At 46.8% G+C, this 70354-nt stretch overlaps 2 protein-coding genes and 1 long non-coding RNA gene across 4 annotated transcripts in view; 2 read left to right on the top strand and 1 right to left on the bottom strand.

Annotated features, from left to right (window-relative positions):
- Positions 1–6646, top strand: part of PLA2G4F (phospholipase A2 group IVF) — a 16596-nt gene extending 9950 nt beyond the window's left edge. The window contains exons 14-21 of the mRNA XM_029951985.1: positions 498–612; positions 838–975; positions 1065–1178; positions 2604–2798; positions 3044–3210; positions 3999–4185; positions 4477–4761; positions 5130–6646. Coding sequence (XP_029807845.1) covers positions 498–612; positions 838–975; positions 1065–1178; positions 2604–2798; positions 3044–3210; positions 3999–4185; positions 4477–4697 — 1137 coding nt within the window. The 3' untranslated portion in view covers positions 4698–4761; positions 5130–6646. The remainder of the gene's footprint in view (positions 1–497; positions 613–837; positions 976–1064; positions 1179–2603; positions 2799–3043; positions 3211–3998; positions 4186–4476; positions 4762–5129) is intronic.
- Positions 3861–6374, bottom strand: LOC115302001. Of its 2 annotated transcripts, XR_003913384.1 has the most exons (3): positions 6216–6374; positions 4176–4353; positions 3861–4065 (listed from the first exon to the last, which is right to left on the bottom strand). It is a non-coding gene; the product is annotated as an uncharacterized LOC115302001 (long non-coding RNA). The 2 variants fall into 2 exon arrangements; XR_003913383.1 differs by having other exon boundaries at positions 3861–4353.
- Positions 6647–35607: 28961 nt separating the features above from the next.
- Positions 35608–59938, top strand: PLA2G4D (phospholipase A2 group IVD). Its single transcript, XM_029951986.1, has 21 exons — positions 35608–35639; positions 37232–37274; positions 42413–42485; positions 42657–42793; positions 43363–43494; positions 44220–44260; positions 44607–44649; positions 46028–46091; positions 46433–46563; positions 47304–47414; positions 47540–47577; positions 47759–47894; positions 48207–48343; positions 49537–49759; positions 55390–55507; positions 55897–56034; positions 56276–56383; positions 56527–56718; positions 56993–57159; positions 57821–58007; positions 59092–59938. Exons 1-21 carry the CDS (start codon positions 35632–35634, stop codon positions 59316–59318), a joined length of 2454 nt encoding a protein of 817 aa, XP_029807846.1. The 5' UTR covers positions 35608–35631; the 3' UTR covers positions 59319–59938.
- Positions 59939–70354: the final 10416 nt, after the last annotated feature.

The raw sequence follows: 70354 nt of genomic DNA, 5'->3' as shown, positions 1-70354 counted from the left end.
AGAACTGCAGGGCAGGCATGAGCTGAGAGGCGAGAAGATTCAGAGCCCAGAGGGTTCTCAGCCCTGGGAGCCTGGCCCATTGGTGTGTGGCTCTCAGTTGTGGATGTCTATCACAAGTGGTTTCTTATGTCTAAGAATCCATATTTTCAAATGATTTACTTTTTAAAGAAAGTAAACTGGGTTTTCAATTGTTCCTTTAAAAATGTCATTGACTCAAAAAAAATGTCACTGACTTCCCTTGGGTTCAGTATGGTTTCTTGACCAGGAAACAAATGGGGAGTGTTCCCAGTGCCCCTGGAATTGCACAAAACCCATGGTGGCCTTACCTTTGCTGCAGCCTAAAGTCTCATCCTTAGAGAGCTGTCTCTAGAGCATTGGCCTTGGCAGCCACAGTCTCTTGTGGGCACAGCATACCCTGCAGGGTATCAGGCCTCAGTCTGTGCGGATGGGGTAAGGGGAGGTCCTTGAAGCCAAGTGCATCCTTTCCTTCCTGCCAGAAAAACCCTGCCAAGCTGTCTGACCAGCAGGAGGCCATCAGCCAGGGGCAGAACCCTTACCCTATCTACGCCAGCATCAACGTCCACACCAATATCAGCGGGGAAGACTTTGCAGGTGCCTGAGTGTGGGGACCTGGGAAGCAGGTGGAGGTCATTGTTGGTAGGGAGATGGGAGAGGCCAGTGCTCTTAGTGTACAGATGGGAGCCGTGGGGCACAGAGGGCTTGCTGCCTCCTGCTCTTGGCAAGTGAGATTCCCCCTCAGGCCCTCAGGAGTGAGGGGAAACCCTGGGGTCCTGGTAGAAGACCCCTGGTGATATTCCCTTCACTCTGGACCCCCAGAGTGGTGTGAGTTCACCCCCCATGAGATCGGCCTCCCCAAGTATGGGGCTTATGTTCCCACTGAGCTCTTTGGCTCTGAGTTCTTCATGGGACGTCTGCTGCAGCCCCGGCCTGAGCCCCGGATCTGCTACCTGCAGGGTGAGTCTGGGCTGGAGGGCTGGGGCCAGGGCAGGGGCTGGGCCAGGCTCTGAGGCAGGTTGGAGGAGATGTCTTGCCTTTCTCCTTAGGTGTGTGGGGCAGCGCCTTTGCAGCCAGCCTGGATGAGATCTTCCTGAAGACAGCTGGCTCAGGCCTCAGCTTCCTAGACTGTTACAGAGGGAGTGTAAACATCACAGGTGCAGGTAGACACCCTGACCTCCTCTTCCCAGCTCCAGGGCCCTGGCCAAGGCATGAAGGATGAGGGAGGGGATGGTGCAGGACTCAGCTGTCCCACTGGGTTCAGAGAAGTCCTTAGGAAATGACTTGTAGCTTAGGGTCTGTGGATGCCCAGAGGTCTGCAGAGGCAGTGTGGCAGGGGGACCAGGGGAAGGCCCACATCAGAAAACCAGTGGGGGCTGTGAGCGCTCTATAGTAAGGCTACACCTTTGAATTCCCTGCTTGGGTTCCAATTATGTCAATGCAGCCCAGGAACACTAGGCCTCTGGTGGATCTGTCTACATACCTCAGGGCTCCTGTTTGGGCTGCTCCTTAAGTGACCTATATAAGCTCCCTGCTGCACAGAACACGTTTTCCACCTTTCTTCCCTGGATAACCTCTGCCCATCCCTTAAGATTCTGCTCAGACATCATTTTGTCAGGGGGCTTCTCTGTTCCACCCCATCCCTCCAGCACCAAAGTTTCATAGGACTATGTGCCCACCCCATCATTGTCCTTACCTTGGGGCATTGTTATGATTCTGATCTCTTTATGTGACTCTCCCCATAAGGAAGCTATAAGCCCTGGAGGGGCTTGTGTCTGGCACAGTGCCCAGCATGCAGTAACTGCTCAGTAGATGTTTAATGGATGAAATTCTAATTGGAAATTGTATGTACAACTTTGTTTTCTTTAAAAAAATTTTGTTTTAGATTATAGCAACTTCTTAAAATTTTATTTATTGGGGCACCTGGGTGGCTCAGTCAGTTAAGCATCTGGCTTTGGCTCAGGTCAGATCTCATGTTTGTGGGTTTGAGCCCCGCATCAGGCTCTGTGCTGACAGCTAGCTCAGAGCCTGGAGCCTGTTTCCGGTTCTGTGTCTCCTTCTCTCTCTGCCCCTCCCCCTCTCATGTTCTGTCTCTCTCTGTATAAAAAATAAATAAAACATTAAAAAATAAAATAAAATTTTATTTATTTATTTATTTTGAGAGAGACAGAGAGGCAGGGAGGGACACAGACTGGGAGAAAGAAAATCCCCAGGCTCAGCTCAGTGCAGAGACCCATGCTGGGCTCGATCTCACAACCACAAGATCATGACCTGAGCAGAAATTAAATGTCGGACATTTAACCAACTGAGCCCCCCAGGTGCCCCCTATACAACTTTATTTTGAAAGGGGGATATAAATTATCACTTGATAAATACAATGTCATAGGCAACTTTCAAAATATAGGGAAACTGAAAGAAAAGATCATTTAAAAGAGGTTCTGGGAAGCAGTTGTCCAAGGCTTGGGGAGGGAGGTGAGGGAGGGGTGAATGTGGGGGGAGACAGAAGGGGTCCCCTGGGCGATAAGGGCCACTGGGGAACGTGTGACAGCACCACTTCTGACTGTATTCACCCCGGCACACCCGTCCAGATGACTGCCGGAAGCTCCAGCTGCACGATCCCGCGAGTCTGCGGACCAGGCTCTTCACCCCCCAGGGGCCCTTCTCTCAGGCCGTGCTGGATATCTTCACCTCCCGCTTCACCTCCGCGGAGAACTTTAACTTCACCAGGGGCCTCTGCCTGCACAAAGACTATGTGGCTGGCCGGGAGTTTGTAGCCTGGAAAGGTGGGTGCTGCTCTTGGTGGGGGGAGTGTCCCCCTGGCTGCCTTTGCCTCTGGCTCACTGGAGCCAGCACTGCTTTTGTTCCCGGAAGTTGGGCTGTGAGCTTCTGCTGCCCAGGGGCTGATGGGGAAGGACTGGGATGTTTGCCATGAGGCAGGGCCAGGGGCTGGGGTGGGAGACTGTTGCCAACAGAAGGGGAGGAGAGATCTCTACAGAGAGAGAAGAGCAAGCCTTTGTCCCTATTGCAGATATGCACCCTGACGCCTTCCCCAACCAGCTCACTCCCATGCGGGACTGCCTGTACCTGGTGGATGGGGGCTTTGCCATCAACTCTCCGTTCCCACTCAGCCTGCTGCCCCAGAGAGCGGTGGACCTCATTCTGTCCTTTGACTACTCCCTGGAGGCCCCTTTCGAGGTAAGGTGTGTGGAGGGGAGGAACTGAAGTTCTCTGCTGGGGCAGCCCGGCTGGGCTTTGAGGATTGCCCTTCATGAGAGCCTGGGCTCTAACCCAAGGGTGGGCACCTTGTGAAGACTTTCAGTGGCACTGGTCTCCCTGGCTGAAGGAGGGGGATTGCTGAGGCTATGGGATGGAGGGGGAGTGGGGAAAAGAGGCCAAAGAAGGTCCTCAGAAGTCTCCCATGCTGGTGAAGAGAAGACTCCTGTTCTGACCTCTGCCTTTCCTAATAGCGTTTTTTGCTCCAGTCTGGACTGGGATCTGGGTCTGCTGTCCCTTAGTTACCATCAGGTTCCCTTGGGGAGTCTCCAGCTCCCTCAAATCTTGTGGGGTAATGGATGGTTCCACCATCCGGATGAGCATTCTGGTCGGGCTGCTGGGTCAGCCCTTCTCTCTTTAGCTTCCTCCTCCTTGTCCTTCTGGGTCCAAGGAGAGCCTGGGATTAGATGATGAATAAAGCCTCTTCCCACATGACCTTCTGTAACCATTTGGTCTCCACCTGGTAACAGTGAAATCAGCCCCTAAGAGGGAGCAGGAAGGGGCCACAGAAGGGAAGCAGAGGAATGACACTGGGAACACTGATGATAGTCCCTTATTGGCACAACCCCTACTAGAGTTATTCCCATTTTTATTATGTAAATAAAGACATTGACTGGAGATTTAGCTCACTTGCAGTCACTCAGCTAGTGGGCAGGCTGTGTGAGAGCAGGCGGCTGGAGGCAGGGTCTAAAGCTGGCCTCCCTGCCCAGGTCTTACAGATGACAGAGAAGTACTGCCTGGACCGAGGCATCCCCTTCCCAAGTATCGAAGTGCTCCCTGAGGATTTGGAGGAACCCCGTGAGTGTTACCTGTTCACCAAGGCCAAGGACCCGCGCTCTCCCATCGTGTTGCACTTCCCCCTCGTCAACCGTACCTTCCGCACACACCTGGCCCCAGGTGAGGGGAGGCCCTGGGCCCGGGTCTGGCTCACACAGTCCAGGGGTGGTGGCGGCTGCCATTCTTAGAGTGGATTTCCTGGACGGCATGCCTCCTGGAGGGTCCGAGCTGGCCTCTGCCACCATCTGCTTCCAGGCCTCAGCATCCATACTGGCCCAGTTCCTCCTGCTGGAGGGAGCTGAAATGTGGGCCCAGCCAGGTGTCGTAGGGCAAAAGGTGGGGGCTTCTGGGCTGGCCACTCCTAGCCACAGAGTACTCCAGGCTGGTGTCTTTGCCACTTCCCACCCCTAGGTGTGGAGAGACAAACAGCTGAGGAGAAGGCCTACGGGGACTTTGTGGTCAATGGCGCAGACACTCCATATGGCATGATGAACTTCACCTATGAGCCTGAGGAGTTTGAGCGGCTGGTGGCTCTGAGTCGATACAATGTTCTGAACAATGTGGAGACCCTGAGGCATGCCCTCCGGCTGGCTCTGGAGCGACAGCAGGCTGGGGACAGGGCTGGAGGCTGAGCCTGGGTCAGAGTCGGAAGGCTGTGAGAGACAGGAGCGACTGTGGTCTCCAGACCGGGGCTTGGTAAGGAGGAAGGTGGTAGACTCTGTGGGGTTTCTGCTTCCCATGTTACAGGGACCTGCTTTAGGCCCTCCAGGCCCCAGAAAGCTCCTGCAGAATAGCAGCTTGGCTTTGGGGCTGGGCCTTTCTCATGTGTGTTTCCGGGAGACAAAGGGGGAACGTGTCTCTCCCCAGAGCTCTTGGGGAGGGGGCAGAAGTGAACAGTGCTCATTTTACCTTGGAACAGACAACAATCTAGCCCCAGGGCCTGCCCCAAACCCGAAGGACCTTAAGGGGCCCAGGTCTTCAGACCCTCACCAGACTGGGAGCTGTGAAAGCAGGTTAAACTGAGACCAAAAGCAGAGATTCATCCCTCTAATCCATACTTCCAGCAAATGACCGGCCTCCTGGATCCAGTGCTCAGTGCTATCAAGAATAAAGTGAGACCTCCTGGGTTGCCAGTCTGGATCAGTAACTCCATCCTCCTGCCTGCCGACTCCCCTTCACCTCTGGCTTTCCTTGCCCCCTCACCTTACTGCTCACCATCCTTCTCTGCCCAGCCTCCTGAAGGCTGAGGGATGGTATCCTGGCTGGTAGGTGTGCTCATGTTTCCCTGCTAATTACTAATGCTTTACTCTTTAGACTTGGGTCACACTCTCTTGTCAGGTGTACAACTGCCCCCTCCTACAAATAGTCTCGCCAAATAGAAGCTCAATGGGTATGTCTAGAGCATGCGTTTGTGGATCAGAGAGCAGAGTGAGTGTGTGCCTGCATGGCTGTGCATGTCGCTCGTGAGGGCAGGGCTGGCAAGCACCTGTCTGTGGGTCAGGGATCGGCAGTGGTAGAGAGGCCTGCTTGGGAACTTGGAGGCATGGGTTTCTGCTTCTTTCACAGACGCATGATATGATCTGGGCAAACTGCCCTTCTCTCTCCCTGTTTTTCATTTCTGCTGACCCACCTGGGATCTTCTTAATAGCTAAAGTCTCTTCAACATGAGCAGGTTCCAGGTCTTTGGAAAGGGGGGTCCACCCTGACTAGACATGATCTGGGCATCCTGTGACCATCCGCCTCTGCAGCCTCGTTCTTCCCATCTCCACCCCGCCCAGTGCTGAGCTGCCTGGGAGCCTTCAGTGGCCCTGGTGCCATACTCACTTGGACCTTGGACACTTGCTCCTCCCACCCTCTCTTCCAGGAGTGCTTCCTTGGGCCACAGCCTTCCCCCTACACCCTCTCCAGGACCAAAGTCACAATTCCTTTTTCGGTCAGGGACACCTATGCAAGGAAGCCTCACGCATCTCAACTCTGGGAAGAAAGCCCTTGTTCTGGCTCCTAGCTGGGAGAAAGGTGGTCCCAGCCTGGCCTGGTCTGGGACCCCCAGGCCTCCAGCTGGACATGAGCAGGGAGGGCTGAAGGAGCTGGACCTCAGAAGGGCCAGTGCTTTTGGCTGGCATGGGTAGGGGACAGTTTTGTTCTCTTACCTTCCAACCATTGCTGCCCATCATCATAGATCACCACCACTGTCTCTTGGCTCAGCAATGAGAGGTTTCCTCTTGGGTAGCCTCAGGCTGGCCCCTGAGCTCCTGCTATGGCCACTTATCATCACCACCCCTGTGCTGGCATCATTAGTACTTATTAAGACCTCCATAGAGTTCATTACTTAGAACTTTGTAGATTTCTTAGAACTTGGAACTCAGAGAGTTCTGAGTTCTTAGATCCTCATGGAGCTCAAAACTTAGAATCTTCAGTTTGTCTTCAATGCCTCATATAGCCACGGGCTGTCTCTGGCTCCTGAAAAGTAAAGCCCTTGAGGGTAGACATTTTTTTGTCTGTATTGTTTGCTGCTATATCTCCAGTGTTAAAAGCAGTGGCTGGCAGATAGTAGATGTACAATAAATATTTGACAAATAAGTGAATGGGATCTTACATTCTAAAGAGATGGATCATTACCTACTGACCATGAAAAGATGTGCAACACTGTACTTTAGTGGCTCTTAACCCATTTTGTCCTTTTTGGAAAGTGGATGGAAGCCATGGACTCTCTCCCAAGAAAAATGCACATACACATGCACAGTTGCAGGTGCTCTGCTTCACTGTGTGATCACCACGTCAGGGTTGTGGTGGCTGGTGTCTGCTGTCCCAGGCCAGCAAATTTTATGAAGGAAGCAGGCATGTGGGCTTATGCAGAGTTGGTAGGCAACTTGATTCACACAGAAGGGTAGGAAATGCAGCCTTGGCTCAGATCGGGTTGGGAAGACATAATGAGACAAGGAAGGGAGGGCAAGGATGGGGAGGCTGGTCCGGTTCTCTAGCCAGGAAATTGGTCAGCAGACGCAGGGGTAACCTCAACCAGGGAATGAGGAACCATCACCAGGATTGAATCTGAGAGCCAACCAGACTGAGGAGGTAAGGGTCAAGGATGACCAGGCCAGTTTGGCTACTGCTCCTAGGTGAGGAGGAATCTGAGTTGATTTCTACTGCATTTCTATCCCATGTCCAACCCTGGCCCAAGATGGTCAGAAACATGTTTCAAGGTCCTGAGGGTGACCAGGTAGGAAGGATTTGGCCATAAGAAGATAGTCACAAGCTCGATTCATCCTGAGGCTGGGCAAAAACACAGAAGCAGGAACATCATTTCTCAACTTGTCAGACTCTCTCATCACACAAAAGAAGAAAAGGGTGGCCACCAAGGCTGTCATGTATGGCTGCACAGATTTTCTGCTACACAACGCCAGGGGGTGCCATTCATAGGAAGTGATGATATGAATTTGCCCCGTGGGGTTGTGCCACAGGGCAGCCCTGGGCCCATAGTCTTAGCTGAAGGAATGTGAGAAAAGAGGCTGTTTAAAATATTAGAAAAGAGGCTGTTTCAAATATTAGGCCCCCTTGCTTTTTTAGATATATCTCCAGACATTTACAAGAGTCTCCTGCAGAGAAAGGAAAGAGGTTGGGGTGGGGTGGAAGGGTAGGGAAAGGAAGAAGGAAGAAAGAAGGAAAGGAGAGATAAAGAGAAGAAAGAAGAGAATTTTCTTTTTTTCAAAAAAGTTTATTTATTTTGAGAGAGCAAGAGAGTTTGTACATGAGTAGCGGGAGGGCAGAGAGAGAATCTCAAGCAAGTTCTATACTGTCAGCATGGAGCCAGTGAGAGGCTCAAAACCATGTACCATGAGATCATGACCTGAGCCGAAATCAAGAGTTGAATGCTTGACTGACTGACCCATCCAGGTGCCCGGAGAAGCACTGTCTTCGATCACTGGCTGGCACAGCACTGGGAGGGGGGCCTCAGGTTTTGGCAGGTGGTTGGTCGGCCTGGATGCACCCCCACCTTCTCCGGAACTCAGGCCCTGCAGCTTATTGCCTCCTTGCTACTTCATTCTTTGGCTGAGAGTTTAAATGGAAACTCCCTCATTTCAGATGGAGTCATTTTTGGAGAGGGGGAAAGGAGGACTGCCTGCATGACTCTGCATGCGTCCATCTACCCCTCAGCACTCCCTCTGTGGTGGGTGAAAACCTACAGGAACGTGGAACAGGGTGGGGAGTCCAGGACTTTCCTCTATCCAGAAGTCAGGGGTCTACTCGTGCTGTCCTGCAGGGTGGTGAAACTGACCACCGGAGTTCAGGGGTGGGGATTAAGTTTTTTCCATTTGGACAACTGAGGCATAAGAAATATTAACAATTAGGAGCCCACACATATTAAAAACCTTTTACTTTAGTCAGAGTTTGGTTTTGAAAAAATATATATAATAGAAGGCCATTTAATTAGGCTTTTCATTTTATCTATCTATCTATCTATCTACCTATCTATCTATCTATCTATAGAGTGTGAATGTGCATGCATGAGCTGGGGAGGGGCAGAGGGAGAGGGAGAGAGACTCTCAAGCAGGTCCCATGCTCAGCACAGAACGTGACATAGGGCTGGGATCAAGACCTGAGCTGAAATAAATCAATAGTCAGATACTCAACCAACAGCCACTCAGATGCCCCTAGATGGTTAAAAGTCTAATTGTCACCACTAGGTGGCGAGCTTTGGAAAAGTAAGTGATAAAAGGAGGCAAGGTTGGGGAAAAAAGATCGAGGCAGGAAAATATGAGTAAGTCAGAGGGGCAATCTGGTGGGGAGGGGTTGAGTAGGCTGCAGAAAGGAGGTGGGCAATTGCTCTTGAGACAGTCTCTGGCTGACTAGCTGGTGTTTGCGAGTCTTCAGTGGCTCTTTATCCTTTGACCTCAGAGTGGTGGTCACAAAATGTCACATAGTGGAATCACACTTGGGGAGTTTAAACAGTACAGTTGTCTCAGCTGGACCTGCTCTGGTCTACAGCAGGCCACATTCTCTGTTCTACCCACCCCCACTCTGGACTCAGGCTGAAGGCTCCACAGTAGGGCCCAGGTACCCCTGTATCTCCGGTTTAGGCAGATATTATTACCTAAGGCTCCTATTTTTTGCTTCCTGATTCAATTCTCTTTCCTCCACTATCTCCTTCCACTACTATGAAAGTTCTGCTTTCTATTGCTAGCATACTGATGGTTTCCCTTGTAAATTTTATTGAAGTATAATTTATAAATAATATAGTGCACCCATTCTAAGTGTACAATAAATGTACCAGATTAAGGGTACATAAAGTTCAATGAATTTTAACAAATTTGCAGATACACGTAACCATCACCAGAATCAAGATATGGGATGTTTCCAGGAGCACCTGCATGGCTCTGTGAGTTAAGCATCCAACTCTTGATTTTGGCTCAGGTTTGTGAGTTGGAGCCCCACATCAGACTCCCATGTTGACAGCGCAGAGCCTGCTTGAGATTCTTTCTCTCTCCTCTCTCGACTCCTCCCCAGCAGTCTCTCTCTCCTCCCCCCTCTCAAAAATAAATAAATAAATAAACTTTGAATAAAAGATATGGAACATTTGCATCACCCCAAAATGTTCTCTTGAGTTGCATCCCAACCAGTCTCCCACCCTTGCTCCCTGTGTCTACTGATCTACTTCTTGTCATTATAGACCAGCTCCATCCTTTCCAGAGTTTTGTATAAATGGAAGTACTCGTTTGTGTCTGGCATCTTCCACTCAATATAGTGCTTTTGATATTTACTCACACTGTTGTGTCTATCAGTGGCTCATTTCTTTTTATTGCTAAGGATTTTGTGGACATACCAAAGTTTATCTATTCCCTGGGTTATTTCCAGTTTGGGGCTCTCGTTAAGCTTTTAATATTTAACCTTTTATTTTTATTTTATTTTAAATATTTGTAAGTGTTTGTTTATTTTTGAGAGAGACACAGCATGAGCTGGGGAGCTGGGGAAGGGCAGAGAGTGGGGGAAACACTGAATTTGAAGCAGGCTCCAGGCTCCAAGCTGTCAGCACAGAGCCCAACACTGGGCTCTAACTCACAAACCAAGGTATCATGACCTAAGCCAAAATCAGATACTTAATCAACTGAGTCACCCATGGTGCCCGTTGCCATTCTTCTCCTCGCATCAAACTTTTATTTTTAAAGAGCACTTTTTAAAAATAGTTTATTGTCAAATTGGTTTCCATAAAACACCCAGTGCTCTTCCCCACAAGTGCTCTCCTCCAGTACTACCACCACCCTCCCCGCCCCTTCAGCCCATGGTTCATTTTCATTATTCAGTAATCTCTCATGATTTGTGTCCCTCTCTCTCCCCAACTTTCTTTCCCCTTTCCCCTCCCGATGGTCCTGTTAGGTTTCTCCTGCTAGACCTATGAGTGCAAACATATGGTATCTGTCCTTCTCCACCTGACTTATTTCACTTAGCATGACACCCTCGAGGTCCATCCACTTTCCTACAAATGGCCATATTTCATTCCTTCTCATTGCCATGTAGTACTCCATTGTATATATATACTACATCTTCTTGATCCATTCCTCTGGTGATGGACATTTAAGCTCTTCCCATGATTTGGCTCTTGTAGAAAGTGCCACTTTGAACAGCAGGGTACATGTGCTCCTATGCAGCAGCACTTCTGTATTCCTTGGGTAAATCCCTAGCAGTGCTATTCCTGGGTCACAGGGGAGTTATACTGATAGTTTTTTGAGGAACCTCCACACTGTTTTCCAGGGCGGCTGCACCAGTTTACATTGCCACCAACAGTGTAGGAGGGTGCCCGTCTCTCCACATCCTCGCCAGCATGTATAGTCTCCTGATTTGTTCACTTTAGCCACTCTGACTGGCATGAGGTGGTATCTCAGTGTGGTTTTGATTTGTGTTTCCCTGATGATGAGTGATGCTGAGCATCATTTCATGTGCCTGTTGGCCATCTGGATGTCCTCTTTGGAGAAGTGTCTGTTCATGTCTTCTGCCCATTTCTTGACTGCACCACCTCCTCCTCACAGATAGGCGTGGTTTGGTGAAGGTAGGTCTCAGGGGCTGCTCTCAGAGGCCCTGCGTTGGTGGTTGCAGAGAGAAGAATGGCGGTGCCCCCAAGCTCTGCTCGAACTAAGCATTGCAAGCCACTCTTATGAGTCTGTTCTCCATGTGCTGTGGGTGAGCCAAGCTGTATTTTTCAGGCCCACCTCACTTCAAAATCCTAGTCCATGCACTTTAATGCTACCACAGATGGCGTGTACTCACTTTGGCAGCTGGCTTCTTAGCTGGGATCTCGTAGGGGTAGGGAGCTGTTTCTCTTGATGACAGCTGGGATTTGTGCCACCAAGGTGTGCTCCTGTGGGCTGCCGCCTGCCTCCCAGCCGGGATCCCAGGGGTAGGGGGCTGTTTATTTCCGGTGCCATTCTGCATCGGTGCCCATGCCATGGAGCCCAAGGAAGAATTTGCCAGCTATACAGGACAGGTTTCTCTCCCCGAGCTTAGTGGTTTTATATGGAGTGAGAGTTTTTCTCTCTGTCCCGGGTTAAGTTCTTTATTTCTCCTCTAGAGACAGTACTATGAGTGTGTTCAGTTTCTCTTTCTCTTCCCTTTTTCTCTCAGGGGCTCCGCACGCTTTCCCTGTGTTGGGCTAGGGCTCCCACCTCCCCTGACCCTCTCGGGCTGGCTCGTTTTCCAATCTCCCCAGTTTGCACTCACTCACTCAGGCATCTTTGAGGTTGTCTTCTTTCTGGAGTCTGTATTTTCTCCTTCCACCCTTGCAGATAAGAGTAATGTCCTTCTCAGTTCGATAGATGGGGTGGACAAAGTTTATAGAGCTCCCTTCTTCTCCCTTCTAAAAAGAGCACTTTTTAAAAGCCAGTCAGTGTCCATATTTTTCTCCCCAAATAAGACAAGAACTTGAACATGTTAACACGTTTCTAAGTTTCTGCCCTACATATCGCTCCCCACCCACCCAAACTTTGTACAACTGTCTTGGAGCTCTCACTTGAATTTCATTTCCAATATATTAAAAACTTCAAAATAGAAATGTTTATTTCCACTTTACAATCTGTTTTATTTTTTATTTGCCCATTATAGCTTCTTAAAACTCCTTCCTTCCTTTTGGGTTTGTTTTTATTTTTGTTGGATTTCAAAACTGAATAGATATTTAATGAAGGGTCTATGGGAGGTAAACTTTCTGCATTCTTATATGTCTGGAATTATCTTTGCTTGCCCTGAGTAATGAATAATAGTCTGGTTGAATATAAAACTCTTTTTTTTTTTTTTAGTTTATTTATTTTGAGAGAGAGTGAAAGAACATGCATGAGGGGGGAGGAGCAGAGAGAAAGGGAGAGAGAGAATTCCAAAGAGGCTCAGTGCTGTCAGCACAGACCCTGGTGTGGGGCTTGATCCCATGAACTGTGAGATCATGAACTGAGCCAAAATCAAGAGTTGGATGCTTAACTGACTGACCACCCAGGTGTCCCTGAATATAAAACTTTTGACTTAAACTTACATTTATTCAGATTTTAATGCCTTCTTGACTTGTTATCACTGATGTGCAATCTGATGTTGGTTGAATTCTCATCCCATTGTAGGTAATTTGTCTTGAAATCTTAGGGCTTCCTCTTTGTCTTTGACTTTCAAATGTCTTTTCATTTGTGCTGATTTGTTGGGGGCATTTTCTGTGCATGCTTTCTGGTTCATGAATACAATATTTCTCTGTATCCAGTTTGCTCCTTATCCATCTGTTGGGAATCACTTTTGGTTATTACATTTTTCAATTTAAATTCTCCAGTAGAATCTTCAACAGTACCTGTTTTCACTGCATTGATGTGAATGGTGCTAACATGTGAATTTTTAAACATTTTCCTGATCTGTGAAATATCTCCTTGGGGTAAGTTCTCTGTTGCTCCTCCCTCATAGATTTTACCTTCTTTCTATATTTGGTAATTCTTGGTTGTAATCTCATTTCGAAGGGTTCTATAAGGGCTCTAGGTTGTCATGGCTCCCGGTTGTCATTGGCCATGCAGTTGGCAATGGTGGCCTCTAGGTGGCAGTGCAGAGCTGGGGGAGCAGGTGGAAGCGGTGCAGGGGCCCCAGCTGTGAGAGGCTTGAAGCAATGCTTCATCCCTGTCTGAGGGTACAGCCAAGGCAAGGATGGCGCCAGCATACCGCTAAGGCTCTGACTTGCCTTCTTATTTACGGTTGCCCCAGAGTTTCTGATCCTTACACAGCTCTCTATCTTGTTTTGAATCATGGATGCTGAATTTATTAATCTGTTTGTATCTTTTCCATTGTTATTTTGGTGGGCTTGATGCTGGTTGTAGGTAAAATATTACAAAGGAGAATTTCCAATTTTTAGGGGTGCCTGGGTGGTTCAGTCAATTAAACATCTTACTTCAGCTCAAGTCATGATCTCACAGCTCATGGTTTCAAGCCCCACATCAGGCTCTGTGCTGACAGCTCAGAGCCTGCAGCATGCTTCAGATTTGGTGTCAACCACTCTCTCTCCTCTCTCTCTCTCTCTCAAAACTAAACATAAAAATTTTTAGAAAATAAAGTTTAGTGATTTTTTAATTACCCAGCACATTTTATGAATTTTTCTTTTAAAGAAATAATTTAGGTAAAATTAACTATTGTACATCCTAAATAATGAAGAAATTTTAGGCATTATTATTATGTAACATTTTATTCCATTAACAATATCTGAGGGTTTTTTTTTTTTACCACCAGTGTATTTTTCAGTCCCCAAATGCACCATCAATCTAACCTAATGTCCTCTCTTCTGTGGGACCAATTAGATCTGACATATTCAAGGGTAAGGGGCCTCTTGGTCTGAGAGCTGCCAGCCTCTCTAGAGCTTGCAGTGACCACTCGAAGGTTCTGTGAGGGTGGAATGAAACCCAGTGTGTGACATGCTGAGACTGTGGCTGGCATGCTGTCTGTCCTCAGTACATGCTTGATGCTCTTTTACAGGGGGTCTTGAGTGCTCTGAGCTGGTGATGGTGGCCTCTTGGTTGTTCCTAAATGATTCGGCCCTCACCACTCGGCACACACTGCCAGGTGCAGATGAGCAGCCTGGCTTGGACCTGGGCTTGTTGCCGCCACACTGCTGGGGTGGGGTGGAGGTAGCTGGTTATGCGGGGCACAGTGACCAAACTTCTGGTCCCAGCCCTCCCCAGGCCAGGGGAAGGACGTGGTCTTGGGGAATGTTTCACGGGACTTGCTCCTCATTTTTGCCCCGTGCATCTGCCTCATTTCCCTCCCTCCTTCTGGCCTGGGAGAAGGTGTTCCACCTGTAAGTGTCCCTGTGTGCCCATGCATGTGCTTCCTCTTTCTTGTATTAGCTGTACCAGAGGTTCTTGGTGGGGTTGGCTGACCTCCAAGAGGTGAGGGAAAGGCACTTGGCATGGGAGCCACCCAGTGGGTGGAGTTCCACCCTGTCTTGCTGAGCTGGCCATATCCCTGCCGCCACCCAGGGAGCAGGTGTCTTTGTCAAGAGACGGGCTTGGAGCAGAGCTGGAGCCAGGGCAGGAGGGCTGGCAGGATGAGCTAGTAGCTGAGGGCAGGGCTTCCCAGCCTCTGGCTGCTGTTGTCTGATATTCCTGTGGGGGAGACATGGGGCTCTTCAGCCCTCTAGGTGGCTGGAAGAGCCTGGGTGTTTGAGCCTTCTCAACCATTCTCCTCGAGCTCTCTGAAGACTTGTCCATTTACCCTAATGTGCCCAATCAGTGACAGTGCCAAACAGTGTCATAGATTAAAGGAATTGGAAGTATGGGCCTAAGGGACTACCTGGGCTTCCTCAGGCATAACATCCTTGCATTACCTGATAGGATCAATAGCTGAGGCCACCGCCTTCACACAGGCCTCCTTCCCTGGCCTCACCAGGCTGGCAAGGGGCTCCCAGGTTCACCTACAGAGTTTCATGCTCAGTAGAGACGCTTGTGGATCCCTCTCCTGATCTGTGGTCTACCTTTGAGCAAAAACCACTGGAGGCAGGCTGCCTTCTCGAGTCTCCTGGTGTCCCGTATGCTGACCTTCCTGTGACCAGAGGTTTCTTGTCCCATTCCCAGACTATACCTGGCTTTTGGAGCCCTGATTTGGAATCTAGGCCTGACATGGTGTCTAGACAAGCAGCTTCTGATTGGAACTCCCAGAGAACTCTTGCTGTGGGGTCAGGCTGACCCTAGAGAATCAAGAATGAGAGGCAGTTTGGAGGCCCAGGGCGAGAGGCTCCTTTCTTTGAGGGACAGTGTGTCCAGGGGATTGCCACCACAGCCTACATCATCCTGAGTTTCTGATGTTTCCCAGAGAACATGGTCCATTAACAGGTAGACGTGCCCTTCAGCTCTATGGTCTAAAGATATAAATTTGGAAATCACCAGTGTATACATATTACTTAAAGCTAAGGCACTGGAAGAGACTATTAAGTGAGTGACTATAGAAGGAGTGGGGGGAAGGAAGAAAAAGGAAGTTTCAGAACTGAGTCATGGGGAATCCAACCTGCAGATGTCAGGAAGGTGGTGAGAAGCAGCCGTGATAACTGAAGGGGAGAAGCTGGTGAGATAAGAGAGACACCAGGCCAGAGTGGTGTGCAGAAAGCCAGGAGGAGAATGCACTTGAAGGAGTGGAGCATCACTGACAGCATCACAGGCTGCTGAAAGGCCAGTACAGGAGGTCAGAGGACCCATTGTCAGACTACCAACGTGGGTTCACTGGGCGCCTTGACCAGCAGTTTGGTGGAGCAGTAGGAGAAACCTGACCGGTTCAAGAAAAAAATGGGAGGAGAGAGATTAGTGGCAATATAGGCAGGAGCACACCCTGCAGCCTCAGAGTGGGTTGGGCTGAGCCTCAGGGATAATATGTTGCGGGGGGCAGGTATGTGAGTATCTCATACTGACTGGCTGCTGTTAGACCCAGGTCCCAGCCTCTTCCGGCCCCTCAGCCCCAACCTTACCTGGGTGAGGACTGTGACTTAGGCTCCCACCCACAGGCTCCCCTGAGCATTGCATAAGGTACTTCCTGTAGACCACAGGCCCACCATAGGCAGGGCCCAGAGTGAGCTGGGAGAACCCCTGCTCAGTCCTGGACAGCAAGGTCAAGCAGGCTGTTAGTCACCAGCACAGCCGAGGAATCCTCCCATCAAATAGGTATCAGCTTTGAGGCTGGCCCATGGCCAGGGTCCAGGGATAGGGCATCAGAACTTAGCCAGTGGAAAAATTGAGAAGTCTTTCAATAGTTTTTGTAGGAAGACCCTCAAGGCTAAGATCAGAGCTAGTCCCTGAGGGGTGAACAGCCTGGTGCTGGCTGCACATGTGAGGGGAGGAGCAGGAAGGGGTGGGTGTGTCTTGCACAAGAAAACTTCTTTTTTTAAAAAAATTTTTTAATGTTTACTTTTTTTGGGAGAGAGAAAGAGAGAGTGCGAGTTGGGTAAGGGCAGAGAGTGAGGACAGAGGATCCAGTACAGAGCTTGAACTCACAATGCCTGAAATCATGACCTGAGCTGAAGTCAGACACTCAACTGAGTCACTCGGGTGCCCTGCACAAGAAGACTTCTTGAAGGAAGGGGCCTAATCAGGTCACAGAGGACAGTCACAGGAGGAGACAGGGAACATGAGGGTGAGGAGGGAGCAGTATGTGGGTCATCCTCAGGGGATGTGAGGAGAGGCAGTGCAGGGAGCAGCAAGGGCCACGAGGTGGAAAAGCATGTGAGTCATTGGCAGACAGGTTTGGACTCAATGAGATCCACAAGTCAGAACTCCTGCACGTTCTCCATTGAGGGTGCGAGTCTTTGTGACAGGGATGGGAAATAAGGCAGGGGTTCAGAAGATGGAGAGTGGAGACAAGGAAGCCTCTTTGAAAGCCCTGGAAAGGGAGAGCGAGGAAGGAGAGCTCAGAGGGGGACAGCATGGAGAGAACAGGTCTCAGAGTCTTTCTGGAATGACAGGAATATGTGAATTTGTGACATATCAGAGACTAAAAGGAGAGGAAAATCTCAACCCAGTTCTCAAGGTGGCCCTAACACTAAAGGAGTGATGAGTGTTGGGAGACCCAGTAGTGGAAAGTTCTGGATGATTTGTCAGTTATCAATTTACTGCCTCTCAACTCCAAATGCACCCTTTGGCTTTCTATGCCCCGTAATTGACACAGGATTCCCTTAAGCATCTCTCCTTTAGGGCCAGCACGATGTTAGGCTCCTGAGTAGAGGGGACCGGAAAGACTCTCCTACTGTTTGTGAGGCTGGGGACCCAGCATGGGGGTAAGAACCACCCAGAGGGCCTGGCTAGGCCATAGGCCCAGATGACAGCTGTCTCCAAGCTCACAGCCTCAGCCTGGCCGTAACATTTGCACAACCTTCTCGGTGTGGAAATCTGAACCTCAGGGCAGGTAGAGGACTCCTGCACCCACCGGTGCCCAGCCCCTGCCTCACACCACCAGTTGCTGGTCACCTCCTCCCCATTCTAACCTCTGGAGTAGCACCTACCGCTTGTCACACAACCCCACACCCACTCTGGCCTGGCTGAGTCAGCAACCTTATCTGCCATCAGATGGGCTGAACCCGCCTTCTCCAACAGTGCTAGGGGACCATACAATGTTTCTTTACATCTTTACTCTTTTACCACAGCTAACAATTCTTCATCTTATAGTGAACTACTCTTGATTGGACCCACTTTCTAGTTCTGGTTAATCAGGATTTTGCTTTTTTTATTAAAATGAGAAAGAGTTTATAGGGTATGATGAGACCCTCTCATTTGGTCCCCTATCAAATAGGCTCACAGGGCCTTTGAGAGGAATTGCATAAAACACTCCCCATGGACAAGCAAAGTACAAGGCAATTCCCTTTCCAGGCTAACAAATTGTAGAAACATCTCTTTTGGGTGGATAAAATACTAAGCATGCCCCTTGTTTAGTTCTGACCCAACCCCATGCCAGGGCACCAACTTGATGACTGTAGCAAGAGCTGTAGATCAGCCTCCACTCCCCCCTCAGCTGGGGGCCTCTGTGCAGGGCAGCAGAGATGAGCAACAAACAAAGATTGGGGAGAAAGAAGATTGGGAACAGGCAGGTCTAGGGGAGAGGCTGGATGGGTGGATGGGTAGGGAAGTGGACAGACTTAGGGGAGTGGGCTCAAAAGGCAAGCATCTGTGCACCAATGGCGCCTATCACTTATAGAAGAAAGACTGACCAGACAGATGAGTAGGTGGTCCATCCACTTGGCCATCAGCCTGTGTGCTTAACCATCCTAATATGTGGACATCATTACTCAGCCAAAGGAGAGGAAGGTTTTGGAATATTCAGCTTCTTGTTCAAGGAACTTGTTTCCAGGATTTATCAATAAGCCCGACCTCCTACATTTCTCATAATTAAGCTGATCCCAAGAAGTTCTTTCCCCAAGGCCATGCACCCACTTCTTATTTTGGCTTTGCAGGTCAGGGCATGCTCTACACCTTCGATGCCCAGTCTGCAGCTGTCTCTGAGTTCAGCCCTCGCCCACACCCCTGCTCCTCTGCCTGAACTCCTACTTGATCTTGATTGCTTTGGGGGGGTCTTTGCAGATATTTTGTGGGTTGGGATTCAAATGTCTTTTAGTTTCATCAAAGGTGGAGCTTGTGTTTCTGTTATTATTTTCTCCTGTTGCTTTTGGATGACTTCCAAAGGGAAAATGCTGAATTTACTATACCATTTTATTTTAGTATAAAAAAATTTTTAAATATTTTATTCATTTTTGAAAGAGAGACACAGAGCATGAGCGGGGGAGGGTCAGAGAGAGGGAGACACAGAATCCTAAGCAGGCTCCAGGCTTTGGACTGTCGGCACAGAGCCCGGCGCGGGGCTTGAACCCACGAACTGTGAGACCATGATCTGAGCCGAAGTCGGCCGCCCAACTGACCAAGCCACCCAGAAACCCCCGTACCATTTTAAAATCTTGTAAGGTTTTTGAATTTTTGTAAATGTGATATATATGAAGTAGTATCTCTCTGTGGGTTTAATTTGCATTTATCTAAATACTAGTGAGTTTAAACATATTTTGTGTGTTTCTTGGTATTCTGGTTTGCTCTTCTGTGATATCCCTGTTTATATCTTCTGCCCATTTTTCTATTCAGGTCTTTGTCTTTTTCTGATTGACTTGTATACATATATAAATTTGTTTTTGTTCTAATATGTTTTGGCTAAATATGTTGGAAAAATTTCTCCTCAGTTTGTGGCTTATTTTCTCAACTCTGGAAACTGTCTTTTATTAAAAAGTTTTATCTTCTAATGTAATTGAGCATATAATTGTTTACCTGTATGGCTTGTGTTTCTTGTTTAAGAACCCCCTCCTTATTCTAATGCTGTAAGTATCTAACTCTTTGTTTTTAAAGTTTGTTATTTATTTTGAGAGAGAGAGACAGAGACAGAGACAGAGCACATGCTTGAGGGAGGGACAGAGAGGAAGAGAGAATCCCAAGAAAGCTCTGCACTGCCAGCACAGAGCCCTATGCAGGGCTCACACTCATAAACCATGAGATCATGACCTGAGCCAAAGTCAAGAGCTGGTCACTTAACGGATGGAGCCACCCAGGTGCCCCTCTAACTCTGTTTTTGAAATACATGGCCTGAATTATGTTTCCTCCAGCACCCCTTAACAAACAGTTCATCTTTTCTTTTCTGATCTACACTGCTGCTTTTCCCACATAACAAGTGTCTAATGTGTGTGGCTCTGTTTCTGGGCTCTATATTCTGTTACATTTATCTATTTGTCTTCTGCACTAAGACTGAGCTGCTTTAATTTCTAGTGAGGCAACTCTCACTAGAGTTCCTGTTCTTCTTTAAACTTTTCTTGGCTATTATTGTTTTTTGGTCCTTCTATATAAATTTTAGATTCAGCTTATCAAGTTTCATTGGAAAATCCCCTGGGGCTTCATTTGGAAATGACATCAAATATATAGATTATTTTTTAAAAATTAAAAAAATTTTTTAATGTTTAATTTTTTTTTGAGGGGGAGAGATACAGAGCATGAGCAGGGAGGGGCAGAGAGAGAGAGAGAGAGAAAGAGAGAGAGAGAGAGAGAGAGAGAGAGAGGAAGGCACAGAATCCAAAGCAGGCTCCAGGCTCCAAGTTGTCAGCACAGAGCCCGACGCAGGGCTTGAACCAATGAACACGAGATCATGATTTGAGCTGAAGTTAGGCACCCAAACCAACTGCGCTGCCAGGTACCCCAAATCTTCTATATTCTTAATAATGCTTTGTATGTTTTATTTATTTAGTGAGAGAGATGTGATTGTGGATTTGTCAGTTTTGTAATTTTGTCAGGTTTTACTTAGAACATTTTCAGGCATATTACTTAGGTACATGCATGTTTCAAACTGCAATGTCTTTGGAATGGATCGTTCCTTTTACCTTTACATAAAAATTCTCTTTATCCCTAATGACTTTTGTATTAAAATCTCTTTTATACATGTATACACCAGTTTTCTTATCATCAGGGTTTGCCTCGTGTAGCTTTTCCTAGGTCATATCTTCAACTTTTTTGTGTCCTTATGTTTTTAGTGTAAACCGCTTAAAGACAGCTATATGTGGTTTTTTAGAAACTTTAGACTGACAATTTCCCCTTTAAAAATGTTTTATTGTGAGGGTGCCAGGGTGGTTGGTTCAGCATCTGACTTCAGCTCAGGTCATGATCTCATTGTTCCTGAGTTCAAGCCCCACGTCAGGCTCTGTACTGACAGCTCACTGGGTCCTGCTTCGGATTCTCTGTCTCCCTCTCTCTCGGCCCCTCCCTTGCTCTCTCTCTCGCTCTCTCTCTCTCAAAAACAGATAAAACATTAAAAAATTTATTTATGTTATATTGTGATAAACGTCAATCATAGACCAAAGTCGATTTATATTTTTAATCTGATGAATTTAGTCCATTAACATTTATTATGATTATTGAAATATTTGGATTTATTATTGCTATCTTATTTTGTGCCTTCTATTCATTCTGCTTTTTCTCTTTTTTTTTTCTTGTGGAATACTTTTTGATTCCTGTCCCCCCATCATTAATTTGGGATTTATATGCTCTACTTTTATTCTTTTCCTAAGTACCTCTAAATTTTAACCTGGTTACCTAAATGAACAAAGTTTAAAGTTGATCTATTTCTTTACTCTCTTGCAGAACAATACCATATCCTCAAAATCCATTAGCTCCAGTGACAACTTTATTTCATTTGTCATCACTCTGTGTTTTGCCTCCTTTTTTCCCCGATATTAGTCATCATCATAATAGTTATTTGTACAGTCAATATTTTGGTTTGCCATATGCTTACTAACTTATTTTCCCACAGGTACTTCTTTCATGTCATCCTTTGTCCTATTTCCTTCTTCCTGGAGTAATTCTTTAGACATGCTTGGTAAGGGTTGTTGTTGGTAGATTTTTAGCTGTTGATCTACTAAGTTCTTCTTCATGTAATACTCCATCCTGAAAAATAATTTGGCTGTGTTAAAGTCTTAATTTGACATTTTTTCCCTTTTAGTCTTTTGAAGATATTTTACATTCTTCTGGCTTCTTTTACTGCTGTTAAGAAGCCTTCTTCAGCCTAATTGTCCTTTTTTTTTTTCTTTTTGTAAGTAACTTATCTCTTCTTCCTGAATGCTTTTAACACTTTTTTCTTTTATCTTTGGTATTCTATAGTTATACTACAATGTGTCCAGGATGAATATTTTTATTTGTCCTTTAGATTTGTAGCAATTCCTGGGTAATTAAAATAATAATAATAATAACTAATATCTATTGAGTGTTAGCTGTGCACCAGGCCCTATTCAAAGTACTTTAAAATGTTAACTCATTTCATATTCACACCAATACTATTATCACCCCCATTTTACAGGTGATTTAAGTATCTTGTCCAAGTTACATAATGGTGAATGTTGAAGGTAGGATTGGAACTGGACTTCTCCCAGGGCTTCCCATGGGCCTCGTGGGACCATGAATTGCTTTTTTTGCTTAACAGTTGCAGCTTGATTTCTTTTATTTTTATGTTTATTAATTTATTTTGAGAGAGAAAGAGAGCAGGAGGAGGGGCAGAGACAGAGAAGAAAGAGAGAGAATCCCAAACAGGCTCCACACTGTCAGCACAGAGCCTGATGCGGTGCTCAATCTCGCAAACTGTGAGGTCATGACCTGAGCCAAAGTTAAGAGTCGGAGGCTTAATCAACTGAGCTTCTCAGGTGCCCCTGGAGTTTGGATTCTGGTACTTGCAACTGAAAAAGTCCTGACTAATCCACTGGGCCACTGAGTGGACATTGCTGCTTACTGAAATAGGGAACACAGGAAGGAAGTTTCTCCTTTGGAAAAAGTAGGCACAGCACTTTACCTTATCCCATGTCCCCCTGGATGTCAGGAAGTTTTAGAAACATCTCTGGAATTTGTAACTGATGTATCCCCAAATATTTCCTGCCCCTGGGCATGGCAGTACATTGTGGTATGTATTGTAAGTGGTTTATTATTAATGACAAAGCATTAATGATAAAACATTCAAATATTTTTTTATTTTTATTTTTATTAAATTATTCATGTACTTAGTATTTAAAAAATCAAATAATTTTACAAAGCTTATAATGGAAAAAAATTAATTCTCTGTCCTACTCCAACCCACCTAGCAGCAGCTGCTTTGAAATATTTTACTTATTTTTTTAGGTAATTCTTATATTGTTATTTCTTGATTTTGTCTTATTACTATGGAAGATGAAAGTTTAGTTCTTTTATCCTACCCTCCCTCAACTCCTCAATATTGTTATAATTATTGGTTAATATATATTGCTTATATTAATTTGACTATGTAGTGTAAGATTACATTTCTTTTAGTCTTAACTTTTAGTTTTCCTTGGATTAATACTTGCCTCACTTTTTCATTTGCTAAGTTTTTCTATGTTACTATCCTGAATTTGTCCTCAAACTCTCCACCAGAAGTGTAAATCTCTCAATATGTCAGGTGATTCATCAATTCATTATTTATCCTCTTTAACCTCTTCCTCCTTTTGATACTCCCATGATGTCCCAATTTACTGGTTGCCTTGGAGGTAATGTCCTAGAATTTCCCTTCAGCAGCTTCTGGATATTCCCTTTGACTTGCTTTTATGTTGGATCCACTTCCTTCCTCTTTCTTGGTTTATGCTCTCATTTTGTTGGGACACCAGCTATAGACCAGCAGCTTTGTCATCACCCATGAACTTGTTAGAAATGATAAATCTCAGACCCCACCCATGGTCTACTAAATCAGAATCTACATTATAACAAGTTCCCCAGCTGATCCATCTGTACTTTAAGGCTTAGAAAGCACTCCAATAGCTCATAAGAAAAGTAAACATAATTTGAGACCTTGCATTTTTATATATACCTATATTCTACTTTCACTTTTGACTGAAAGTTTGGGAATAGAATTCTAACTTGGAAGTCACTTTCTATATGAATTTTCAAGATATTTCCCCATTGTCTTCTAATCTCCACTGTTGCTGTTAAGTTTAATTACATCATAATTTCCAGTTTTTTTGTGTGTGACCTTTTTGTGTTTTTTTGTTTACTTTTATTTCCAGGTTTCTGAAATTTCATGATAATGTGGTTTGGCGAGGGTCTTTGTTGTTGTTGTTGTTGTTGATTATTGTTCCATGTATACAGTGAGCTCTTTTAATCTGTAGACTCTCTGGTTCTTAATATTTGTTTGTATTATTTCTCTATTGTTTCCTCTTACCTGTTCCTGGAACTCAAAATAGAAGCTCCTTATGTTTTTTTTAACTTTATTTATTTATTTTGAGAGAGACACAAAGACAGAGAGGCAGAGAGCATGGAGGGGAGGGACAGAGAGAGGGAGAGACAGAATTCCAAGTAGGGTCCACACTGTCAGTTTGGAGTCTGATGTGGGGCTCAAACTCACAAACTGTGAGATCATGACATGAGCCAAGGTCAAGAGTCCAATGCTTAAATGACTGAGCCATTCAGGCACCCCTTTCCTGGAACTCTTAATAGGAAGTTATTGGACTTCCTGGCATGCTTCTCTAAATTTTCTTATTTAAATCTATTATTTTCATTTCTTCATATTTCTATTTTGCTTCTAGAGAGATTTTCTGAACTTTATTGACTAATTCTTCTATTAATTTTATTTATTTCTGCTATCACATTTTTAATATACAGGAGTTGTTTATATTCTCTGAATGTTCCATTTCATGCCATCCCATTTTTTTTGCAGAGGTACATCATTTTTTATTTCACCAAAAATATTAATTACAGTTTTTTTTAAGTTTTCCTCTGCCTCCTGCATTGTCTCTGTTTCTTCTAAGTCTCTTTTATCTAGTTTGTAGTTTTTATCTTCTGACATCATTAGATGACTTAAAGGATTTCTTCAAATGTCTGGTGACACTGGCGGTTAGTTTGCATTAAGAGTGAAGCACTAAAGCCACCTCAGAAGCCCTGTACATATAGTCTGACCTGGGTGAGTAGGGGCTCTACTGTTGGTTGACCAGGCAGAAACCTAAACTTGTGTTGTAAAATGTTTTCCTGTGAGTATTGGTAGTTTTTTCTCTTTTCTTGTTCAATTTCCCTGAAAGGGAATTTCTATTCTCTTTCCTAGAGGTGGTAGCAATGGTGGTGGCAGGAGAGGTCTATGGCTGGTTGCCAGCATTCTGAGAGCTGAGTAGGGCAAGGAATCTGGGGGCAGTAACACAAATTTCAGTACATGGACCACCCTTCAAATTACCTGTTCACAGCTGTCTGTCCTCAACTCTTCCTCTTCTCCATGGAGGAAATCTTTTGCTGGGATTTTGCTGGAAATCGGTGGTACTAGGATTCTTCTACCAGCTTCCAGTCCATCATCCTATTTTCAGATTCATCTAACTTTCTCCTTTAAAGGTACATGAGCTTTTCTAGGGTTTTGAACACCAATCAATTTACTTTTTCACTTTCTGCCCCTACTCCCAAATTTTTTATTAGACTCCTAGTTTTTTATTTTTTTACTTTCTAACTGAGGATAACATAATGTAAGGTATAAAATCATAGATGCATACATAGCTAGATGAGTTATTTACATAAACATATGTCAGGAGTACCCATCACCTTGATTAAGACATAGAGTATTTTCATCACAGGGAGCCTGCGTGGCTCAGTCAGTGATATCACAGTTTGTGGGTTTGAGCTCCTGTTGGGGTCCATGCTGCACAGAGCCTGCTTGGGATTCTTTCTCTCACTCTCTCTGCCCCTCCCCAACTCATGGGTGCACTCTCTCTCTCGCTCGCTCGCTCTCTCAAAATAAATAGACATTAAAGAAAGTTTTTTTTTAAAAGAACATTTTCATCACATTTGAAGATTCCCTTGTCCCTCCTCCCAGAAAATAATCCTGAGCAAAAGTAACTTTTAACTTCCATCACCAAAGATAAAGTAACTTTTAACTTCCATCACCAAAGATGAATTTTGTCTGTTCCAGATCCTGGATTATATACTACCTGATTATGGAATCAGGTAGTATATAGTCTTCTGTGTTTCCTTTTACTCACTATTATTTCTGTACTGGTACTTTGTTTTCAGTTGCTAGTCTTGGCTTCTGATTCACCATCCTTTTGTCTCCTTCACTTGGCTCTCCAGCCCCTCCCATCCCTCCTTACAACCCAGCACCTTCTCTGCTCAGCCTTCTGAGGGCTATGGGGTGATGGACCCATGCCGGCACAGCTCCTGCTGATGGGTGTGCACATCCGTAATTATCCACAGTCGGCTCTTTGAACTTGGGCCAGTTGTATAGCTGCCACCCCATGCAAACATGGGCTCATTGTTCTGGAAGCTAAATGATGTGTGTGAAAAGAGTATGTATGTGTACATGCGTAAGAGATCCTGGTTCAGATTCCGGCCTCTGTCATGGATGTATCCTTTGATCTGAGCAAATCTGTTTTTCTGTCCCTGTTTCTCATTACCCCAAGCTACTTTGATCCAATGAATACTGAGAACTTTGCCAGGGTCAGCAGATTTTAGGCCAGTGGACAGGAGACTCATTCTGACTTAACAGTCTCATCCTTCCCCACTGGTGGCGCCCCTCACTGCTGAGCTGCCCATAGTTGGCCCACTGCTTGACCGGCTTCCCTGCCCCCACAGCCCCTTGCCCTCCATTTTCATAAATACTAACATTAAATATATGTGCTCAGCATAGGACTTAAATAAAAATATTTAAAATAACAAATACTATATAAAGGTAAATATTTAATAATGGAAAGTTGACAGACATAATATTATTTGATAGTTTTTAGAAGTATATTCTTAAGAAACTCAGAATGTCAAAGTTATTATCCTGGAGTCAAGAGCCAATAATCCCAGGTGCTGGAGAAGCTCTTTGGAACCTTTATAAGTCAATGTTAATTATGCTTCAACTAAAAAAAAAAACCTTTCAAACTTTAAACTTCCCAACTTCTAAGTTTCCTTTGAGTCCTTCAAAAAAGGCCAGCTCTTATTTGATAACTTTGCAGACATTTTACTGAAACCTATTAATTATCTTTTTGTAGAAATTATAATATATTAATATCTAGCTATGTTTTTTTATTCCAAGGAAGACATTGACAGATGGTCTTGGTCTTTAGTTTCATCGCATTAGAGTTATCTTTATTAATTTCAATACTTTCAATACACTTATATTACAGGTGCTCATAAAATCTTTAGAGTAAAATAGAAGCTTCACCTTATAGATAATAATTTTCTTCCTTTTTTAAAGATGAAGGAAGTATAGATAAATATTTTTTAGACAGAATGTACCTTGGTTTGATTCCTAATTTTACTGACAGTGCAGGGAAGAGTTGTGCTCAGCAAGTATTCTCAGCGTAAATGGAACAACAGTCACTGATATTGGCTTTAATGTGTAGGCACTGAAAAAAAAGGTGCCTGCGTGGCTCAGTTGGATTTCACAGTTTGTGAGTTCAAGGCCCACACTGGGCTCTCTACTATCTGCTGTCAGCACAGAGCCTGCTTCAGATCCTTTGTACCCCTCTCTCTGCCCCTCCCCTGCTTGCAGTTTGTCTTTCTCAAAATCAATAAATAAACTTAAAAAATTAATCTTAAAAAAAGATTTAGACACTGATTTTATATTCTGCTTCCGTAATTTAGGTTCCAAGAGAAAAGCTGACTCTGCCTCCTCTGATCTCAGTGCCCTCCCACCCAGTGCCCTCAGAGGAGCAGCCCCTGATGGAGCTGGTCCCCAGCCTCTTGCCTGAGCCTTCCAGGAATGGGACCCCCAGGACTTCTGCTTCTGGAACACTCCTCTGCCCTGGAAGGTGTGTACGAGGGTCTGGCAGGTGCCTGACTCATGTCTAATGGGAAGCACTGCTTCACGGGGGTTCCTCTGCTCAGTCTTCTTGGGAAGAGGGGTGATGGGAAGGACTGACAATATGATATGAGCAAGACAGGGATGTTGTCAGAACCGAGTGATGAAGAGGGCCTTGGAGAAGCTGTGAGGAGAGGGTCTGGGAAGTGGTAGACAGGGAAATGGAGAAGCATTTCAGACCACTGAAAAGGCTGAACACAGTGGCTGGATGATCTGACCTCTCACATAACACTTTATACCAATAAATATAGTGGTACTCCACTTATAAATAACACAGAATACTATAAATTGGTGTTACAATGATCAATAAGTATCAACTCATCTTCTAAGTCTCCACTTAAGGAATTCCTCCTCTGCACATCTTTTTCTAGATGTTCCATTTAGATTCCTTTTCATTTTGATAACACTTGTGTTGTCTTCTATCCCAGCCTCCAAGCTTCTAGATGGTTGGGTAAGAGGGAGATAGAAGTGGGCTGGGAAGATTTAAAATCTGCCACTTAATGTAAACTAACTTCAGGGTTAGTTTTGGGTAAACTCAACCACTTTTAGGAAAACCTTGTTTTTGAAATCTCTCTTTCCTATCCTTGTAGTCAAGATGGCAACTAAGCATGGCAGGGAGCTTCAACAGCTTTGGGATGGGTGTTGTAGCTCAGCATCTACCTGGGGTTTTCTGAGGTCTCCCTGGCCTGGCATTTGGGCTCTTCCTTGCACCATAGCTGAAACCACAGCTGGTGAGACAATTTTCCTATTCTATATTGGCCAGGTCAGGGCCAGGCCCCTGGCTGACTCAGAGCCACCTCAGGTCTCTTGAGAGCTGAGAATACTCTATGCCTTATCCAGACCCTGTCTACCCCTTGGCTCAGGCTGCCACCCACCCCTGCTTCTACACCCTAAGCGAGAGCTCAGGAAGACTCTGGATCTCTTTTATACCACAAGGGGGTCTAGAGAGATTAAGGGCCACCCTTGCTGGCTCTTACCTACCTAGACCCTTTCTCAACCATTTCTAACAACACCATGGGCATCACCATGTCAAACAGACACTTCTCTCAGGGGATGTGGCTTTTTCCAAGATGCATCTGTGGAGAGAAGACTAAGCCCACAGTGGTGCATAATGGCCTCTCAGGGTTTGGGGCTGAGGCAGGAGCTGAGACATATGTCTCTGTGACTTCTTGTTCTTCTCCCTGCTCCCCTTCCTGGAAATATAGGGCTTTTCTCCATTCATCTTTATGTTGGGTGGGCACTAAACATACAGGACTCACATTTCAAAGCTTTGCTAGTAATATGTAACGGGAAACTTTTGGCAACTTCATTTTTCTCACACTGTCCAGCCTTCAGGCCTTGTCTCTGGAGAGACTTGAAGCAAAAGTGGTGGAAGGGCTTTTGTAGTCTCATTTCCAGCTTTGACAATGGGTGCCATTGGCCAGAGAGGGGGAAGATGAGCAGGAGGAAGGGTCAAAACATTAAAAGCACCTTTACATATATATTTAAATCCTGTTACATGAGAAAAGATATTAGTTGTCATTGTGGCTGAGGAGTGTGATGAGGGGCCAGGCTTGACCCCCAGCATTCAGTTCCATCCCAAGTCACTCACTGCAGCCCCTGTGGAATAAGAGGAAAGGAAGTGTTCTTGGCAGGAGAGAGAAGCTGCAGGGGCTGCTCGATTGCAGGAAGGGGCCAAGTTGCCTGGGGCTCCAGGCCCTGCAGGTGGCACTGGTATACCCTACACCCTTCCTGAATCCAGGAAGGCTAATCATTGTCCCAGGGTCTTCCACCTTGGAAATGTTGGTTTGCTGGGTGTTTGCAGGAAAACTATCACATTTCAGATGAGTCATTGCTGGGTGGAGAGAGAAGAGTAAATTTCACAGGAACTCCTGGCAGCAGAATAGGACACCTGAAACTCTGGACATGGGGTCTGGGTAGGGTTCTCCTATGAAATCTAGTGGTGGTGGCAGTGGTATTCTCTAAACCACCGAAGCTTAGAGAAAGCTTTTTCTTCTACTGAGATAAACTAACCCATAGAAATAAAAATCATTAGAGGGCCTTATTCATGCTTACGACACTTTAGTCTTTGTTTGTGTTGTGAACTGTATAAAGGACTTAACTAATCCTTTTTTAAAATTCTTGCCATTTGCAACAACTTGGAGCTGGAGGGTATTATGCTAAAGGAAACGAGTCAATCAGAGAAAGACAGATATATGATTTCACTCATATGTGGAATTTGAGAAGCTCAACAGATGAATATAGGGGAGGAGAAGGAAAAAGAAGATAAAAGCAGAGAGGGAGGAAAACCATAAGAGACTCTTAAATACAGAGAACAAACTGAGGGTTGCTGGAGGGGAAGTAGGTGGGGGGATGGGTTCAATGGGTGATGGGCACTAAGGGAGGTACTTGTCGGGATGAGCACTGGGTGTCATACATAAGAGATGAATCACTGGGTTCCACTCCTGAAGCCAGGACAATACTGTATGTTAACTAACTTGAATTTAAATTTAAAAAAATAAATAAATAAAATTATGAGATAAAATGTAAAAGCTACAAATGTGACAAACTGAACATTGCTCACGCCTAACCCCAGTGTGTGGATGGTTTATGAAAAGAGGAACCCAAGAGAAAAAGACCAATAGGGGTGAGTGGGAGCAGACAGACCTTTCCCAAGATGGCAGGTGGGGGAGGCAAAGAAGTCTTGGAGGGAGGTTAGTCCAGGTACATTAGTAGTTGTTGAGAAACGATCTTATTGCTTAACTTTATCCTGAACCTCATGTTCCTGCTGCCACTGCCTCCAGACAAAATTAATTAGCTGAATAATGCTTGTTCATAGCTCTTCCAAGGCTCTTTATTTTGAAATTCCAGAGTCTCTCTTCTGGGCCAGATACCTGCCCTAGCACTCCAGAACCTGCAGTGTAATGTCCCAGGTTCGGAAGACACCATTGTGTTCCACCGGCTGAGAGCCATGGAGCGGAGGACAGATTTATGCCTGACAGAAGCTTCCTTAGGTGGGGATCAGTGGCACATGTAGGTGCTCAATAAATATTTGTTGGATGAATGAGTGGATTGGCGGGGTACTATTCTGTCCATTGCTCAGAGAGCAATGCAGTCCTGGACAGGAAATGGTCCCTTCTCTTTTATCAACATAATGAGTAACCACTTCCTCGTGAGGCAGAGTGCAGGCCTGATTGTGCCTTGCTCTTGACATGGTGATTAGTGCTGAATGTTGGATGTTGAAACCTGCCTTACATGATGCATCTTTTTTTTTAATTTTTTTAATGTTTTATTTATTTTTGATACAGAGAGAGACAGAGCATGAGAGGGGGAGGGGCAGAGAGAGAAGGAGACACAGAACCAGAAGCAGGCTCCAGGCTCTGAGCTAGCTGTCAGCACAGAGCCTGATGCGGGGCTCGAACCCACGAATGTGAGATCTGACCTGAGCCGAAGTTGGAGGCTTAGCCAATGAGCCACCCAGGCGACCCGATGCATCTTGCCACCTGTCCCACCACCTGCCTTGGGACTTTTGCCTGGAATTGAGACTCAGCTGAGCATTAGCTATGTCTCCTCCTCCTCCCCTGTTAGGTGCCTCCTTTCCTCTATGACACAGTCATGGAGGGCTTTTCTAGGGAAAGCTAAAGGGAGGGGAGTGACTGAACCCTTCTTTCCTAGAGTTAAAGTAAGTGTGGGAGGAACTGAAATCCAAATGAAAAGCCCAGAACTAGATCTACTCCTTCAGGCAAGGCTTGATCCAGGGACTCTCATACTTCTCCATATCTGCACTTCTCCTGGAGAGAGACCATATTGTAGGTGGTAGTTAAGAGTGCTGCCTGTGGACTAGATCCCCAGGGTGACCTGGAGCTATAGTCCCTCAACCAATTCCTCCCTTTGTTCTCTCATTTGTAAAGTGAGGGTGATAATAACACCTGCCTCAAGGATTTGGAGGAATAAATAAATATGTTATATATATGAAGTGCTTTGAACAATGTGATATGTGACCTAGATCCATGTTCCAAGTGCTATGCTGAGAGACACAGAGACCAACAGAGACCACTGAAGCCAAATTAAGGGAGTCTTTATTACCGGCTGGGACTGCACAATGTTAACCCAGAACTCTAAATGTGTGGTCCCGAGTCCAAGAACTTAGGGCTTTTTATAATGAGCAAGGAAGCAGGAGGTACAGAAGCAGAACTGAGTGGTTATTGCAGGGGGGTACGAAGAGATCAGGAGAGGGCCCTTATCCTGGTATGCAGGAAAACATTTGTCATTCTGAAGGGCTGTAGGGGGGTTTTGAAGGAAGCTATTACCTCAAGGACAGAATATTGCCAGCTGTGTCATAAATAACCATTAACAGGGACCAGTAACGTTTGTCTTTTTACTTGTTTCTTTTTCTCGTACCTGGGGATAGTCACGTAGCCCCTGCCCCCAAGTGCAGGCCCAGAAGGTAAGTTTTGGCTCAAGATGGAAGGACTAAGGCTAAATTCATGCGCAACACAAGGAGCCTGAAGTTTGATACAAAATTAGGTGCAAAAGTATTTACTTAGAATGATAAAAGACATCACACAAAAATACAAATTTTAAAAAGCTGATTAATAATACTCTGGTTTCTCTTCAGATCGCATAGATCTTTTGCCTTTTAAAAGGTTGATTAATGCCAAAACATCACAAAATTTTAAAAATAACATACTATTTATACTAAGAATTGCCATTAATTAACCTCCTTACCTTTCCCTTTGCTGTTTGATTGCATACTCTTAGATTCTTCTTTATTTATCACCAACTTTGTAATATTTTCTTTAGAGCAAATAGAAAGCAATCCTCCTCTAGCTTGGCTGATAGAGGATTTTTAAAAATTGTTGGTCATAGCATTCTGGGATGGGTTAAAATAGGTGATGGGCATTAAGGAGATCGCTTGTGATGAGCACCAGGTGTTTTATGGAAGTGTAGAATGACTATATTATATACCTGAAATGTCAACCAACAGAAATTTAAATAAAAGCTTTAAAAAACTGTTGATCAGGGTTGTCTGGTGCAAACTTGGGAAAACCTTTGATTTAGTTACTATGTCTCTGTAACAAACCCCCAAACATAATGGTATAAAACAGCAACCACTTTATTAAGCTCATAGATTTTGTGGGTGAGAGATTCAGAAAAGGGGGAATCCTGGATGGCTCAGTATGTTAAATGTCCAACTCTTAATCTCAGCTCAGGTAATGATCTCATGGTTTGTGAGATCGAGCCCCCATGTCAGGCTTTGTGCTGACAGTGTGGAGCCTGCTTGGGATTCTCTCTCTCTCTGTCTCTCTGTCTCTGTCTCTCTCTGTCTCTCTCTGTCTCTCTCAACAAACAATCAAACAAACATTTAAAAAGAAAAAGAAATTCAGAAGGGGCACAGGCTGGTGGTGACTCAACAGTTGGCCTGGAACTATTTGAAGGCTCATTCATCCCCAGGCCTGGACTGGGTTGGGGGGTTTTGGAGACAGCACTGCAGAGTCTAGCCCCCACTCATGGCCTCTCCACAGGGATTGGCTCCACAGGAACCACAGAGGGACTTGGGCATCTCACATGGCTCTTGGCAGAAAGAGCTGCCTCACGTTTTATGACCTGACATCAGAGTCGAGCAGTATCAAGTTCCTCACATCCTATTAGTTAGAGTCTGAAGTCCACAGATTCAAGAGGGCACGTTGCCCCCATCCTTTGCTGAGGGAGTAGCAAGGTTCTAGAAGGACATGGAGGATGGGAGATACTGTAGCAACCGTCTTAAGAAAAAAGAAAAATCAAATCTGCCACATCTTTCAAGTGTCTCTCATACCTGAGCTATTGTAGATGTGCTCATTACTTATAGTATAAGAATGTGGTGACTTCCATTTCTTGAGATTCCTATCAAATAAAGGTTAAAAGACAGTCCAGACATTAAAAACATCTCTGTCAGGAGAGACTTCTGTTTTCATCAGGTGTCTATGGAAACTAAATCTTTCACTTAGAATTGTATATGTCTTGACTGGACGAATTTTTAGACTAGTTTCTGGCTTTGTTTATTTCAGACCTTGTTTCTCTTCCTCTACCCGAATCTTCTCGTACCTCAGTACAGCCTCCAGTCTTGTATACCTCTGTATCACAATGCCACAGGAGTCGGCACAGTGGGAGGTAGGAGTATTTTTGGAAACTGTTCCTAAACCAAAAAAGGTGAGCAGTTAACTTTAGTATACATGAAACTGACTGTCACCCACATAAATATGTCCCAATGACTCAAAATTAATTATGTCTCTAACTCACCTTCTCCTTAGCCAGATCCTAAAAATACACAGTCACATCAACGCAAACAGAAGAGATGAGAGAATGGGAAACCAGAGGTCTCAACCAGGGGTAGTTTAGAAAGCTTACTTTTGCAAATTTTACTAACACCTATGAGTGAGCACAAAGACCTAGTGCGGGGATCCTCTAAGAGCCCTGGATGAGCATGTGCCAGAGGAGGGCCCAGTGTAAGCAACATTAGCTTCACATTAAACCTACCTCTGCCTGCACATGGTAAGGATGGCTTAAGCGTTAACTATTATTGTTGGCTCCATTTTCTGAAAGTCCTCCCATTGTGGTGGCAGGATGTCTACCATCAGTAGCTCCAGATTCATATCCTGCCAGGTTCTTGTTCAGCAGGAAAGACAAAGCACCTCTTTCAGGACTTCATGTGCCAGGATTTCGTTTGTACCTACCTGAGTCCTGAGTCCAGTGAACTGTACGCGCCATGTTGCATTCCTGCAGCTAAAGATGGAACAATGCTCCCCACATGATGAGGGCTGAGAGTAGGGAAGGGGCTGCTTCCTCAGAGGCAATCTGGGAAAATTAAAGGGTGTATGAATGCTAAATGAGAAATAGATGTCCATTTCCTGTGAATGTAGAGCAAACTCTGAGAAGAGAGAGCAGAAAGAAAAGGAGAAGGCCAGCCAGCAAAGGAGAAGGGATGACAGGATGGAAAATGGAGGTGTCCAAGGTCCTCTCCAACTTGGCAGCTTGGGTTAGACCTGCCCTGATAGGCTAAACAGGCACATCCCTCCTCCGAGCATCCCACTGGCCTCGGTGAGCACCATGTGGCCTTAGCCAAACCCTGCTGTGCCTGCTGGCCCTGCTTCAGACCGACTGCCCCCAAATCTCCTCTGCCTCTCTCTTGTCCTCTCACCCTGACCTTTGTCCCTCTTGGTCCACCTCTCCCTGTCCCTGCTTCCCACTCACAGCCTTTGCAGAGAGGTCTAGGTGGGGAGATCAGCAAGACTTAATGCCAGCAACTTTGCTTCCTGGCTCCTCGTCCCTCCCCCTTCCCACTCTGAGAGAGAACCAAGGAAAATGTTAAGTCTTGTCACATAATTCCTTTCCTCTTGTCCACTCCAAACTCTGTGACCCATCTGTAGACCTGCTCCAACAGCATAGCTACTAGGTATGTGCTACCACTCTATTACACTTCCAATGTAGCTAGTCTGAATTAAGATATGCTATAGGTTCTGGACCACTTTCTTACACCACACACAAACAGAAACTCAAAATGGATTAAAAACCTGAATGTGAGACGTGAAATCATACAACTCCTAAAAGAAAACACAAGCAGGAAACTCTTGGGTATCATCTTAGCAATGCTTTTTGGTGTCTGTCTTCTCAAGCAAGGGCAACAAAAACAAAGCTAACCTATTGGGAATACACTGAACTAAAAAGCTTTTGTGCAGTGAAAGAAACCATCAACAAAACTGAATGAGAAAAGTCATTTGCAAATGGTATATATGATAAGGGGCCAATATCCAAAATATATAAAGAACACATGCAACTCAACCCCAAAATCACAAACAATTAGAAAATGCGCAGAAGACCTGAATAGGCATTTCTCCAAAGAAGACACTCACTAGGCCAACAGACACATGAAAACATGCTCAATCATCACTCATCATCAGGGAAATGCAAATCAAACCACATGCGATATCACCCCAGACCTGTCAGAATGACTAAAATTAACAACACAGAAAACAGCAAGTGTGGGAGAGAATGTGGAGAAAAAGGAACGCTTGTGCAACTGTTGGGGGGAATGCAAATTGGTGCAGCCACTATAGAAAACAGTATGGAGGTTCCCCCCAAAATTAAAAACAGAGATACCATACAAACTAGTAATTCCACTTTTGGGTATTTAACTAAAGAAAATGAAAACACTAATTTAAAAAGATTCATGCCTACTTATGTTTTTTGCAGCATCATTTACAATAGCCAAGATATGGAATCAACCTAAGTGTCCATCAACAGATGAATAGGTAAAGAAAATATGGTGTGTGTGTATGTGTATATGTGTGTGTGTATGTGTGAATATACATATGAATATATGTGGTATATATACAGGAATATTAGTAACATGTATTAGTAATTAGTAATATGAATATTACTCAGCCATAAACACAGAATGAAATCTTATCATTTATCATTTGGAAAAACAGAGATAGACCTAGAGGGTATTATGCTAAGCAAAATAAGTCAGACAGAGAAAGACCAAGACCATGTGACTTCATTTATATGTGGAAGATAACAAAACGAATGAACAATTAAAAGCAAAAACAAAAATCATATATACAGAGAGCAAACTGGTGGTTGGGGGGCTTGGGGGGATGGGCAAAATAGGTGAAGGGAATTAAGAGGTACAAACTTCCAGTTATAAAATAACTAAGTCAGGAGGATGAGAAGTAAAGCCTAGGAAATGTAAACAAAAAGATAAGCTATAATAAGGTGTAAAACATGCAGTGGATTTTGAAGACTTCATATGAAAGAAATGTAAAATATCTCCTTAATAATTTCTTATGTTGATTATGGTTGCATCAATAATGCCTCGAATTATTGGGTTAAATAAATGCATTATTGAAATTAATTTTTCCTATATCTTTTTACTTCTTAAAATGTGGCCACCAGAAAGTTTGGTATGACATATGTGGCTCACATGACATTCCTATTAGGCGGTGCTGCTCTAGACCCTTTTTCCAGAAGCATTCTCATGCACGCATACCCTTGTAATTCTGCACCTAATCTCAGGAACTATTAAGCGTGCCCTAAATTCCACCCATGGGCCCCAGCCCCAAGTTAAGAATCTCTGAGTCAGGAATACTACGGCTTTTACCAGGCTCAACATCAACCCATTGCACAGACTGGGTAACAGAGCACCAAGCCCCTCCCCTAGTCCAAACAGCTGAGCCCAGGGACCCTGTCCTCTGGGGAGGCGGGGGTGTCTGGCCCTGCCGTGCATGTGTGGAGGGGTGGCACTGGGGGTTACCTCACGGAAGGTGATGTTTCAGCTATGCCTCTGTAGCTTCCCCAATCTGGGGGTTACAGATGAGGCCCCCATCCGTTCAGGGAGATGTTTATTTATGCAGTGAGATGTATTTCTCAGGACTCCTGCCAGTCCAGGGATGGCTTTGAGACTGGCCCAGGCCCTGGAGGGTGGGTAGACTCCAGGCTAGGCTAAGCCCAGACTGGAGAAGGGGACACAGACTTTTAGTCCAGAGAGTGTAATCCTGGGCTCTGCCATTCACTAGCTGTGTGACTCTGTGCTTGCTTCATGTACAGCCCACTTTGGAATAAGTTGTTCTTCAATGTACATTTTACATTGACTTTTTCATTAGACTTTATAGCTGGTTCATGCAAATTAGAAATATTTCCCATTCTATTGTTTTTCACTTTTTCATAGACTCTTATTAATTTTATTTATTTTTTGGCCAGTTCTGTAATAATACTTTTTAGATCGATTCGTGCTGTTAACATTAATTCTGTTCCACTTGCCTTGAAAAATAAATCATATTGAACAATATGTAATTGAACAATTACATAGTGAACTGAAATAACTGAATTCATGTCTGTTTAGGAGAACACTTCGTGCCACTGTGTACACTGAAGAGTTTAAACAGGTAACTTCAGAAAGTTTTCTTCTGTAATAGCCGTAGTCTGTTTCACGCTTGGTCTCTGTTACCTTTAATTGGCAGGTTTGCCATTCTAGTCTCATGGAAATCCTCTAAACTCCTAGGATTAGCCAAAAGGAAGGGGTGAGGGTAAAATGGAGGGTGAGGGGCTTAGAACAGAGTCCAGAGCCCCTGTAGCTCTCCAAGTTCTATACAGGCTCTGCCACCCCAGGAGCCCCAGGAGCCAGAGAGCTTCCCAGGAGGTCTGGTGCTCAGCCTCCTCCTTGAGAGGCTGGCCTGGCTCAGGCTGGGGCTGGGCTGCAGTTGCCACAGGTCTGCCCTGTCCCAGACCTTCAGCCTCAGGGGAACCAGCTTCCTGCCACTGCTCCTAGGATTGGTCTCCCCTCCTTGGTGCTTCTGCAGTTCTGATGCTCCATGTCTGAAAGGGGTGCTCCACCTGTGGGCCCTGGAGCCTAGCCAAAGGTTTCTGGAGATGCTGGTTGGCCCAGCCTCTTGGGGAAGAGAAGATGCTAGGCTAAGGGAGTGACCCAGGGGTGGAGCCCCAACCTGTTTATAGGACCGTGACTCCTCCGAGCCTGGCAGATTCACAGTCCCATCCCCTTGGAATAGTTGCTGCCACCCAGCCAGGGAACTGGTATCTTGGCAGGAGCTGGAGCCTGGAGTGTCAGTATGGAAAGACTGACAACTAGGGGACCACCTGGCCATCCTCACCAGGTAACAGTGTGGACAAGCCCTTGGGCATTGCTCAGGGCAGGGCCTGGGGCCAGGGTACATTCTGAGAAGCCTGACACAGCTAAAACCAAGTTGATTCGGGCCTCTGGGGAAGGCCTGGGTCCCAGAGCTGGGGTCTCTGCCTAGGCAGAGGCCAAGGGTGGAAAGCAGAGGTAAGGGGTTCTGTGCTTGGGGAGGGCATGTGGGAGGGGGTGGATGGATGATCAGCTCTCATAGAAATAGGGAGCCTTCCCTCTCCACTGTGAATGATCAACCAGCAGCCCCTGAGGGCATCTTACCCTTTTTCCCACAAAAGCTCACAGGCTGCATCAGAGAACACAGCGGCCACATGTCACCAAAGGATATCCCACCAAGTCCATAGTTCACCACAGTAGGTAGTGAACTTCATAGAAATGGCTGGGGCCAAGGGACCACGCTGTGTGTCTCAAGAGTTCTGCCAGGCCAATTCCCCATCCGTGACCAATTATTTCCTAGGTCCAAGAGATGAGGTCCAACCAGGCCAAAGAGGTCTATAAACCACTAGCCTCACTCTTTCTATGTGTTTCCCCTTACCCCAGATTTCTCATCCTCTGCTGTGGACCAAGGCCAGAGGGACTGGCTCCTCAGGTCTCCCCTGGTGCCCCAGGCAGTGGCCATGACAGGGGCTAAGTGTGCTAAGCTCACTGTCCTGAGGCATTTGCCTCATTCTTCAGATGTTGCTAGACTTCTGGAACCTTAGCTCTGAGACCCAGGCCTGAGTCAGATCCAGTCAAGCAGCTCCAGATTCCAGAAAACTTGCCTGGCTCAGGCCAGGTAGCAGGGAATCCAGGGGAAGATAGACACCCCTCCATTGAAGATGACACCTGCTGCCCCAGCCCTTGTCGGCCTGTGGTCTAGAGGACCACCCCCTCCAAGGTAGACAGTAGTGGAAATGCCCTGATGGGGGGTGGGGTAGGGGCTGGGAAGAACCCAAGGCTGCAGGAGCTGGTGGTGGAGGGTCTGAACAGTCCTGGTTCCATCTGCTCCTCCTCCTGGTTCCATCTGCTCCTCCTGCAGCCCACAGCCTGCAGCTGGAGAAGTGTCTGAAGTATCTTTCTTCATCTCTCTGGAGGAGGCTGGGCATCCTTTTCCTGCTACCCTCTGCCTTCTCTAGGCCCAGCCCAGGGGCAAAACTGGAGCCCAAGGTGCAGTGGCTCTGGGAGCTTGAGTCTGCTCACACGCCTGAAAGCACCTTCCCTGCAGCTCATGTTGTTGGGACTGGCTGAGTCCCCAAGACCAGGCCCTTAACCCTTGGCCTTCAAATTGGCTCCTGGGGCAGCCTCAGCAGTGGCTTCACCCAGCCTCCTTTCCTGCTGGAAGAGGGGACTGGAGCCTGTCCTGGCAGCGGGAGCTGGGCTGGCAGGAAAAGCTGGGCATCTAGACTTGCTCTGGAACGTGTCTGCTGTGAGATCCAGAAGCATCAGCTCAGCATGATTCAGGAGACCCCGTGCCTGAGGCTGTGCCTGGTTTCCAACCCCCTCTCTCCAACCTCCTCTACCACACAGGGCACTGGGTACCAGCAGGGGGAAAGGCGGCCTGCTCCATTTTTCTCCTCCTGGTGAAGACCCCATGTCACAGATACTCCAGACCTCTTTGTGGGGTCTCCAGCCCTCTCAGACTCCCTCGGGTCATATCCCCTGTGGTGAGCAGGGGTCAGCACTGTGTCTCTCCACAAGGAGGAGGCTAGAGGAGGCCCTGGGACCCCTGCATAGGGAGAAACAGTGGCTGACACTTTGAGCAGGGAGGTACTCCCAGGATCCTCCAGGAAGCTGGGCTGGGGGATCCTTGCTGGAGAAGCCACCACAAGCATCCAGGGTCAGTCATCAATTAAGACAGATTTTATTTAAAAATTTTTAATGTTTTATTTATTTTTGATACAGAGAGAGACAGAGCATGAGAGGGGGAGGGGCAGAGAGAGAAGGAGACACAGAACCAGAAGCAGGCTCCAGGCTCCGAGCCAACTGTCAGCACAGAGCCCAACGCGGGGCTCAAACCCACGAACGTGAGATCTGACCTGAGCCAAAGTTGGAGGCTTAACCGACTGAGTCACCCAGGCGCCCCAATTAAGACAGATTTTAGATGGGAGGACGTTTCAACAGGGAATGGGAAGCCCCAGTGCCCTGAGGAGAATCCTGTTAACTAGTTCAATATTCATAGTGGTCTATAACAAATCCAAGAAATTTTACTGTCTAGATATCCACAGGGCAATGGGGGAAAGTTGTATGCTTTTACAAAGAAACAAAGTCTGGGAAGGTAGAACAGTACAGGATATATGAGCTCTGGCCTTAAAGACCCAGGCTTGAGTCCTGACTAGGTCACCTACTAAGTCTGTGACCTACGGCAAATTGACCTTTCTGAGCCTCAGTTCTCTCATCTGTGAAATGGGAGGAAATGAGAATACTATCTTGTACTATCTTAGGAGGTTGTCAGAAGGATAAATCACGTTGGAATATGCAATATGCTTAGTACAGCACCTAGAAATCTAACAAGCACTTAATAAATAATAATGAGTAATTATCTAGAAATTTTACTTTTCTGCTAAGCATTCTACAGGTGCTACCACATTTAGCCTCTGTTAATCCCACTACATTTGAGGAATAGGAGGCACTGAGAGATCTAATGACTTATCCAGGGTCACACAGCAAATAAGCAGAGGACCAGGGTTTAGATCCAGATATCCTGGCTGGGAGTCTCCCTTGACCACTCCACTCCACCTCCCTCAGTAGTTACTAGTCATTGTAATTACTGTCACAGCCCATCCTCTGGAGCTCTGCGTTAGTGATGGTTTTAGATGTGATGATAAATAGGGTTTCACCCTGGAAAAATAGCCTGCCAGGGAACAGTGGGCTTTCTGAGATTGAGAGGTTTTTGGTGACCAGAGAGAAATGGGCAATGATACTCAGATGGAGCATGGTGACTGGCTGGAAAGGAGCAACTGGGGACACTTAGAAGCCCCATGTGGCTCTAGAGCAGCCCACAGGCTGTGGCCTCAAGGATGAGGGGGAGCCGGGGCTGCCTCTGTCCTTCTCCTGCCCTGGATGGGGTATGGAAGCACAGCTCCCTCGAGGGCCCCAGGGGCACTTCCTGGCAGTGATAGAACATGGGTGCAGGGAGGACATGAAGCCAGGTGTCTAAAAAGCCATAAAATGTCTACCATTTATAAGGTCTGGCTTAAGGCATGTAGGGTCAAAGTGGTGGTGTCACTGGAGTTAACCCCAAGAAGGGAGAAACAAGTATACCTTGCAGGGGGTCTGGGGTGGGGGGTTGGGTATCACATGTGCTCTGCCGGAAAGCTGACAGAAATGACAGACACGTAGCATGAAGGCACAGGACAGTGATATGGGGACCCACAGGGCACCGGTCCTGAGTGCACTTGTGCAGAGCTGAGATGGATCCCTGGTGGGAGACTTCTGCATCACAGGCACAGAGGGACTGGTGATGGGAGGTCACAAAGCAGGAAAGCTCCATGGTGTCATCAGAGCACTGTCTCCCAACCACTCGAGGCCAAATGTCCATCATGCTAGCAGTGTCAACTCTGCCTCAGCTCGCAGGGACTTGCTGTAAGAACCTTGTGCAGGGCACCCAGAAACAATTCCATATCCAGGCCTCAAGAAGAACAGACATCCCAGGCCCCTGGAATCTAGGCAGTGGCAAGGACTTGAGCAGTAGGGGTGTGAGGATAGCCCCCATGTGCCCTGTCCCCAGAAGGACTGGGCGCACCCTTCTTGCCTTCTGCTTTTCCTTTGCCACCTCTGCTCCTTTTGCCCCTGTGAGCTTGTGCCCACTCAGTTCTTTCTTCCTCCTCATTGGGCTTGTCTGTGGGCTGATGTGGCCTCCCCAGTACCTTAGTTCACAATGGCCTCTTGCTCACAGTAATGGCCTGATGCTCTTGGAGTTTCCTATTTCACACTCAGGAGAGGCTGAGTACCCAAGGCTGTCACAGACGACTAGGCTTCCCCAGGCCCAGCCTCCCTGGTGTCGAGTCCCACATCCCGTCCAAAGGGCTGAGAGTGGGGGGTGCTGACCAGCAGAGTCACATGCTTCAACAAAGGGCTGCCCTTTCTGGGAGCTCTGGGGGTGGTGACGCCAAGTTGATGTGTCCAGTGTGGTGGCCATTAGTTGGCACTCTTTTCCCTGCTTTTACCACCACACTGTGTAATGAGGAGGGGGGTCCCCCAAGTTCCACCTCCTGGGTGGCCTGCCATACATGGACTGCTACAACCCAGAACCACAGCCCCAAGGACAGCGTTGGGCACAGGCTGTTTGGCCCCAGAGACCCTAGCAGCATCCCTGAGCATCTCAGGAGAAACCTCGGCACAGACTGGTGGGCTTGAGTGTGGGCAGGAGGGACTGAGTAGCCTGTTAATTCTCTCCAGGTGGAGGCCTCTGCCTGCTGGCGGCTCACTGTGAAGGTCCTGGAGGCCCGGAACCTGGGCTGGGCTGACCTGTGTGAGTAACGATTTCCTGGGCTTCAGGGGTACAGAGGTGACCAGACCCTTTGGGAAAGGCCCAGGCGAGAACTTGGGGGCTGGGCTGAGCTGGTTGTGGTAGGAACCTGGTGAGGCCCCTGGAGGGGAATGTAAGGAATTCTCTCTTACACTGTTCTCTTGACATTGGCAGTGAGTGAGGCAGACCCCTATGTGACCCTACAGCTGCCAACTTTACCTGGAACAAAGTTTAAAACCAAAACAATCACTGACTCCAGTCATCCTGTATGGAATGAGACCTTCAGTTTCCTAATCCAGAGTCGGGTCAAGGTAAAGGCCAGGGCCACCCTCCTAAGGACAGGCCATATCCTTCTTTTGGAACACGTTTTCCTCCAGGACTCAGTCACAGACACTGGGGAGGAGTGTCTGTGTTCCCAGACTGGATATGCTGTGTGGGAGAGAATGTGTGACCCAGCACCTGGCTGTGAGCCTGACCTCTGGCAAGTTGCTGGTCCTCTCTAAGCCCATCTGTGGAAGGGAGACAGGAAGAATCCCTTCCCGATGCAGTTGTTGTGAGGTTAAATGAAATAATGCATGGAAGACTCCTGTTACATATCGGCCCTGGGGGACCAGCAAGCTGGGGTGGGGGGAGGGTTGGTGATGAGAAAACGCTGAAAGGATTTCATTTTTTATTAAAAAAAAAATTAAAGGGGGAAGATTAGGAATTTTACTGGATTTCTTTTTACTGCTTTTAAGTTTTACTATCATTTTTATTTTTAAGTACAAAGTGTGGAGGCATGATCATCTTGCCTGACTCTGGGCATCAAGTAAAGTTTCAATAGGTGTGAAGTATACTAATGAGTAAATAATGTGCTAAGTTGCTGTTCTCGTGTCCCTAGAATGTTCTGGAGCTAAACGTCTATGACGAGGACTCAGTCACAGAAGATGATGCCTGCTTCAAGGTTCTCTATGATGTCTCAGAAGTCCTTCCTGGCAAGCCACTCCGGAAGACGTTCTCAATGCAGCCCCAGGTGGGTGGTGAATCCCTTGGGCCCTACCTCTCCCAACTCCAGGCTGAGGAAGTTATAACTTCTCCTGTCTCTTGGGATGCTGCTGGGTTGAACTCATTCACAGAAAGATGGAAACCCCTCCCAGACATATTTATACTTTAATAGAAAAGGAAAAGGCTTACCTAGACTGTCACAGACTGAATCACTCCATGGAGGGATTTTGGTCATCTATGAGAGGAACGTGTCAGTGGTGAGGAACTTCCTAATGTGCATCAAAACACCCTTAGTTACGTGTAACTAACCCTTTGGGCAGTAGTGGGTCCATCTCTCCTGCTCACTCCCTCTGATCTCCCGGGGTGCCCAAGGCCTGCTTTATGAAGGCTTCTGCTCCTTCTCCAGCAGGTAAGGAGTGGGAAGGCAGGGTTCTGGGGTCAGATTCCCCTTAAGAGGAACAAGAGTTGGACCCTAGAAATCCTTATGCCTCTTAAGGCCTGTGCCCATCCCCTGCTTCAGCCCTACCAAGAAAGGAGGAGACCTGTTATCTGTAGACTTATCAGCTGTGGGTAACTTGGGCAGGTAGGACCATCTTTCCCTAAGCCTCAGTTTCCTCTTCTGTAAAGTCGGAAGAATTGTGATACTGTGCATCCCTGAGAGACTACTCAAGCTTAGACCGTGCATCATCAAAGAACGATGTCAACTCTAAAGATGTGTGTAAATGTTGATGACTTGCTCAGCTTTGATTTCAGGGACAGGAGGAGTTGGACGTGGAGTTCCTGATGGAAAAAACGTAAGCAATAATCACACAGCCCAGGGAGTGTCTCAGGACCCAGGCTTTATTTAGGGAAATGTCTTTGACCCAGATTCTCCATCCCTCATGTCCCCACCCCTGTCAGTTTGGGTGGGGGGGTCTTAGAGGAAAGTCACTGCTTCCTTGGCCCCACTGTCCCTCTCTCTCCTCACCTTGAACTCTTCAGAAGCACTGTCCTCATCCTGAATGGTATCCAGGGCTTGGGGTCCCTCAGCATCACCCCGAGTGCCCCCAGGGAGGCTGGAGGCTGGGCTGTGAGGGGCAGCCCGGTTCAGGGAGTATTCACCTTTGCCAGGCTGAGCTCCTGATGTTTTTATTTTTCCAGATCAGAACACCCAGAAAACCTCATCACCAACAACGTCCTTGTGGTAACCACCCTCCTCAGCCTTGTGAGGGGATCTGAGGGAGGGGCCCCAGGGCTGAAACTGTGGTGGGGGGGTGCAGAAGGGACAGGAAAGGACAGGGCCTTGTGGTAAAACCACCCCTGGCCTCCCAGCTATGTGGCCACCTGGGCCTGTGGTCAGGGGCTGGGGGCTTGGAGGGGCCAGGGCCTTCAGAGAATATGGAAAGAGAGTTTCGAGGCTGTTCTGAGAGAGAGAGAGAGAGAGTGTGTTTCAAGGAAAGTGAGAGGAGGTCCTGGCCCAAGGCTGGATGGCTGAGGGAGTGTTGGGGGAATTTTAGGTGTTCCTGACAGTGTTTCATCACCTGTGATAGACTTAAGTTCTCAGCCTTGGAAGGTGGTAAGGAAGTCACACGGGCCAGACAAGGCTGGGGTGTTAGTACTGAAGTAGCAGAAGCTCAGAGGGAGTTTCCAATGTGGTTGCTTCCAATCTGGGAGCCCTGGGATAGGGTCAGGGGGTCAGTAAACTCCTCCTTGAGACACTGGACAGTCCTGGTCAGCTCTTCTAAAACAGAGCAAGCTCATAAAGCTACGGGTGGTAAACAATGCACTGGAAGCTTTCTTCTCAAAGGTCACAGGTAAGCAACACACCCATGACCTGGGAGCAGGGCTGGGCCTAAGGTGAGGTAAGGCACCTAGAGCCCCAAATGGAAGGAGGCATCGACCCTCAATGCAAATACATGTTTGATGGGCTAGTATCCTTTTACAAATGCACATTAAAATCATACCTAGGCAGCTGCTTTTTATCTGAGTGATGGAGAGCAGGGTGCGTTGATAGTCAGCAGGTCTACATGAGCGAGTCAGTAACCAGAGCCAGGTGGGCTGTGTGTATCAGCTGATGGGCATTGCAGAGAATGCTATCGGCTCATTTGGCCAGCAGGTCAATGGCAGGACAGGCTGGAGGTACTGTAGTTGCTGACATTGTAAAGGTTTCTCCAATCATTCTATCACCCTGGAGACCAGTGGTTTGTACGCTACTGTTTGGGGGCAGTTGTGGTAGAACACACTCTCCAGATTGAGTCCAGAAAAACACAGAGAAGAAAGAACGGTGGTTGAGCTTTGAGTGACCTTCAAGGATCCTGGACATTTGGCAAATTTAGGAAAGCTGAGGGGGCGGTGTGCAGGGTGGAGATGGGGCTCTCCTGTCTGCTCCAGAACATCTGACTTAGCAGTTGCAGTAGATTAGAGGTGTCTGAGTGGGGGGGTTCTGCCTCCAATCCCACTCTGGCCCCCGTTTCCTGTTCTGCATGTGGTGGATTTGGGACAGAGAGGTTCAGAGGGTGAAAAGTCAAGGGGACCTCAGCTTTCCCTGCAGAGTCCCCTGCCCATGATGTTGTCTGCCCCAGGCCCGAGAGCTGTCATGCCTGGATGTTCGTCTGGACAGCGTTGGGAGTACAACCACATTCACAGGTGAGGCCTGCTCTGAACAAGGTCTGATCTCTGCTAGACGGGGTGACTGAAAATCAGAGCAGGAGGTGAGCAGCAGAGCAGAGCTTGCCTCTTTCTTCTTGCCTGCATGGGACAAGGGCAACAGGTCTCCTCTGGGCAGACGATGTGTTGCAGGAGGTAGGAGTACCCTGAGGGTTGTGGGGCTCAGAAGGCTGGGGAGGGCTCTTCCCAGAATCCTGTCTACCATGGTCCAGGCTTCTAGGCCTTGGCTATGTCTGAGCAGCACTGCCAATTTCGCTGGGTCCCTGCTGGGATTCCTGGCTCTTGTTTCCCTCATGCTAATCTGCTCACTTTCTCCCTAGATCAGGATGAGCTGGAGCTGGTGCTGAAGGGCTCATATGAAGACACACAGACATCTGCACTGGGCACAGCGTCTGCCTTCCGCTTCCATTATATGGCAGCCCAAGAGGCAGAACTGAGTGGGCGTCTGAAGGTAGGTCTTGGGTTTGGAGCTCTCCCAGCCTTGAGCAGCTCCAGCTGTTGTGGGCCCCAGCCTCCCAGTCAGGCACCAAGCCCTTGTCAGACAGGGGAATCACCAGGAGCCTGAAGTGGATGTGGGGGCTGCTATGCCTTGTCAGACTGTTTGAACCTTTCAATGGCCCCTGAATAAAATCCCATATCTGTGCCCACAAGGCCTGGCCCTTGCCCACCTCTGCTGCCTCGTCTTGGTCCACTCTCCCCGACTTTATGATGCTTTAGCCGTATTTGTCTCTTCTTGCTTTTCCAACATGCGAAGTGCTTTCTCTATTCTACCTCTGGCTGGTTTCAAGGCTGCCTGATCCTCTCCCTTCTCTTCCTCCTCTTTTAGATCTCAGCTCAAATGGCACCTCTTCAGAGAGGCCCTCCTTGATTCCGCATCTTCAGTAGACCCCTCACACCCCACCTTTGGTTATTGTATCATATCGCACTGCTTATTTCCTTTACAATATTTTTTTTCCTTTACAACACTTACTAACATCTGTTCATTACCTATTTCATTTTAAATTCATGCACATGATTCAGTTAGAACCATAAATATCAACAAGTATTTTTATAATTAGCAATTGTATTTACCATAATTATAATAATTATAAATATTGTGATTATTTTTATATTATCAGAGAGGGACTGTGTCTGGATCACTCTCTAGATACTCAGTAAGGATTGGTTGAATGAATGAATATTTCTCTCCAGAGGCCAGAAAACAGTGGCTTGAATTCAGACAAGTCAGCTGAGCACCTCACTGTGCCCCTAAGTTCCTTGGCCATGGGAGAGGAGGTGACGGTTAACGTTCCTGCTACAAATGTGAGTGGCCTTAACTGGTTGGGTAGTACCAGTGAGAATAAAGAGGGGGAGCCAGGCCCTGAGGGCTACCCACTTTTCCTTCAGGGTCTAGGACATTCTAGTTCAGTCTTTCGCTTTGATTTCAGGCCCCAGAAGTGAGGCTGCAGCTCAAGACTGAGGGCTGGTAAGGGACATTCATATCTATGGGGGACAGTGAGGGGTTGTCAGGGGACAGGGGAGTGCTGTTCAAAGGATGGTCTTTCGGGTTGGGAGCAGGGCGGTTATTTGGCAGCTCTTGTGGGCTTGGCCAACCAGTGACTGAGCTATGCAGTGCCCCCTGACCCTTGGATCCTCTACTGCCCCAGTCCTAAGGAGCTGGCTGTGCACCTGGACTTCAATCTGTGTGCAGAGGAGAAAGCTTTCCTGAGCAGGAGGAAGCAAGTGGTGGCCAAGGCTCTCAAGCGGGCCTTGCAGCTGGACAGAGATCTACAGGAGGATGAGGTTTGGGGTTATAGGGGATGTGGGTAGAGTACTTGGAATGACCTTAAGGAAGGACCTGATTCATAAGCCCTCTCTAGACAGTCTAGTTGGCAGATATGGGAGTGGAGATGGGGGGGGAAGGTAAGCTCTGGGTTCTCACTCCCTTTGGGGCTCTGTCTGGGGCTGAGAGCTGTTACTTCCTGGTGGAGGGGTTGGGTGCTAGTTCTAATCCTGACTCTAATCAGGCCCTGACCATGAGATCCCTTCCCTGGAGCCAGAAAGCAGTTCCATCCTGAGCCTTGCTAAGCCAGCCTGTTTTTGTGTGTGGTCCAGGTCCCTGTTGTGGGCATCATGGCCACAGGAGGAGGTGCCCGGGCCATGACCTCTCTCTACGGCCACCTGTTGGCCCTGCAGAAGCTGGGCCTCCTGGACTGTGTGACCTACTTAAGTGGCATCTCAGGCTCTACATGGTGAGGGTGCTAGGGACTGGAAGAACCATAGTAATAGTTCCCCTGGTGTCTACTTTACTTCCCCTGGTGTCTACTTTACTTCCTTCTCTGTGAGGAAGCCACGTGGGTGTGAGCAGTATGGTCTGACGGGTGCCAAAAGTGGCTTTCTCAAAAGCGAGGAAGTAGATATTACAGAGGTCCTCCCATGAGAGGCATTGTAGGAGGTCCATTCCATGCTACTGAAGAGGCGTAAGGCAGCTGATGCAGAACGAGCTGGGTTTGAGTCTCTGCAACACCGCTTCCTGGGCAACTTATTTCCTCTGATTCTCAGCTGACTCATCTCCAAAATGGGAGTAATAGTACGTACTCCATAAGACTGTAATGGAACAGCCCAAGTAAAACACTTAATAAGTCTGACAAATACCAGGAACTTCAAGTTGGTAGCTCTTTTTTTTCTTTAATTGTTATTACAATTAAATCCCTATAACACTCCCTAGGATAGTTTCTCTTACTGCCCCTAATGCATAGATGAAGAGATTTAGATGAAGACATACTATCTTTCCTGAAGACACTATTGCCTCCTTGTACCTCACTCTGCCTGTGGTGAGGTAGGGCTCTTCACTGTTAGAGATTCACTCTTTTGAGTCTTACTGAAATGTGACTTTAAAGAATAAAAGAGTAAACTCTGAGGAGTTTAGGTGACAGCTGTTGACATGTAGCATCTTCAAAGGCTTGAGAACAGGTCCATGAAGATGGGTGTAGGGTCTAGATCTGTTCCATACAATGCAGCAGCCACTAGTCACCTGTGGATATCAACCACTTGAAATATGGCAAGTCCACATTGAGATGTGTTATAAAATACATGGGGATTTTGAAGACTTAGTTTGAAAAATATAAATTTATGTCAAATGTTATGTTGATTACATGTTGAAATGATAAATTTTAAATATATTGAATTAAAATATATTTATATTTAAATTAATTTTTACTAGCCTTCTCCTTTTCAAAATGTATTTACTAGGAAGTTTCAGATTACACATGTGGCTCACATTATATTGGACAGCGCTGATCTGAGAGAAAGCCCTGAGACACATTCTCTAGATGGGCAGGGCCTTGGCTGCAGGAGCGCCATGCTGGGAGAAGCGGGAGGGAGGCATTGCAGCGACTCAAGCTGGGCCTCCATCTCCCTCCATAGTGTCTCTTTATTCTCCTAGGACAATGGCCCACCTCTATGGGGACCCTGAGTGGTCACAGAGGGACCTCAAAGGACCCATCAAATATGCTAGAGAGCACCTGACCAAGAGCAAACTGGAGACCTTCTCCCCAGAGCGCCTAGCGAGCTACCGCCGGGAGCTGGAGCTGCGGGCTGAGCAGGGCCACCCCAAGACCTTTGTGGACCTGTGGGCTCTCGTGCTGGAGTCCATGCTGCACGGCCAGGTAGGGCACCTGTGCTTGCAAGGCGGGGCATGTGTGCAGCTGCAGGACCAGGGCAGCCTCATGGTTGGTCGTGTGTGCGTTTCCTACAGGATGAGGGAGACTGGGATCTGTGGTTAGAGGAAGTGGGAACCGCAGTGTCTCAGTGTCTGCCCTACTTTGGGACATGCCTTTTTGAGCCAGGCTATTCTTCAGTTCACTGCCATGAAACAGTGATTCCTGGCTCTCTCAAGAGCTTAGGGACCAGTCAAAGCCAAAGTCAGTTCAGCAAACAAAAGTTTCACATTATGTTTGGGTGTCAGAGAGCTTGCTTGAACAACTTGTATTTGATCAATACTGCAATGTGGAATGTTGTGTTCTTCTCTGTCTTCATGATAGTGTTAACAGCGTAGATTCCCTGGGTTTAATCTAAGTGTCTTGTACTAGCTATGTGTTCTTCTGCAAGTTACTTAACCTCTCTGTGCCTCAGTTTTCTATTTGTTCAGGGGGGATGGGTGAGATTTAGGGGAGATTTAGTGAGAATAGCTCTTACCTCATGGGTTTGTTGTAAGCACTCTATGGTGTTGTGGGACAGAGTAAGCCTTAAGTATTAGCTATTATATTTCTTTATTGTTATTGTAACACTATTAAGACCAAACTGAGGTTATACATTTTTTTTTATACATTGCTTCTTTAAGGAAAGTTTAGTAAATCAACTGTTAAATCTTACATTAGGGGCACCTGGGTGGCTCAGTCAGTTAAGCTCCCGAGTTCTGCTCAGGTCATAATCTTGTGGTCTTGGGTTTGAGCCCAGGGTCGGGCTCTGTGCTAACTGCTCGGAGCCTTGAGCCTACTTCTGATGCTGTGTCTCCCTCTCTCTGCCCCTCCTCAACTCGCACTCTCTGTCAAAAATGAATAAACATTAAAAATTGTTTTTTAAATCTTACATTAACTGATACTAAAATCAGTAATTTTTCCCACTATTGTTTTACCACATATAATTATATGAACACTTCTTTTAAAGTATGTGGGACAACTAAAACACAAAAGGTTATCTTTAGCATTCATTAAAGTAAACTATCAAATATATTAGCAGAGGAAGGATTTTTCTCTTTCTTATTGTTGGGTATCAGGAGTTTGGCCAAGAAAGATTTTACAGAAATGAATGAATGCCAAAAATGGATTTGCTTTGAATGTTTTTCTGTAAATTTTATCCTTGCTGGCGAGCAATGCTATTTGGAAATTACCAACCATTCTTGTTTTTTATTTATTAGCTTAAAACTATTTATTATAAAAATCAGTATTTCTTATTTAAATATTATGATAATCTTTAGATTATCAAGACCTAAAACTCCTGATAAGAAAATGCATAACGCATAAAGAATAGTGTAATGAATATGCACAATCTTGCCAAACACCCTAAAAAATAAAATGGTACCGAGAGAGTTGAAGCCCCCTGTGGATCCCTCCCCAATTCCATTCCCCTCCCACCCTCCGAGGAAACCACCACCCTGAATTTGACTTTATCATCACACTCATATCTTCGGTCTTATATGTTGTTGTATTATATAATACATAACATACTTATTTACCTTTAATTGTATATCTTATTGTATATCTTTTGTTATACATTCTTAAGAAAAATATAATGTTACTTGCACAAATGGTTTTGTACAAGTCCCCTTGTACACAAATGTTACAGATTTTCTGAGCCTTGAACATACACACCCAGCAGTGGAATTATTGGGCCATTGGGTACATAAATCTTCCACTTTCCTACCTGTTGCCAAATCGTTCTCTAAAAACATCTCATTAATTCACACACCCCACATCAGTGTTTCATAGTTTCTTTTTCTCTATGTGCTCTTCAGAATTTTGATTTTTTTTATCATTTTATGGGTGTTATACAAAATTTTGTTATAGCTTTCCATTTCCTTGATTTTTTGTGAGACCGATCATAGTTTCAAGTATATTTGTCATTGGGATTTCCCCTTCCATGGATTACCTACTCGAGTCCTTTTCCATTTTTATATTAATTAATCTTCAGCATATTTTATAGGAACTCTTTATAGATTCTGGATATTAGTCCTTTATCAATTCTACTAGATTTTGATGCATAGTTTTAATATAATCCTGTGTTTCGTTGTTCCCTGTATGGTTTGTTCTTTTAGGCTCTTGTTAGAGACATCCTTCCCTCTCCTAAGTTATAAAACCTCTTCCTATATGTCCTTGTAAAAGTTTTAAAGACTCATTTTCCACAATTAGGACCTTAATCCTCCCATAATATATCTTCAGATATTATGTGGACACGAATCCAATTTTTTTTTCGCCATAAGGATAGCAAACTTCCCCACTATCACTTGTTGATTCTTCTTTCTCCACAAATCTACATGGCTCCCTGCATCATGTGTCAGCTCTCGTGTGTTCATGGGACCCTTCCTGAGCTCTCCTCCATTCGCGTGGGGCCGATTCCCTGTGCCGGTACTACCCCGGCTTAGTGACTCCACATTTGTAATGCATGTTGGTATCTGATAGGGCAGACTTACCCCCACCGCCACACTGGCTTTTCTCAGAATTGTCTTGGCTCCTTTTGGTCCTTTGCTCTTCTATACATGCAATACAACCAGCCAGTCAAGTTTCATGAGAAATTTGTCGGAATTTTGTTTTTGAAATAGCATGAAACTTATAAAACCAATGTAATTACTTGAAATATTTTTATTTTATTAATATATCCTGTGTATTCTTTAGATCTATTACTTAAGTTCAGGTTTTGTTGTGAGGATACAGTGTTTTATTAGCGGCTTTCCTGTCTGGTAGGAGGTATAGTTACTATAGAGTTGGGAGAAGCCTCTTTTAACAATTTACTTTATGATGTGCTATAAAATGCAGTTTCATCTGAGGCTATAAAGAACACTTTTATTTAATTGCCATTTGATCCTCCAGTAATGACTTCGTGCATGGCTTTTTGTACGAGGTTTATAGTCTTTTTTTTTTTTTAAAGGCAAACTTAATAAGGCTTTGGGGTGTTTTTATTTTTTGATTCACAAGAAAAACTCATTGTTGAACCAACAACATGTCCTTAAAAATAAGCACTGATGTGGTTTTTAAATTTTTTTTTACCATTTTTAAAATTTATTTTTGAGAGACAGACAAAGCATGAATGGGGGAGAGGCACAGAGAGAGGGAGACACATAATCTGAAGCAGGCTCCAGGCTCTGAGCTAGCTGTCAGCACAGCTTAAATTCAGAACCGCGAGATCATGACCTGAGCCAAAGCCAGACGCTTAACTGACTGAACCACTCAGGCTCCCCCATTGTATGCTTTTTAAAATAATTCTTTAATCAGACAAATTTAGTATGTATTTCAAATTGAAGTTTTTGGATAAAAGCATTTATTATCTCCATGCTATATGAATCCCCACCTCCAAACATCATTTTAAATGTCAGAAAATATAACTCCATAACAAATCACAGTTTCATTAATATTAAGTATTATTAGAGAAATAGTATACCCTGAACTTTACACAAAACAACATTATTAGTCTACACACTTCTATAATATTGTCGTGGTTTTGTAGAAACCTGCTTGTAAAACACACCAGATATAATCAGTGTGTCTTAAACTGTTTTTCAAGCATTTTTCTTTTATGGTTTGCTGGCAAGCACTGACCTGCTTCGAATCTACTCCCTATTCCTCAGAAAGAAATTCAGTTTTTCTCATGTGTTCCTGAGTTAAGAAGGTCTTCTGTGTTTTTCTTCAATTCTGGACTAAAAGGTTTTGCCTTTAGTCTCCCTGTCCCCAGTACACGTGGCCAACACTGCACCCAGCTTCTACACCTCAGGGGCACCTCTGAGTCATCAGAGTGGTGTTCTGCAGGGTCGGGGATGCTCATTTGGAAACAGGGGGCCTGGGATCCAGAGGCTTGCCACCACTTCCTGATGAGCTATTAAAAGGAAAAAGAGGGGTGCCTGGGTGGCTGTCAGTTAAGCATCTGACTCTTGATTTACGCTCAAGTCATGACCTCACAGTTGTGAGATTGAGCCCCACTTGGGACTCCATGCTTGGTGTGGCACCTGCTTGGGATTCTCTCTCCCCCTCTTGCTCTGTACTCTCTCTCTCCCTCTCTCTTCATTCTTCTCTCTCAAAAAAACAGGAGGGGGAGGGAGGAAAGAATGCTGGCTATTATTTCAGTAGATGGAGGGGTGAGCTGACCCTCTGCCCCAGGTCAGAAATGGTTCATCTAGAGTAAATAAAGGACACATTTTCCCTCATCATACCTGACAAAAAAGCAGGCAAACACGATCCCTAAATAAAAAGAGGGATTTGAGAGTTACCCTTCGAGAAGGGAAATTGCAAGTGTTAATCAAGCTCCCTCTCTCTTCACTACATACACACTTCACACTGAGGGACTGAGTTGTATGTATGACAAATAGTGCCAGGGGCTTACGCTGTATTTGGGGATTCTTCCTGTGGGTTCCCTAGAACTCAAGTCCTATTGGGCACCAGTGCATAACTGGGGGAAAAGATGACACATCAGTGACAGAGGGCTACAGGGGGAAGAAGAGGTACATCGGGCATGTGGGAGGGGGGCTCCTCCCTGGAAAGGTAGGGCTGGCATCCTGGGACACACATCTGGCTGATCATCAGAATCACCTGGGGAGACTAAAAAAAAAAAAGCAAATTCCTATGTGGCTTTTGCTCATTCTCAGAAGAAACCTAGTAATCTGTGTGTTTAGCACACTCTCAAAGTAAATCAGATCATAAGGGCTGATAAGGCAGTTTGGGACCACCCCCCAGGTCTAACTGCTGAGTGAGGTGCCTTCCAGTTCAGAGATCCTAAGAGAGGGACAGTGTATCTCTATGTGGCTCATGCCCCGCTCTAGGACCTGTGGAGCCTCCTTCCCCAGGAGGGGCTCCAGACAGCCACTGCCATTAACCTTGCTGATGCTGGAAACGAACCCTATTTGCATCTCTGGTCCAGGTTAGAGGGAGATCTTTCTGTGTCCCTAGAACTCCATGAGGCTCTATGGAAGCTTCCCGAAAAGGCAAACCATAGTCCTTGCCATCAAGGCAGAACTTAGCGATTTATTGAAGAGAAAATTGGAAACAGAGGCAAGAATAATCAATGGGATACAACTTCAAACTGTGCAAAGCAGGAAGGAAGGGGATGAGAGGGAGGCAAGGATGACCCGAAAGCATTTTGGAAGGGCTGAAACTTGAACTGCATTGATATGAATCCAGAAGGGGCAGCCCACCCCCTGACAGCGCTTACAATGTGTACTAAAAGGGGACTCCTGCATCCTTTCTGGAAAGCAATGTATGTGGGTGTGTGCCTTTGTGTCTGTATGTCAGGGTCCACATCCACTCCACCCTTCACCCCATAAAGATGGGGCCAATGGGACCACAGGTAGAGTATTGCTAATGACACTGTAGTCCTTGTGAATGGCATTCTCTTGAGATATGTGCAGTGCACAACCTCCATTGCCCTCCAGGGTGACCCTGGATCTGGTCAGAATATGAAGGTGGGAGTGTGAACTAGATGGGTGCACCCACCCCTGCCACTCAGATTCCAATGGGGAGCTGCCTCCTGTCCCTCAGCCTGTGCCTCCAGGGTGCTCCCTACCTCACTTAAGCCCTCATGACTCCTACCCCAGGTGATGGATCAAAAGCTGTCCGAACAGAGAGCTGCACTGGAGCGGGGCCAGAACCCTCTGCCCCTCTACTTGAGCCTCAATGTCAAAGAGAACAATCTGGAGACCCTCGACTTCAAGGGTACAGTCCTTAGTCCTGTCCACACTACCCTCCAACACATACACACTCATACACACATGCACAGGTGCATATGTCTTGTGCACCCAGCAGGCCTTCAAAGAATGCAAACAGGGAACTCCTACCCAGAGTTCTCAGCCTTCTGGAAGGGAGGAGGTGCTGATGGGCCTATGAGCCAGGCAGCAGAGCCCACTGTCCTGGTAGTGGGGGAAGCGGGGATGTGGTCAAGGGGCTGGGTGGGGGATCTGTGAGCCCAAGAGTCAGCCAGGCAGGGAGGAGGCGAGGGCCTGCGGTGAGCAGGGGAGGGGGGCAGTGTCTTTGGCCCTTGTCAGAGCTGAGGCTCCCCTCAGCCCACTCTCTTCTCATTCCTGCCTTTGCCCCTGTTCCCACAGAGTGGGTGGAATTTTCCCCCTATGAGGTGGGGTTCCTGAAGTATGGAGCCTTTGTCCCTTCTGATCTCTTTGGCTCTGAGTTCTTCATGGGGCGGTTGATGAGGAAGCTCCCTGAGTCCCGGATCTGCTTTCTGGAAGGTGAGTGATGGTCACTCTGAAGATTCTGGCCAGTCCTGGGCCTGGCCTCGCTACCTAGACATGATTCCCATACTGAGGTGTGTCAGGGCCCCTGGGGGTGGGGGAAACCGGAGTTGGGCTGTTGGGAAGAACCATTGCAGGGGCAGCTCACCTGCCTCCCCTCTTCCTTCCCCATCCTCCAGGTAATGGGAGGCAGGGTGCTGAGGCTTAACGGTGACTTCTGTGGGGGTTTGGCCTTCAGGTATCTGGAGCAACATTTTGTCCCTGAACTTGCTGGATGCCTGGTATGATCTCATCAGCTCTGATGACACCTGGAAGCAGCATGTCAAGGACAAGATCAGGAATCTGGGTAAGAAGGGGGGACAGCGCCGGGAGACTGGAATGAGCCTACTGCCTCTTAGGGTGCTTGGGGGAAGGGCACTATCAGAGGGGAGGCAGGGCCAGGCACTTCCAGACTTTTCACTGGACCAACATCTGTTTCTCTGAGCCCAGCAGAGTCTCCTGCATGCGTGAGGACCTCCTCATGCCTGGAGGCCTCCTGGCTCCAACCCGGAACAATGCTGGCCAAGGCATTTAAGGGCTTCCTGACAGGCAGGCCACTCCACCAGCACAGCTTCAACTTCCTCCAGGGCCTCCAGCTGCACCAGGACTACTGTAGCCAGAGAGATTTCTCCACCTGGGCAGGTAAGGGCCCCTGCCATGTATCCCCGGGTTACAGGCTTAGGCTTCTGGGTGGAGATGGACCATGACTAGCACCAGCAGGGGACTTTGGGGGGCATGGTCATAGTGTTCCCTTCTGGGGTTGGTCTGCAGAAGGTCTTGGGAAGGGGTGGGATGGTGTTTGCTTTCAGGGAGTGACTCCAGAAGTCAGAAGGGGATATGGAGGCAAATGTAGTATGAAAGGTAGATGATCTGTGGTGGAGAGGCTGCCTCTGACTGTCACTGCCTCCCCCATCAGACTGTGAGCTAGACTGCACCCCTGGCCAGCTTACCCCTCAGGAGCCCCAGCTCTGCCTGGTCGATGCCGGCTACTTCCTCAACAGCGGCTGTCCCTCCATGTTCCGGCCAGGCCGCAGACTGGACCTCATACTCTCCTTCGACTACTCCCCATCTTCGCCCTTTGAGGTGCCTCTGGTTGCCCCAAGGGAACCCCAGATACTCCAGCCAGCCGGGCCATGCTCCAGGGGCAGCAAAGGGCCACTGAGCCACTGGCCCTGACCTCCTGGGTCCCCAAGGGGAGGGAACGGTGACAGGCTCTGACCTACAGGCTCCTGCCAGGGTCCTTGGTTGGGAAGGGCTGTCGAGGTGCTGGGGTCCTGGGCTCCCAGGACAGGCAGATGTGAGGGAGCTCACCACACCTACCCCAAGAAGAACGCTAGACAGAGCTGGGAGGGCACCCTGGTCTGTCCACATCCATCCCAACAGGGACCCCCTGGGGACTCAGGGAAGGGGGAATAGAGTCTTGGTACAGAAATGGGTCCCCTACTGAGGCCCTCTAGGCTCTAGGATTTGAATAACCCTGATTTGAATCCCAAATGGGAGCAAGGGTGCAGGGTGTCTACCCCACCTAAAGATTTTAACCAAACGACATTGCAGACCACTGGGATCCTTTGCCTCCCTCCAGGGTCCTGTAGCTTCACTAGACCCCACACAGGTCAGAACCAGGCTGTCCTGACACTGAGCAGTCCAGTTTGGGCTGGAGCTATCCTAGCACTTTCAAGAGCACTTACCTGGGATGACCAGGAAGTAGCTGGTTCTCTCTCTGGGCTCCCTTGTCCCCAACCAGACACTGCAGCAGGCTGAGCTGTACTGCCGGAGCCGGGGACTGCCATTCCCTCAGGTGGACCCCAGCCCTCAAGACCAACACCAGCCAACAGAGTGCTACCTCTTCTCAGACCCCACCCTCCCTGATGCCCCTCTCCTGCTGCACTTCCCACTCGTCAATGCCTCCTTCAAGGACCACTCAGCCCCTGGTAAGGTATCCCCTCCCGTCCTAACAGCCCGGCAGCCTGGACCCTCAGGGGCACTGTCCAAGTCCTTCCCAGCACTCCTGCAGCCAGCAAAGGGAGGGGCTCTTCAGGCTAGTCCTGACCAGTTTTGGACACGGCCGCGTGCTGGCTTCTGTTGTGGATGCTGCATCCTCACAGGGGCTCTCTGTGAAATACTGTGCTGCTGTCCTCTGTCATGATGTCATGACCTCAGGCTCCTTTGGCCTCCCCTCCCTCAACCCCCCCTAGCTACACCTGGGCTCCTCAGCAGTTCTGTTTCCGGGTGGTGTGTGGGAATCCCTGTACCAGAGGCCTGCACTGGCCCTGTCTGTAGCCATTTCACCCTTGCTCAGGTCCCACCTTAGCAGAGCACTAGAGAGCCAGGACAGAGAGGCCCTGGGTCCCTCACTCGCAGATTCCCCTGAAGCTACCTGAAATTTCAGTCAGCTTCTACCCTCCCACCCCAGCCCAGCCTGCCAGTCTTTTCTCAGGAAGCTGGGCCTCCACTCTGGGGCCCCTGAAATGTAAACCCTCATCATAGGCCTTCCAATCCTCACCTCCTGCCAACGGGTCAGATCTTTAACTTCTTCTGGAAAGAACACATAACTTCTGCCTTTGTATGTTATTCCTGGCTTGCTGGTTCCCATTCTAATTCCAAACCTTCCAGCTCTACCCTTAACAAAGGGAATTCTCTTTCCCTTTCAGCAAAGACTCATTCATACAAAGCAAAAATCCCTTTGGTTTTCAGGCTCTTGGCTAAATCTCTCACTGACCTGACTTTGTTGTCTGTTTCCACTTTGCCCCTGAAGGTGATACAGAGAGATACTGTAGGGTTGCCTTTATAGTGGAAGTGCATTGCTACGAGGAAGCAAACCCTTCATATCTCAAAATAGTGCATTTATATACTATCCGCATTTATATTTCTGGGCAAATGACACAGAGGGCTGAGGGAAAGCAAGGAGCCCCTTCAGTGAGGAACGGCCCCCCCTGTGCCCAGTTGTAAGGCTTCGGTCTGCTCACCCCTGGAGGCCTCTGGGTCCTACTCCTAACCCCTCCCCTCTCCTGGCAGGTGTCCAGCGCAGCCCCACAGAGCTCTCAGCTGGCCAGGTGGATCTCACTGGGACCACCTCACCCTATTCCTTGTTCAACATGACCTACAAGGAGGAAGATTTTGATCACCTGCTACATCTTAGCGACTACAATGTACGGAACAGCCAGGATGCCATTCTGCAGGCCTTGAGGGCTGCCATGAAATGCCGGGCCCTGGGGGCCAGACCTCCAACAGCACAGAACTGAGGCTACTCAGCGACCCTCCAGGGGCTGAGGGCTTAACCCAAGCACATCTGGCTATAGCCACAGCCCTCACTGGGCTGGAGTTCTGGGCTGTCCCAGGCCCCGGCCTCCTCGGCAGCTGGTCTCACAGCCCAAGTCTTCCCTCGCTTTTATCACTGGCTTGAGAGGAGCTGAAAGGGAACTCCTGACCAGACCAGTGTGTAGAATAACTGGTCCAACTGGACAGAAGTTCACATGTGATTACTTTCATGCTGAGCAGAACAGATTTGGGGTACAAGCTTGAGGCTTGAGACCAGGAGTGGGGACTGAGAGGTAGCTCCGGGCATCAGGAATCACAGGATGTCCCGAGAATCCCCTCTTCATCCCTTCCTCCACTTTCTCATTCTTCTTTTGTACTCTTTTTAAGCAACTTTAATCCACAAATCACATAATTCATCCATCTAAAGGGTACGACCTGTGGCTTTTTCTTGTGCGGCCACTACTGTTCTCATTTTGAGAAGATTTTCCTTGCCCTCAAAGGAAGCCCCTCACCCCTAAGCTGTTAACCTCAACCCTCCCTCCCCAGCCCTAGGCAACCACTAATCTACTTTCTGTCTCTACAGACTGCTTATTCTGGACATTTAATATAAATGGAATTCTATAATATATGGCCTTTGGTGTCTGGCTTCTTTCACTTACCGTAATATGTTCAGGATATTGAACAGGTGATAGCGGATATCCATTCTTCACCCCTTTCCACGGCTGAATGCAGGTCCATCGTGTAGCTGGCCCAGCTGCATCTTATGGTCATTCGTTAATGGACACTTGGATTGTTTCCACTTGTTGGCTATTATGAATAATCCTGCTATGAACATCCATATACAAGCTTGTATGTGGACAATGCTATTCATTCCTTTGCATGTCTATCTAGAAGTGAAATTGCTGGGTCTTAGAATAATTCTCTGCTTAACCTTCTGAGGAACTGGCAGCTGGTTTTCCAAAGCTGCTGCCTCGTTTTCCATTGCCGTCAGCATTGCACGAGGGTTCCAGTTTCTCCACATCTTTGCTGACCCTTGTTACACTTGTTATTTTCTGTCTTTTGTATTTTAATCATCCGTGTAGATGTCAAGTGGTATTTTGGTATCTTATTAGCATTTCCCTCATGACTCATGATATTAAGGATCTTTTCACATACTGTTGGCCTTTTACATTTCTTCTTTTATCTATTCACATCTTTTGCCATTTTTAACCAGATTGTGTATCTTTTCATTATTGTAAGAGTTCTTTATATTTTCTACATACATATCCCTGATGCAGTATGTGATTTGCAGATTTTCTCCAATGTGTGGGTTGCCTCTTCATTTTCTTATTTATCCTTTGAAGCATGGAAGCAGTTTTTATTGTCATGGTGCCTTTTAGATTTCCTTTTGCTATTTGTGCTTTTAGTGTCATATTTTTTAAAAAATTGTCTGGGGCACCTAGGTGGCTCAGTGGGTTATGCATCTGACTTCTGCTAAGGTCATGATCTTATTGTTCATGAGTTCGAGCCCTGCATCAGGCTCCATGCTGACAGCTCAGAGCCTGGAGCCTACTTCAGATTCTGTCTGCCTTTCTGTCTGCCCCTCCCCTGTTTGTGCTCTGTCTCTCAAAAATGAATAAACGTTTAAAAAAAGTTTTTAGGGGTGCCTGGGTGGCTCAGTCAGTTGGGCGTCTGGCTTCGGCTCAGGTCATGATCTCACAGTTCGTGGGTTCGAGCCCTGTGTCGGGCTGTGTGCTGACAGCTAGCTTAGAGCCTGGAGCCTGCTTCAGATACTGTATCTCTCTGACCCTCCCCTGCTTGTGCTGTCTCTCTCTCTCTCAAAAATAAATAAAAAGCAGAAAAAAATTTAAAAAAAAATTGTAAACCATTGTCTAGTCCAAGGTCAAGAAAATTTACACCTATGTTTTCTTCTAATAGTTTTATAGTGTTAGGCCTTACAGTTAGGTCTTTGGTCCATTTTGAGTTAACTCTTGTATATGGTGTGAGATAAGGGTTGACTTCATTCGTTTGCGTGTGGATATCCAGTGATTCCAGCACCATTTGTTGAAAAGGCTATTCCTTCCCCCACTGAATTGTCTTGACACACTCACTGAAAAATCAGTTATCTCTGAACAGGAGAGTGTCTATCTGCGCTCGTTTCATTGAGCTGTTTGTCTATCCTGATGTTATACCACACAGTTTTGACGGCTGTAGTATGTAGTCCATTTTGAAATAAGAAATTGTGAGCCTTCCAACTTTGTTGGGCATGAACAAGGGTTAAGCAACTTAAACTCAAACGTGGCAAAGCCAGTCCTGGAACTAGAGGGTCCCTTCCCTTCCCTTCCCTCCCCTCCCCCTCCCTTCTTTCTAGTGTTTATTTATTTTTGAGGGAGAGACAGAGTATGAACAGGAGAGGAGGAAATATTTCAGGAGAAAGAGGGAGCCAGAGAATCCGAAGCAAGCTTCAGGTTCTGAGCTGTCAGCACAGGCCTGTCACACAGCTCAAATCCATGACCCATGAAATCATGACCTGAGCCGAAGTTGGACGCTTAACCGACATGCCCCTGGAGGCTTTAAATTCAAGCCAGGCTGTCACACCACACTGCATGTTTTGGGTACTTACCTTATGGCATGTCCTACTGTACAATGAAGAATTAACTGTACGTGAACAGAGGTCAGGCCTTTGCTCTGGGCTACTGAGCAGGGATTTCTTGATCCCTTGAACGGCCTGCCTGATGAGCGTATCTTTGTTTGCCTGGGAATCTGGCTGCTGTACAGCCTCCTAGTGTGATTTGTGGTGGGGACTCAGAACAGTCGGTATTAGTTGCTACCTCCAGAGGAACTGGGACTAAAGCCATGAGCCTGACAAACCACTGGGGTTGGAGACCAAAGGTCAGCCACATGGGCAGTATGTGATCAAACCTCAGTAAAAACTCTGCACAAAGGCTCAGGTAAATCTCCCTGGTTGGTAATATTCTGTGAGTATTGTCACACACTCTGGCAGATGGGGACAACACCGTCAGGTCTGTGACCCTATGGGGAGGGCATGACCAGAGGCTCTGCGTTTAGACTCCTCCTGGACTCTGCCATGTGCATCTCTCCCTCTGGCTGGCTTCATTCTATACCCTCTCACTGTCAAATAAGCGGTAATCATAAGTAGAGATCTTTCCTGAGTTCTGTGAGTCGTTCTAGCCAATTATCAAAGCTGAGGTGCTGGGGACCCTGGAGCTGGTAGCCAGATGATCTGAAGTGAGGGTCGTCCCGGGAACCCTGAACTTGCAGCTGGTATCACAAGGGATCTCTTGTAAAGGGGCTGCTCCCTCAGGCTGCAGGTTTGTAACTCCGTTGCAAGTGGGGTCAGAAGTCCCAAGCAGACTTGGCAGCCTGGAGGACTGTTCCCTCAACCTTGCAGTTTGGCTGACTCTGGACACCTATGCTCTGGGGACTGACAGGGGCACAAGTAGGAAAAAATAAAAAGACTTACATTTGGGGAGCTTTCGCTAAAGCCAGAGAGAGCCAGAGTTCCCTGCAGCTCCAGAGAAGGCTGGACTGAGGCTCAAGGGCACCCCTGGTTCATGAGTGTGCATGTATACGTGTGAGCGTGTTTGTCTCTCACTGCCTCGCCCCACCGACTAGCTGCTGTTACCCCAGGCTCCCTGACGACCCGAGGTCTCATCAGCTCCATCCCGATCTGAGTGAGGCCTACAGCTCAGGCAGCTGTCAGGCCCAGCCACGGGCTCCACGTGGGTTGTGCAAGGCTCTTTCTGCAGCTGTGGCCCCTCCTGGGCCAGGCCCAGGGTTTGGCCAGGAAGGCACTCCAAGCTGCCTCGTCACTGCTCCTGGGCCTGTGCTGGCAATTCGCTCTCTGACCAACACAGCTGGTGGCAGTAATGGCAAACAAAGAACAAACTGAGGGATATTTTATTTTCCTGTGAAATTTGATTTAACAAGGTATAGACTAAATGAGAATGATAGTATAAAAGTAATTGCTTGATAAAATTCAACACAAATGCAAAATTCATGAAAGCTCTTAATACATTAGGAATCAAAGGGCATTTACTTAACCTGCTCTAGGGTATCCATGATGATTAATTCTGTGTCAACTTGGCTGGGCCACAATGCCCTGATATTTGGTCAAACAGTATTCTAGATGTTTCTGTTGAAGTGTTTTTTTGGATGAGATTAACATTTAAATCAGTGGACTTTGAGTAAAGCAGATTACTCTCCACAACATGGATAAGCCTCAACTAATCAGTTGAAGCCCTTAACAGGACAGACACTGACCTACCGCAGCAAGAGGAAATTCTGGTGGCAGACTGCATTTGGACGCCTTGCACCTCTTCCCTGAGTCCCCAGCCTGCCAGCCTTCTCTGCAGATTTTGGACTCACCAAGCCTCCACGATTATATGAGCGAATTCCTTACAGTAAGTCAATCTCTCCCTCCCCTTCTCCCTCCCCCTTCCTCCCTCTCTTTCTAAATATATATGTTTATATATGTATCTCCTGTTGGTTCTGTTTCTTGGAATAACCCTGACTAATATAGTATCTATTAGAAGGGGGGAAAATGCCATGTCATCCTAAATGATGAAACATTAGACGCATTTCCATGCGGTTCAGGAAGATCAGAATGCCTGCTGTCTCTACTTTCTGATAACTGTTTGCTGGAGTTCATTTCTGTTTCTGTGGGCGGGGGGTCCGGGCAGGACATAGCTTCTCCTCTGCACTCAAGCTGTTGGCCAGGCCATCACCAGCAGTCAGCTCAAGGCTCAGCTGGGGAAGGATTTGTCTCCAAACTGACACAGGTCAAATTCCAATGGGCTGTTGTCCTGAGGCCATCCCCTGGTTCCCTGTCACCAGGCCTGTCCACAGGGCAGGTCACAGCATGGCAACTGGCCTCATCAATATGAGCAAGTACAGAGAACCACAGTGGGGGCCTGAGGGACATTCTAGAGAATGAAAATCGGCAAACTCTGTGACAAGTCAGATTCAGGGGTGTAAGCGGTGGGGGTGAAGATCCACAGAAGATGCTGAAGGAGTTTGCAGCCTGAAAGACTGTGGTGGTGAGAGAGATGAGGAGCTTTAGAAAGACCTTTGGGCTTTGTGGTGGGCTACCTCACAGGAATGTGCTCAGAACCACAGCCTGGCATTTTGGAGCATTAAGCTTGGGAAATGCTCTGGAAGACAAATGCCGACCCACAAAGTTCTAAAAAAGTCAGGCCTAGCTGGGGTTTTAAAAGGCACAGGTAGCAAGGAGGAGAGTGACCAGGCAGCCAGAGCCACACCATCAGAGTTCACAGGCCTGACCAGATCTCAGACCTTTAGCTCATCACCGTCACCCACAGGTAGAAAAGCTAACATCTGAGGATGTGATGATACCTGGTCCAAGGCCATGTGACAAGCTCAGGACACTTACTGTTTATCGTGCGGTCATTACCCTCCTTTTAGGAATGGTATCCGTTTCCCTGTGAGGATCGCCCGTCACCTCCATGCTCAGCCCACAAGCTTAGGGCTCTCGCCCACTACTACTCTCATGCCGCAGCAGGTTTGTGGCCTGGCCTGACCCTCAGAGACAGGCTTAGAGGCAAGTAGGTGACCAGCCAGAGAGACACCAAGAGACTTTCTAGGGCTACAGAGATGGGCACTTTCTCCCACTGAACTTGAGCCTGGGCAGATGTGAGGCTGAATTGAGTGCCACCATCTGGCCCTGAGGAGAGAAGAGCCTGTCTGAGGATGGAGGAAGACAGAGGCCAGGCTCAGAGACAGAGACACTGTGCTGTGTCAACAGTGTCAAGTCCAAGTTTAAATCAGTCCCCCTCCTGACTGTTCAATCATTCATTCCAATGAATTTCTCCCCCCAACCGAGCCTCCATTTTTTGGCCTAATCTCACCTGAGTGGGGACTTTTGTTATCCACAGTCATGAATCCTAACTAATATACAAGAAGACAGAGTTTAATGGAGAGGAGAATGTTAGATTCAGAACCCTGAGAAGGAAGAAAAAGTAGGCCTTGGCTTCTAGGCAATCAGTGAAGACTTTTAGGGTCAGATATATTCAGTAGAGTAACCCGTGCACACGTGCTTGGGACACATATATGAGACTGTGGCAGCACTATTTACGTTACCAAAAAGCCAAAGCCAAATGTCCATCAATAGGGGAATGGATAAACATAAATTTGCAGTAGAATACTATACAGCAAGGAAAAATAATGAACTATGGCTTTGCACATTGACATGGATGACTATCAAAAACACAATGTGGGGTGAAAACGAAAGTATGGTTGTATTTGTATTAGTACCCGAATATCTAAAACTTAGCAGTATATTATTTAGGGATATATACATCTGTAGTAAACATACAACAAGAGTCGGGAAAATGACAAACGAATCCAGATTAGTTGTCACCCTTACAAGGAAGCTATGATTACACAGAATCACCCAGTAGCTTTAAAAGCATTGGCAATATTCTATGTCTGCAGCTGGAGTGGTAGGGGTGGTGAGTACTTGGGTATATGTGTTTTATGACTTTTTACATCAAATATGTGAGTGTGAAACATTTCATAATAAAAAACAATAATAAATAAAAGAGCCAGGATCCATACCTGGGATGCCACCACAGCCAGCAGTCAACAGGATGGTGCTTCCACACCCGATTTGGCAGCTGTGTGTACAACAAAGGGAACCAGCGATGGCTGCCATTTACTGAGGGTGGCCCACAAGCTGAACATTTCTAAACATTCACATTTTCTTATTTAATTCTCACACTATCCCAGTGAAGTAGGTACTGTGCTGAGAGGTAGGTTGTGAGGTGAGAGGTAGGTGCTGTGGAGGTTGAGAGGTAGATAGTCTGTGAAATAACTTGATCAAGGCTACAGAGCCATCGAGAGAGGTAGAGCCAGGATCAGAGCCCAGGACTGCTGCAGAAAACACATACTGGGCCACCCACGTACTGCCAAAGCCCACCCTCAGAGGCTGAACAAACCCCCCCCCACCCATAATTCTCATTCCCAGTGCAGAGCTCTGGTGGCTACTGGATTGGCAGACATGTCACAGCCAGGAGGCCCAAAGAATGTCTCATCCTCTCACAGGCTCTAGAACAGCAGAATCTGTGTTGCAATTTGGGTCCAAACTGCCCAGGACTGAGCAGGAAAGTCCACCTGCTTGAGACTGAGGGAGTTCCTGGGACTCAGGAACTTCAATGCAAAAACGAGGAAAGTCTGAGCATCCCAGGAAAGGTCTGTCGTCATAATATCTGGGCATGAGCAGTAAGCAGGGCGGAGGACAGGCTGACCTGACGTTGTGCAGATGCAGGGAGTTGGGGAAAACAGCCAGATGACTCTTGACCTTTAGGTGTATTAATCCGTCCACTAGTACAACATGACCCAATAAATGTCCTGAGGTTCTACTGATAGAAAAATGTGTCCCCCTTGTGTAAATGGACAAGACAAAGCAGGAGTGCGTGTCCCTCCCTCGTCAGCAGAGACGTAGGAAGAAGAGCTAGAAGCATTTGCCTCCCAGCAGGGAGCCACAGCAGGAAACACAGGCTCTTCTCCAGCTCTAGCCTCCTCAGGGAAGGGTCCGGTCTAGGGGGAATGAACCTTGAATGAGCCATGAACAGTGAGCTGTTTCCATTGTAGAAGGCATTAGAGACCAGCATTGTGGGAGAGGACTGGGGTCTTGAGAGGCTTATTGAATTTCTGTTTGTTTTCTCATCTCTAAAATGAGACAACAATAACCACTTCATAGCCTTGCTGTAAGGATTACACAAAACCCTGTATGTGAAGAAGTTGCTATAATATCTGACACAGTTACTCAATAAATGATAGTTGTTATTTTTAATGTTTTATCATTATTTTAGATATGGGTCTGTATCGTTGTGAGATTAAGAGAGAGCAGTTTTATTTACAGAAATGATTACTGGTTCGAGGAAAGATTACCTCCTGGATTGTGACACTTGATATAATGCTTGGTTTGAAAGCTGGCAATTAACTTCTAAGAAGCATGGTTACAGTTCAGGGAGCCGCCACCAGGGGGCTTTGTTGCCCAATGACCAAAAAAAAAAAAAGGCTTGGAGCCATAAACTGAAAATGCATAGAGCATACACATCACTTTGTAAAGCTTTCCACAAAATATGCTTTCAAACTCAGGAAGCAACCTTAAATATTGATTACTAATCAGCATTTGCATGCACATTCAAAGTACTACATAATTCAGAACAAAAATCAAAGACATAAATGCCCGCAGAGGGCCTCTCACTGAGCCACTCTCACAATCCAACAGCACTTGGAATCTCTCTTTATTGCTTGGATGTCCGTCAATGATAAAATGGATAAATACATCTTGGTGTCTCATGCAACAGAGTATGATCCAGCTATAAAAATGAACACTGGGCATCTACACACACCAATATATGGATGGATTTCGTAAATATAATGTTGAGTGTAAGAAGCCAGGCATAAAAGACTACTTGATGACTGAATTTATATATATAAAGTCCCAAAATAGATGCAGTGAATTCTGATATTAGAAAAGTCAGGTTGGTGTTTACGTTCGAGGTTCAGGAGAGCAGCACATAAGGAAGGTTTCTAGGATACTGGTAATGTTCTGTCTTGTTCAGAACTTGTTCACACTGATTCCATAGGTGTGCTCAACAGTGAAAATTCATTGGACTGCACACTTGATTCATGCACTTTTTTTGTATGTACATAAAGCTTCAGTTAAAAGTTTGTTTTAGGGGCACCTGGGCGGCTCAGTTGGTTAAGCATCATACTTCAGCTCAGGTCATGTCCTCACGGCTTGTGTTTTCGAGCCCAGCGTCGGGCTATGTGCTAACAGCTCACAGCCTGGAGCCTGCTTTGAATTCTATGTCTCCCTCTCTCTACTCTTACCCTGCTCATACTCAGTCTCTCTCCCTCTCTCAAAAATAAATAAACGTTAAAAAAAATTTTTTAAGAGCTTATTTTAAAATGCTCGGGATACCAGCACCCACAGAGTGGGCTTTACTACTGTTCAATTTGTGCTCACCTGGTAAGTGTTCTCTTCAGTCTTCTTTTTTAACAACCCCTGCCCAGTGGCCTCAGGCAAAAGGGTGTGACCGGGACTGGCCTATTGCAATGTGTTTTCTCCTTGACATTGAGACTGGCTCTGGGGTCTATACTGAACTCAAGCAAGCTGATCAGAGCCCTTCTCTAGGGTAAGAGAAAAAGCTTCTCTCTTGATACGGGGCTTACTACGTTTGGGCTGCCAAGCGCTATATCCCCCACATGTGGAGGGGTACTATCTGCATTAGGAGAGAATGGGGGCAAAAGCAAAGAGAAGCAGAGGACGAGGACATGTGAGCAGGAGAGAGGTCGAGTTCCATTGCTTTAAATCCCAGATTCTATCCTTCCTTGACTTCCCAAGAGCTTTCATTTCTCAATGCTGTGAACTAATCCAGTGTCTCTCCCAAGTAGATGAGGCAATAAATTGCTCTTTATGCCTGAACTTGCTCCTGATACCTACAACTGAAACAGCCCTGACTAATCCATTGAGCAACTGGGTGGATGACAGGACGCCTACTGGAGGAGACAACAGGAAGAGGAGGCACACTCGCTCTCTTCTGGAGAAAGCGTGAACATCCTGAGTCCATCTCATCCTGGAAGGGGATGAGAGCTCTTCCTGGATGTCGGGAAGTTTTCAAAACTTGACAAATTGACGTCATGTTTTACATGACGTTTGTCTACACCAAGGGTGGTGATTAGCGCCCAAGGTAACAATATATAATCACACACACACACCCTTAGCTGGGGCTTCAAACTAAGATTATGTTCTTTTTAATTCCCAATGTAGTTGACTTCAAGGCTCCACCTAGTAGAACTTAGCTCTTTCTTTCTTTCCTGGATTTCTCCCATCAGTGAAAACCACAAAATGCCCAGGGATGCTTGCTGGTCCAAAGAGGGGGGTCTTGGCCATTAAAATCTTGAGGAGAAGAAATTGAACAACCTCCCTTCAGCCAAGATTTTCAGCTATTTTTGCTCTCAGTGTCACATGGTGTCACTGTTGAAGCACGGGCAATGCCAGCACTGGCCTACAGTCCCCTGCTCTGGTCCCGCAGCGCTGATGGTGAAATACTGCTGGGTGATCTGGGTAGGCGGACTGAGGCATCTGCTGCCTGGTTTGTCGCTTTGCTTTCTCTTGGGAAATGAACCTAAGTGGGCTTCTCAGAGCACAGAGCCACAAGGCTCCACTCCCCACAAGGCAGGTGGTTCGGGCTTGCCCCTCAATTTCCTGGTTCAGACTCACCTTGGGTTCCTGAGCTCATGTTTGCACCAGCTCACAGCCACTTTCACCAAGGTCTGGTGTGTCAGGGTGACAGGGTCCATAACGTTTTCTACATCACAGCCTTAGACAAACACCAGCCCTGACCTACCTTCCTTTCCTTCTGTCTGCATTCTGGCTCCTGGGATGAGGGGAATTTTAACTCAATCCAAACCCTGTTCCGTTTCCTGCTCTGCAATGGAGAACTCCTAAGTGTGTATGGGAGGAGTGGGGAGTGAGGCTAAGTGCATACTTTTAAAGCTAGTTCTTGAAGGCAAGTTAGGAAAATGGCCACCCTCCCTTTCATGGGATAAGAGAAAAAGACGACATACCTATTTTGTTGTTAAAAAAATCACTGTTATGTTGAGATCATTTTAGGAGTCTCAATAGAACTGTAATAGTTACATGAATCAGTTCTGGTATTACACTGGGTTATTGAAGCTACACTTTCTGTGATGGGGACTGGGCAGAAAAGGGGATGACATTGATTGCAACCTATGATTTTCCAGGCATTAATTCTCACACTTCCTTGAAGCTAGCACCATCATTATCATCCCTGTTTTACAAACAAAGCAACCAAGGCTCAGAAAGGTTGGGTAGCTCGCCTGTGGGATGCTCTGGAGCTGTGGGAGCCCCTTCCTTTCCCAAAGCCCACGCCAGCTCCTTGCAGGCTTGCTCCATCCAGCTTAGCACCAAGGAATACTGGAGAAGCAGCAAGCCTTTTGTGACTTCCCTGATGTCACCCAATAC

The sequence above is a fragment of the Suricata suricatta genome, chromosome 9, assembly GCF_006229205.1.
Source record: "Suricata suricatta isolate VVHF042 chromosome 9, meerkat_22Aug2017_6uvM2_HiC, whole genome shotgun sequence".
In the NCBI taxonomy this organism is placed as follows: domain Eukaryota; kingdom Metazoa; phylum Chordata; class Mammalia; order Carnivora; family Herpestidae; genus Suricata; species Suricata suricatta.
Note: the sequence above shows the minus strand (reverse complement) of the source record. Positions and strands in the feature narration are given on the sequence as shown.

Excerpts from the sequence above, each read along its gene's own strand:
- PLA2G4D (XM_029951986.1), top strand. Across the intron at positions 44,261-44,606 it reads GAGTTCCTGATGGAAAAAAC|ATCAGAACACCCAGAAAACC; the intron begins GTAAGCAATAAT and ends TTATTTTTCCAG. Across the intron at positions 56,384-56,526 it reads GGACAAGATCAGGAATCTGG|CAGAGTCTCCTGCATGCGTG; the intron begins GTAAGAAGGGGG and ends CTCTGAGCCCAG.